This window comes from Motacilla alba, chromosome 2 (assembly GCF_015832195.1).
Source record: "Motacilla alba alba isolate MOTALB_02 chromosome 2, Motacilla_alba_V1.0_pri, whole genome shotgun sequence".
Taxonomy (NCBI): domain Eukaryota; kingdom Metazoa; phylum Chordata; class Aves; order Passeriformes; family Motacillidae; genus Motacilla; species Motacilla alba.
In genome coordinates, this window is record NC_052017.1 from 119008012 (window position 1) to 119080100 (window position 72089).

Here is a 72089-nt window from a genome sequence, read left to right on the forward strand (position 1 = left end):
GGTTTACAAGAAATAGTTTGCCTTAGGGAAACAACTATTAACAACCCTCAGACTCCTATAAGTCTTGAAGATCTCAAGAAGTACCTTAAATGACCGCTTCATAATTTGTTCCTCCTTTATGATTCTTTCAGCCCCAGTACAACCAGATATCACAAGCAAACTGATTTAGAGTCCAAGCACCAGACTAGATACTTAAAATTTACCCCCTTTGGCTTAAGGTACAAGTTGAGAGCAAGGCACACAGAATCTTTGAAGGTTCTTCTAGAAACATCAGACACAAAACATGGTTTCAAACAACAAGTATATAATGCACACGAGTCTCAAAATTTCCGAGTTCCAGTTTTCCAGTTTCATGGTCAGGTTGGACAGATGCACAGTTCTACATGGGATGTCACAGGACATGGGATACCTACTTCTACTGAAGCAGACTGGGCATACTAGAGGGCAAACTGCTCCAGAGCTCTCAAGCTAAGCAACTACAAGTCTGCCAAGTCCACTTCAGGAGCTGTGAACCAAATACTTGGGAATTGTGTCTGTAATCAGCTGAAACATGTAACAAATTATACTGTAAGAACTCTAAACAGCACTAAACAACTGAAGAATGGATAGTTGCTTGTAGTGAGGATTTTGTACTAGAACGTTTATTCTGAATAGTAAGCAATTGAACTATAGAAAATACAGAATGCAGATTTATCATTTTGTTTGGTATAGACTCCATTATAATAACAGTTTTTAATGAAAATTATTTTATTTATCAGTTTGATTGCTCATAATTACTCCTTAATCAATAAGCAGTTCAATACTTGGGTTAACTTGATAGACTAATTCAGCAACTTCTTCTTAGGACTGCAGTAACTGTCTCACTCATTCTCAAGTGAAACAGGTTGAATTATACCCATTACAAAAGTGTACAGAGGAAACATTATCTGCATAATAAACTGGAAAACTAACTGGACAAGGTTTCACGTTGAATACAATTATGAAAGATAATGGAAAAATTCTTAAATTTAGATTTTTCCAGTTGCAGCAGAGGTCACAATAAATCAGTTTTAAGAAGCTGTAGCTTTTAAATATTTTTTCAAAAAAAATATATAGAAGAAATCAAACTATTTCCTAACAGAGGTGAAACAAAGCAAAGCAGTTAGAATAAAGGAATGTTTCTCATCACTTGATCCATTTATCTAATTCTCTCTTCATGGAGCATTGATAGCCTCCCAAAACAAACACAACACATTGTAATAACCTCCACCTGTAAAATCAGACAGACAAGTTTTCAAAGAAGGTCCAATGCACACCAATTCTCCAAGATACATACACTTCAAAAGCACAGACAGAAGTGGACAGTGCTACTCAAATCAACTCTTTCTATGACCATACACGCTCCCTTCTAATTTTCAGGTGCTAAAAGCTATATCTCAAAAAGGCGTTGTGCTCCTTGTAAGAGATTTCTAACCAACAAACAATAAGACTCTGCAACATTTCCAATTAGTTCAGTTTTGTTTTAATGACATGGGGCAATTCTTAGAGCAGACATTGTGCAGCTATAGTAACTACCAAAAAAAAAGAGGTCTATTGGTGTGGTTTTGGAATCCCAAACTGAAATGTAAATTTGAGTCAAGGTAATTAACTGAAAACCCAGAGTATCTGAATATGCATTCAATGTTTTTACTTCAATTTTGCAATATTTTTTGAGGAACTTGGAAAAAGTGAAGTTGGTAGAACAGTATCACCAAGATTACAAAAACTGGAAGGAAATAATACACTGCAACAGTGATCCTCATTAAGTAAGTTACTTCATCACAGTAAATATTTAAAAAAGTGTCAATGTGTTTTAAAAAGTGTTGAATCCTCCCCCCAAGTATTTGAAGAGAGATAAACCTTTTTCCTTAGTCAAAATGGTTTTTTAAAAAAAGTTTCTCAAAACAACAGCAATAATCAAAAAACATGAATTGTATTTTCTTTAATCCATAATATCTCTAGAGCTGAAGGGCCATCCATGTAAAAAGCAGATTCTTTGGGGACATTAGTCAATTAACTTAATAAAACCCAGTTTTACGAGGATTTATCCTTCCTGCTGCGAGGTGAGTCTGCTCCATTTGAGGTCACTGTTCCATTTATTCCATTTTCTGGAAAAAAAAAAAGAAAGCACTTTTTAAATACAGTGAGATGCTTTATATTTTATTAGATTTTTGTGGGTCCTACACAAACAGCCTTTAACTTCTTTTTTGATGTACCTTCTTTGTTAAACCTCTTAATTATCATTCAGAGAGCAACAGTATAAAGAAGTTTTTACCAAGTGCAATATTTAAAGTTTACTACAGTAAATTCCAGTTTCCTGATGTGGCCAGACACTGAAATGTGTCCATTATATACATCTAGACTGAAAATCAAGACCAGTTAGGATATTTTAGAAGACATTCTGTGAAAAATAAAGTACAACTTGAAGACGAGATGAGATGGTTCTGTGAAATTCTGGAGACAGACTATATACAGAGTTCTCTGCTACAGGTCTTAATTATTTATCTCACCTACCTCATAATTCTTGCTAAAATTATGCTGCTTTGCTTACCTTTACAAGCATTTGATACATAGAAGAAATCCTTTATACACAGATATACTCACAATTTTTAAAGCATACACTTTAACATGCATAACTCATTTACGTTATGATGAAGATATTTACATAGATAAGACAGAAGTAAAACACTAGTTCAGATTTGCAATGAGTATGTGTAGGTGGAAAGAGCTCAAGATCAGGCACCTATCTAAGAACACAAAGGTACTTGAGATGATAGTTTGTCCTTACATTTAGCTGTTTATTATTTCTTATTTATGTTATAGTCTCATAGGTAGTGAGTTTTTAGTTTTTTACTAATAAGGTATAAAATGTTAACAATTTTTTTGTTTTAAGGTTAAACTATTTAATTAATAAATTATACTTAATTATTTTCACTTTTAATCTAATAACTAATTACTTGAAATCTGCAACACGGACTTTTTTGTCTAATTACAAAACACTATTTAAATTTAAGAAGAAGGAAGAAGAAGGATTAGTTTTTGCTTTAAAGCTTCTATCTTGTTCTATAGATATTTTTATATTTTAAAACTTTAAATTCTAAGTTTTTCACCTTGTGCTATTACACACTTCTAATTAACTACACACTTGTGATCCTAGTGTTACCAATTAATTTTGGAAGCCTTCTCCACAGCTTCAGATCAAATGTAGTGCTCTCCTGGGAGTTAGAGTGTGTCAGCACAGAAAGTCTAAAATCCTCACCATCCACTACTCCAACACGCCCTTTACTCAGTTTCACCACAACCAAGGAAACAGATGTTACCTGACAGTAAGAGTATTCATAAAACAGATCTAAAGAGCACAGTGCATAGCCAGCTACAACGCTTGCAGCCTAACATCTCTGCTCTGACTCATATCACTCTGACTTCAAGCAACAGCTGCTGGTTTTTTGGGTGCTTTTAAACAATTATTATATATACATTCATATATTTTTACCAAGGACTGGTTAAACTGATTTTTTTCCATCCGCAGCTGTGCTGAAGGTCACTAGAGTGTGGACAGTCTACAAAAACAACTGTTGGCCTTCCTCTTTTTCCCACAACACCCAAATGCTCCCATTTAAGCAAACAAACAACAACAACCAAAAAAAAAAGTAACAATGACAACCACACATGAACATGAGAGCAGACACAGGCCCAAAGAGTCAAAGTCTGTTTGAGCACATATCTGGCTGTAAATGACACTACCATTTTAAGCCTACATAAGGTGGTCTTTGGATATTGCTGAAAATGTTTGAATTGTTTTTAAATTAAGAAACTTACAAACAATTAATTAGACCCAAGCCAGCTATCTGAAATAATATTTTCTTAAACAGTTCAGGTAAAACAAAAAACATGAATCAGCACATGGCTGTATACCCCACCTACATCACCAGCAGGATTTTTTACTGTTATTTATTTCTTGCTTTTGGCATAGACTAAAAGTAACACATTTCATTGTGCCCTGGCTCTCAAAAAAACATTCAGCCACACACACACAAAGTAAGTGTTTTAAAGAGTTCAATTGCATATATTACTCCTTCAAAACCACTGCTTTGCTGCATCCCATGCAAGTGTTCGGAACAGAAAACAGAACAGGAGTATTCAAAACAGAAGAATTTGAATGAACTGAGTTCTTTTATGTTCATTTCAAATAAGGAATACAATGAATACAATTCTTCAGTGTTCAAGACAGGCACAGTTTAATTATTTTGTGAATTAAACCACAACTCAAATTAACTGACTTTTTCACTATTTGTTTATCACTTGCAAGTCTCCATTGAAGTAGGGTAAAACCCAGCAGATTCACTAAACTACATGAATTAAATAGATTAAGAGATTTTTAAAAAGCTATTTCATTTCTGACTCCCTAATCAAGGCATATATTTTAAAATTATTTGACATAAATTACTTAAATTAAAAAAACCCCTCCATATTGAGAAGGCCATGACCATGAAGCTCAGATTAAACAGGACACTTACATAAGAAACTACCTTCACTCAATTAAAAAAAAATTCCAACTGTATTTTCAGATGAAAAAAAATCCAACACTACACAAAAGCCAAGTTGTGATAATTACAAATAATTCTAAAGGGAGTGCAGAAGCAATCTTAAACACAATTTTAATAAAAATAGAAACTTGGGAGAAATAAAAAAATTATTGGTCTCCCACCACAAATCTCAGTTCTCAGTAAAAATGCTCTTGACATACACTACTTTCAATATACCAAAAAGTGGAACAGGTTGGTAATACAAAATTGGGAGCAAAGGATCGCGCTGAAGAAAGCTTTTGAAACAACTTTGGCCATTTCAAAAGAGTGCAGTTATTCAAGCTAGCAGTTAAATACATAGGAGTTGAACTGTTGGTGCAACAGATATAATGAAGTACAGGGTTTTTTTTTTTTAAGAGCACATAATTTTTTCTTGGAGGAAAGAGCATTCTGTTCATCTTTCATACCCTTTCCACAAAAAGGGCGTGACATAATTAAAAAGTCAAACCTAGACTCTTTAGTTCATTTCCAAATGCTTTGACACAGGTTTAGAGCAGTAAAGTGTTATTACCTTTCCTTAAAGAACTACCAATTTCTGGTTTTTGTAAAAACAGCCCAACACAAAACTTTTAACTGGGTGGATCATCAAACCATCTCTTTGCTCTAACCCTCAGAATTCTGGGGCAACGAAAAAGAAGCTTGAAATCCACAGCAAGAAAATTGTACAAATGAATGTCTAAGAGAAGAGATCTAAAATTGCATCTGTTCCCTTTAAATAAGAGAACAAAACACAAGCATGACACATTTTGTTCAAGTAATGAAATTTAAGAGAAAAAAATATCATGCTGCATTAATGAAAAACACCCCAGTAATTCCTTTATTTGGGCAGTTAGAAAACCCAACAATATATAGTGGTTTTTCTTAAAAATGTATTCTTTCCACAGTAATATTCCCCAGTATTGCTTCTCTAGCTGAGTCATCTCACTCACAAGTTAAACACAAAATGCTGCTTTAGTGACCTAAAGTTGGTTATGAGAAGTCAAGGGAACAGAAAAACTGAAACTACAAACCTCTTTCTTTTCTGGAGGTCTTTCCTTTAGCTGATACAAACTTCTTTTTCACTGACTGAGGCTGAGAAGAAGAATGCTCTCTCCACCTCCGAAGCTGGAAATTAATGAACTTCCACATCATAAATGCTTGGGTCATGCAGATGGAGGCCAGCACACTGATTCTAGAAACAAATAATAGGTAAACTTTCATCAGTAAGTTTGCCTCATTATTCAAACAGAAAAGGAAGGTAGAACACCTCAGGATTTTTGGCAACTTCCACACCCCCTCCTCCTGGTAACATCTATTTTCTAAGCCAAGAGTTCACTTGCATAGGGCAACACTGGGCTTAAGCACAGATGATCAAAACTAGATAGAGAGTGATAGTGAAATCTTTGCCCATCAAAACTGGCAAGTACTAGGTTTCTTTCCAGCTGTATTTCTCAGAATTACTCTCAGGGCAGCAGGTAGTAACAGCTGAAAATGGTTCAAGAGATTCTTGCAGCTCAGAGTATCAGTTTTGCAAGGTAATGCTGACATTGTCAAAGTTTCAATAACTTCTTTTTCTGCCTTTATAAGAAGGCCAAGCAGTTGGATCATGCAGCAGCAATAGGGGCCATAAAAAAGGCAGAGCAAGAGGCAGTAATCTTCAAATGATACCAAAGCTGCTCTGAACACAAATACCTTGACCTCTACTGACAGCAATCGTATTTAGAATTCCATTTACTAACTTTAAATATTTGAAAGTAGTGTCTGTAATTGGATATTCCTATCCAATTCTGCTGGTTTGTTTTTTTTTTTTTTTTGGTTGCTTGGGGTGTTTTTAACAAAGAAAAGAAGAGTAACCAGTTACAGATTTCACAGCTATAGACTAAATTCAGTCAATTCATTTCACTGTGCTTTACAATTTTCTTACATAAGTTATTCCTATTGATCCCATTGGTTGCATGCAAGCACTCAATCATTCAGAATTACTGACATTAGTACCATACCACTTACATTGTGCATTTAACACAGCTTACAGCACATGCTTAAGAACTGTTCCAGGTTTACTGTACCTAACAGCCAGGATATTAAAGTTCCCAGTACTGAAATTCAGCTGCTGATCTTCTGCTCTTGCCAGTCCAAAGCCAAAAGTGAGGACTGAGAGAATCAAGGTGAGAAGCCTTCCCAAAACAAAAAGAACTGCCCACAGTGAAAATCTAGAAATAAAAACACCACAAACACTAAATCAACTTTCCATTCAAAACACATGCACTAACAATGCAAATATTTACCTTTCACCATGCAAATTTGTATGAAATCTAAGAACTTACCTAAATACATGATTTTGCACCTATCTTGAACGCATCTTGTATTATGTTATGAAAACCGATTTCAACTCAATGGAAAGTGCTTTCCAGCACTATTAGAACAAAAGCACATTTTTTGTTCCTACAGAGCTGGCTGTATTAGCAATCTATCCTGTATCTTTCTCTACAAAACTTAAAAAAAACCCAAACCACATTAGTATACACTGAGAGATTTTATTTCATTTAATACTGCTACTAATATTTACTTAAATAGGCTAAAAACAAGGTAGAAAATATACTGATGGTTTAGAAATATAAGTACAAGCACTAGTCTGGACAACTGTGGTTGCTTAAGAAACACTGTTTGTTACTCCCTAGTAATTTTGGTTTCTGGTTAGTTAAATGCAAAAGGCTCTAAAAGAAGAAATTACAAGAATTTTAAAGATAAAGACTATTTACCCTTTCTGGTATTTTTCATCACTGAAGTAGAAAAGACGGGATATGTGGAAAAGAAATTCAACGAAGTAATGCAATACCAGAAGAACAAGTCCAAGGTGGGTCAGACTATCAAGACAAATAAAACAAACATTCAGACCTTTTGTTAGATATTTAAGGCAGAGAATGGAGCCAGCAAAAGTTTACAATTTACTTACTTCAGGAGATAGGCTCCAGCAATATGAAAGAGGTAAAGTCCAATGTAGACAATCTGGCGAAAGATATCTTCCTATTTGGAAGAAAAAAGTGGCCGTGTGTTATACACAATGTTACACAGTATTGTACTGTGTCATCTGTTTTTACAAACTATTCCCTACTCTTGGAAAGTCTTCTTGGTTTATCAGCTACCTTAACATGGCCTGGTTTGGCACTGAATCACTCAGCCTGGATCATCTATCTCCACACATAACTTACTGCTCACTTACCAGTCATATTCAGTGTCTTACATATGCTACTGTGAGAAAAGGCATCAAACACGGAAAGATGCTTTTAAAAAGGATCCACTTTTATTTGTTATGACCACTGTGATTTTATACAAGTTATTACAATACTTATTTTGTATGTATTACATCAAGATTATCATCAGATCCCACAGTTCCACATGTGTGCTGCCCATCAAATTGTCAGATTGCTACAGAATAAAACAACAGCCTACAATCAAAATGAAAGGTTTTCCAAGTGTTGACATCAACTTTAAAAATTCAAGGCCATCCAAAATTCTGGCACACTGTTTCTGGCAAATGCAGAGAAAATTGTTATTAACCAGTCATGCTAAAGCACATGGTCCCACTTTAAGTGATGCTTTAGTGAGCCTTATTAAACTGAACACTTCATGGAGATGAAATAATAAAGAGGAAGACACACAGCACATGGAAAGCAGATTGTGCCATCTGTGAACAGAGGTACAACTGAACTATGCCAGATCACAATAAAAGTCTCTTTTGGAGTGGTAGCAGAGTACATTCAGTTGTGCTTAAGAAACTCCTTTTTGGAAAGATTCTCTAAACTTCAAGCAAGGATCTTTAGCTTTATCTTCTAAAAAGGGCCAAAAATTTTAGTCTTACAAGAGCTATACTATGTAATTCAATACTCAATATCACATCCAACAAATCCACAGAATCAAACATCACACTCATAATACATAAAGAGAAAGACCTACTCTATCTGAAAGAAAATGAAAAATTGGTTATTTTAGATAAAGACACAGTAAGTACTAATGGTCAGTTCCTCCAAGCACAACCAGGACCAGCCTACAACACTTCAACTTTAGAACTGAGATAACATTTAAACAGCCCATGCTGCCTGCTTAGACAAACTGTCAGAGACTGCAGGCCTTGTGGAATAATGCACGAGGTATACGTGACTATAGAGGAACCAGAGCTGAGAAGTTATTTCGTTTATGTCAGCAAGACCGATAACTAGACCTGAGTAAAAGCAGCCAGTTTGTTCAAGAGAAGGAATAAGGCAAGTAAGCCAAGATAGCAGAGGTTAAGCTGTGGTTGAAGAAATATCAACTATGTTAAAACAAATGAACCATCACTCTTTAAACTTAATGCAAAAGTCAGAGGGCACAATTTCAAGCAGCGATCAAGTAAAACACTACTATTCAACACACAGCACTTAGGCCACTTGTGACAGCTTTCTTGAAGTTATTTTAAGAAAAATCTGCACGCTTGGCTGTGAAGTCAAATTTGGAAGGTATCACTAGCACAATAGGGGAACATCAGCTGCAGTGCATCTGCAAAAGAGTATTCATACTGCATCTGAGCAGCACAAAAACAGTGCATCTTGTTACTGTTTTACTAAGCCTCTTCTAGGCTCCTATGGTTATGTAACACCTATGTTTCATTTTCTTGAATAAAGCAGAACTGGCAACAGAGATGCAGCCTAGTCACAGAGCAACAAGAGCCAATGGTTTGGGCTCAAAGATACCTTTGTAGATCACCTAGTCCAACCTCTATACCATGGACACCTACCACATGAGCAGTTTGCTCAAAGCCCCATTCAGCCTGACCTTGAACACTTCAAATGAAAGCACATCCACAACTTCTCTGGGGGCATTGTGTTCCAGTTTCTCACCATCTACATCATTAAGAATTTCTTCACATCTACTTTACCTTTCAAAACCTTCTAAATCTACTCTAAACTCCTTCAAAATCACTGTTCCTTGTCACTACAGACCCCAATAAAAAGTCTCTCTCCATCTTTCTTATAAGCCCCTATCAAACAGTGAGAGGCCACAATAAGTTCTCCCTGGAGCCTTCTCTTCTCCAGGTTCAACAACCCCAACTCTCTCAGCCTGTCTTCACAGAAGGGGTGCTCCAGCCCTCTGTCCATCTTCATGGCTCTCCTCTGGACCCACTCAAACTGATCCATACCTTTCTTGTGCTGGGGACCCCAGGGCTGGATGCAGCACTCCAGGGGCAGTCTCACCAGAGCAGAGCAGAGCAGAGGGGCAGAATCCCTTCCCTCAACCAGCTGGTCACTGCTAGTTATGCAGCCCAGGTGTATTTTTGGGGTGCAAAGGTACATTGCCAGTTCATATCCCATTTTCATCCACCCATTTAAATGTTATTTAAATCAAATCTCAGACTTTCATACTCCTTTGATATACAGAATTATTCACAGTTTATATTCTACACCTATATCACGATTCATGAAGCAGCTGTGATTTCTGTTCAGACTATCAATTCTGAGAAACAAAGGGGGAAAAAACCCCCAAGAGTAGAAAAGAAAATCTCACAATCACTTGCTTGAGGGAAAATTCTTTCCGTGGATGAGAAACACTAGTAATTTTTATTTACACAACAGATATTTAGCAATTTTACTGCAATTAGGATTTAACTGTAAAGAAAGAAAGCCATCATGCTCTGGAGTTCCTCCCATTTACATTTTGAACTTACTTTTTTAGTTTTCTGAAAGTACAGTTCTGGAAAAGCATGAAACCAGTATGCCAACTGTAAGATGTAGAAAAACTTCATTTGAAACCTGTACAATACAGCAAAAATTAAAGAATGTTATTTACTATGAATGAGCTTAAAATATTTCAGAAGCTTCTAGAGAACTCATTTTATCACTGTCTCTTAAAAAAAAAAATACAGATCCTTCATGCCAGCCAAATCGAAACTAATGCCTTTAATAGTAACTAATAATTAAATCATTCAGACAAAGCTTGCAAAAACAAAGCTTGCAGAAAGCTTGCAAGAACTTTAATTCTTTAAGTAACAGCCTACATAAAAAGAACTTTGTATGCTACAAGTTGTCAAAGAATCAAGCCCACATAAACACAACCAAAACTACATTAGTTACTCATATAGTTTTACAAACCCCTTATTCTACACAGATTGTACATGACACACCCGAGGCTTAAAACACTCCCTCCTCTCCCCCAGCAACCCTCGAAGGAAGAGGCCTTACGGAATCAGGGTGTGCGGATAGTCCCTCCACAGAGAGGTTGGATCTGATATATAGTTCTCCTAAAAAAAGAGAAGAACAAACAAAAACCCCAATAAGATGTTACCTTCTAGTCAGAAAGAATGACTGGACGTACATATATGCATTTATGTATATGCACAAGTGCACACACAAAAAATACTCACATATACATACACAAGGAAAAGCTGCAGATCCACAAATTTTCTTTTTAAAAAATCCCCAAGAAATCACAAATAAACAAAACCAAACCAACCCAGAATACAAATCCCCAAAACAAAAGACAGTTGCGCTGGCTTAAAAAAGTAAAAAGCAACCAAACAAATCAAGTGATTATTCAAGATAGAATGTCCTTATGAGATGGAAATTATTCCAGGGTTACTACAGCCACAAGTCTTCTCTTGTAAACTGCTGACAAACTTTGAACTTAGAACTAAAAGAAAGAAAGGTTTTCCAGGAGTTATTATGTTAAAATAAAATAATAAATTACTAAGGGCACAGACTTGCCTTTCTATGAGCTAAGCTCATACACATCCAGCCACTAGCAAAGAGTATGTCACCTAAAAGCACACAGTGACCTGAGGTTACAGCAGTCTGTCATATACCCATTCCCTAAGCTCCAGAATGCTATGTATGGTGTTTTCGAAATATTTATTTTATGTTAATAAACCAACACCAAAAAACCTACAGAGAATTAAATACCATAATAAAGTTAAATGGTTTTATCTTATTCAGTTTGACAGTTAATCTACTCAAGACTGAGCAACAGTAACACTACTGACTTTGTACTCAGTTATGACTAAACTCACACAGAATCCTTAAACTTTCCCCCACTTTAAAATTAAAACCAGCTAAAACCAGAAAAAGAAATCAAAACCGTATTTATCATCAACATAAGTGAATTTTTTGAAATATCATAATGAAACAGAAGAGAAGCATACTTACAGAGACAAGAATACTCGTTCCCCAAACGCAGGAGAAAAGGTAGAATGCACTAAGTTGCCCAGACTCATTGAACTTGCTATGCTTTGTTTTTGAAAAGTGCATTTTCCTGTTAATTTTCTGAAATGAAAGTCCACTGTTATTTATATGCTGCTGTACTTCACATTTATTTAGTGACTGCATTAGAGTACCTTGAAGTTTTAATGCATGTTTTTACAGTTAAAAATTTTAATGCAGAAACTTACTTTTAAGTTAATAGTCTTAAAGTCTAATTGCAGCCCAACAATTATCTTGATGAAAGGAATTAATATTTTGTACTTACATCCAGTACATACTCCTGAATTATAGCATGTATGATTATTGCTACAAGCATGTAAAAGAAAATTGTAGCCAAGTCTTTGATGCCATAGTAATAGAGAGAGATTGTTTCTGCAGATTGTTCTTCTAAAAGACAAAGAGAATTAATTGTTAGACACCAATACAGTTTGATGGTTCATAAGTTTATTCTCAGAGTGAAAAGTTTCAGACAGAAGTAGCTTGTAGTCAGCTGAACAAATAAAAGTCAAATTAAACAGTTTAGTGACCTAGTTGATGGTGGCAGTTTATAGTTATCTTCTCCATCACATCATAAACTCAATTTGACTCTGGAAAGATGCTATAAAACTTAAGTGCACTTAGGAAGCTTATCCAAATACACTGAAAGTGGACAATAAAAATATGTTAAATCAACACCCCACTCTGACTATTAAAAATTATCACCTGCAAAGCCAGAGTAAGAATTCACGTGAACTTATCTAGCAGTCAGACGGCGTTTCAGCACCAATGACAAATCCAGCAGAACAGAAACATTGTCTCTAACTTAAATAGTGAACGCAGTGTTTTAATAAAAAAAAACGGGAAATCCTTGAAAGCTGCTCGTTACCTATTGAAATTGAGAGGTTCCCTTCCTGACAAGTCCAGGAAGCAGGGCACACTAATAATGTCTGATACACTGTCTCCTAAATAACCTCTGAAAGATACATACCTGTGGCAGGAATGGTAACATTATACTGAAGTGTAACAAAAATGACGGCTGCTTTTGCTGTAATCTAAAAGAGAAAAAAAAAAAAAGTGCTGTAAATTCTCATGGAAATAAACTACATTAAACTGAAAACATTTGCCCATAGTTTTGGCAGCCTTGCCCAGCACGTTTGTCTCCTCCCAAAAAACTGAGCGACTCCCATTATCTCACCGCTGCACCTGACTTTCCAAGGGCAGCACACGCGGCGTGATCTCTATAGGTGTGTTTACAGAATGCTCAACCTGCCAAATGAAAGATCCTTGAAAATGTTACTTAAATACAGCCTTTCCTACAACACTAAAATGAAAGCACACGCTACAATTCTGTCTTTAGTCCATACTGTATTATTATATTAACAGAATGCACAATATCATGGAGTTCCTACACCATGATGCATTCAGCAGCAGCAAAGAATAAACTTTATTTAAAAGTACTTTTCTTATTTGACAAAATTTGGAAGTCAGTTATCATATTCATAAATCTGTGGGTGATCTGAAAAATGTGGACAGGGAAGAAAAAAAAAGACATAAACAACAGAAAACAATTTCAGGCCAGTGGGATACCAACTCAGTACAATTACCATTCTTTTGACCCTGGGGATCCTTTGGCAAGAAGCATAAAAGCAAGAAGCATAAAAGAAATTAAATTAAATTTAGCAGTAGTGGTACTACCCCTTTATGATGAGCTGTAAGAAAAACCAGAATGAATAAAAACAGTTCAAAGAGAAGATGTCCTAATGGCTTTTTTTGAGAAGTGGGGTGGGGATATTCTAAAACCCCCAATATATATGATGGAGTAAAAGTTATTTGACAAAAATCAGAAACTTATTTTTTACTATAACACATCTTCATCAAATCCCAACATGAATCAACATGCCCTAAATGAGAGGAAAAAGTAACTGTGCTTCACCATATTCATGATCAGATGGTTTCTCATAGCTGTAAAAACCCAGCATCTATGTGGCAATTAATAGGGCTGAGAAAAAACCCAAGCTCCTTAAGTAATCCTGGAAGGATATACTGAGGATCTGAAGATAATGACAAGGTTACTACTAGTATTAATTATTCACAGGAAGTGAGTTTTTTTCAAACCAGTGCTTTGTCAACAAGCCCTAGATTTTCTATGAAACCCTGAATACGTGGCAGAATGTTCAGACCATGTAACTTCAGGGAATCCAACTAGTTTGCTCAAATTAGCGAAGTTGCCTCGGGCTCCCTGTTCATCAAGGGAGCCCTCAGAGGACAATTCGAAAGAGTACTCAATTCTGAACAGCCCTTTGAAGGCTCTGTCAGCTACTCTCAATATTAGAACTGTACAGGTCAGGCAGTGTAAACACCTGACCATGCCAACATTAACCACAGCAAGTGATTTCCTGTACCTGTATCAAAGCATTTAAAAAATTGCAACATACCACATCTGTACCAACAATGACACATGGCCTTTTTACACTGGGTTAGAAAACACAGCGGGTTAAAAAAAAACTAGAAACAAAAGAATTCAGCACATTCAATCCCTCAAAACCTCTAACCCTACCGGGAATACTGTTAATACAGTAAACCTGATGTAGGCACAAAAAGAAACAGTTTAGGTCTAACTCTTTAACTTCATTCCCCAGGAAATCATGTAACACTTGTCTTGGTGATTTTTCATAGCAAACCCAAAAACAACGGTGTAGCTGGTCTGCCCTGTTTTCACTTTCTATATATGTATGTATGTATGTATCTATCTATCTATCTATCCATCATCTTCCTAACTCCACTGGCTTTTAGTGCTGAGCTGTACCAACAGCTGGATGAAACCATCCTGAAAACCATGACCGCAGATAGGTCCACAACCCTTAACAAATAACTGAAATAAATGTCTGAACAAATGCCTAGAACACAGAAAACATTTAGTCAACACCGTCTTAATTTGACGATCAGTGATCTTAGATCACTGATAACGTTTTGGCAGTCACATAGGTGAGTTACCTTTCCAGCGCCAAAAAGGCGCGGTTTAAAGCATCTGCATTCAACATGGGGGCCCAGAGAGCGGAGGGCCTGCGGCAGGGCCGGCCCTCAGGCCGGAGGGAGAGCTCCCCTCCGCCGCTGCCAAACCTCGGCGCATCTCCGAGGCGGGAGGAGGCGAGGGTGCCCAGCCCAGGAGCGGCCGGGAGCCCCGGGATGCTCCGGGGGCGGGGGCGCGGGCAGGGGGACCCGAGCGGCGGCCGTAAGGACACGTCACCGCTGCTCTCCCTTCCCTCCCCGCCGCGCCGCCCGCCGGGAGCCGTAGTGCCGGCGGGGCCCGGCGGGGCCGCGCACACAAAGAGCGGGGGATCGGCTGTCGCGGCCGGGCCTCGCCCCCCGCCCCCTCCCCGCCGTGCCGCGCACTCCTCCCTCCCTCCCCGGCTGCCACGTAACCCCGCCGCCCGCAGGAACTCCGCCGCCGCGGCGGGCAGCGCGCCGCCCCGCTCCCGGCCCCGCACGGCCTCCCGCCCGCGGCGGCGGGGAAGCGGGACCCGGGTCCTGGCGGTAGCCACGGCTGCGCGTGTCCGAGCCGGGCCGGGGAGAAGGGCGTTCCACCCGGGGTAGCGGGGATGTGCCGCGGGGAGGGCGCCAGCGGCGGTTCTCGGGCGGTGCGGCGTGGCGGGGGTCGGCTCCTGTCCCCGCGTACAGCGGGGCGGGCGTGGGCCGGCGGGCAGGTGCGCCGGGAGGCGGCGGCGCTGACCGGGAGCAGCCGCAGGGTTCCGCCGCAGCCCGCACAGCCTCCCCTGCTGCCGCGGCACTCCCGCGCCCTCCCTCCCCTCCAGCACCGAGAGCCTCCGGTGGAGTGGGAGGAAGCGGGAAGAGGACCCCCGCGGGGGCGTCGGTGCCGCCTCACCTCGAACATGAGCCCCAGCAGGAAGATCATGGCCATGCAGGACACGATGTCCGCATGGTTCTGCACGATGAACTCGTGGCTCAGCACCGGCGGGTTCTTGTTGCTCTTCTTGCGGATCGCCATGGCGGGCCGGGAGCTGGGCGCCGCCGCCGCCGCCTCCCCGCTGCCAGCACAGCTCCTCTGGCCGCGGCCAGGAAGAGGCGGAGGGGAGGAGGCGGCCGCGCAGCCGGGGAGCGGCAGCGCCGCCGCGGCGCTTCCCCCGCCCCGCCGCCAGCAGCGCCCCTGCCGGCCGGCGGCGCCTCCGCCCGCGCTCCGCCCGCCGGGGCGGCGAGGCCAGCGCCCGCCAATTCAAACCCACCAACCCGCGGCGCGGCGTGGCCGGGGCTCGCCAGCACAGGCGAGCCGAGCCGAGCCGAGCCGAGCCGTGTCGTGGCACCCGGGCAGCAGCGCTGGCAGAGACGGCCGGATGCTCGCTGGCGGTAGCCCGAAGCCCGCGCTGTGCACCGGCCCAGCAAAAAAGCCCAACCCAGCAACAGAAGGCTCTTGTCAGGTTAAAACGATGAACGAAGAGGTCTGAGAGATGAACGCTGATCCAGGCTGAATTCAGAGGTCCTTCAACCCTCGCAAAATTCATGCTATCTTAATTTGTTATAGTTTCTGTTAGGCAGATACTCCCAATGGATATACGGAAAAGAAGTATAAAGAAACAGACTAATTTATAGCCGAAATTTAGTGTCAGAATGACTTTCGCTGACTGCAGCTTATGAATGAATACAGGGCAAGAAATTAAGGCATAGCTATTTGGTATTGCTTTGCTTTGCCAGAATTGAGACTGTGCACCAAATTCATTGTGTGAGCTGTTTTAAAAAGGTTGGTTTCTTCCAACTGTATGGAGGAGTGTCTCATGGAACAGATTGATCAGGGTAAGACCAGGTTTTTCAACTAAGAAACACCTTCATCAGCTGTGTAGATGCTCACAGATTTTCTATGAATTTATAACGAGACAGCTATATTTGGTGTCTGGAGATGATCTAGGACACTTAAAAATGCAGAAAAAGCTACAGAAAAATTTCCTTTTACAGCTGGATTTTTTTTTTATTTTAAGTTTAAACAGAAGGAGCTTTCATATTTTAGTCCCAAGATGTTTTGTATTCTGGAAATGCCTTAATTCCCTGACTACCAGTATTGTGCAAATGTAAAGTAAGCAGGACATTATTTTAACAATATCAATGTGAAAGTATATCCCTGATTGCATACAGCATAGTCATGGATGGAACATGCTGTACCTCTGAAATACACTGAATTGGAATAAAAATTGGACTCCATTTTGCAATATAACTTTGCATCTATTTCCCACCTCAGGCTTAAAAGAAATCAGGTCATCTCATCTCCACAGAACATAACAAACAGGACTGAAGTGGGACAAGACATGCTTTCCTCAGGCTTTAATCAGCAAGTGCCTGGCTAGATATCCTGTCATACAGGCCCTCAGTTTCAGCTGGGCCGCTTGTCCTGATGGTACACTGTAAACTGCTACACTGAAATGGAAAACAAGGCAACCCGTTGCCTCATCCGAGGCTTCCACACCTTCCTTTTATCAGGAGTCTCCCCTTTTGCCACATGAATTTTTGTATGGCACTTCAGGCAAAGCGGGATGGTCAGCCCTCAGTCTGCTGCTTGCCATGAATGGCTGGTCTATGTTTGCCATGTTTCCTTCCAGACATCTGTATTTTCCAATGTGAGGCTTCAAACGGATCACATTTTTTAGGAAGTAAGTTCCCTACAATCTGAGTCAGAGGGAGTTTCTAGCATCCTATCACAGAAGCCACCATGATGTGCATGTATGTCCCAAAACCTTCCCAACCAAACCAAATACAGCGTTTCAGGTGGCAGGATTGTGGAGACTTCAGCAGGAAGCATATTATGACACAGTAACAAAACACAAACAGCTTCCTATTTGGGAACTCTTCCTGAATTTATGTGTCATCCAACATGCTTGGAGATAGAGCCAAGAACAGTATTTTAAAACAAATATAAACAATCAAATCAGCAAGGAACAAAATGGAAAACTTCAAAAAGATGATACCTACCTAGGTCTTAAATGTAATAAATGTAATAAATGATGCTGCTTCTCAAGACAGGATCTTGAAATTAGCTGGCAGGAAGGCTAGAAACACAGTTTGCGCTTCCTTCTGTCCCCAGCTGTTTAGAAAGTTATCCCAGCAACAGGTATGATTAGCCCTTCTAACCTGTTAAGACAGAAATAGCCCCCTTCCCTCTTGTCATTTGTAACTTTTAATGTATCCTCAACAGATGAACACGTTTATGTGAGAGGGCTAATTCCCCTTTTTATACATACACATCATATCTTACATTGTCACCTTTTAAAAATAAACATTCCATTTGACATAACAAGGAGCCCTGAGACTTTTTCAAGATGCCATAGCCAAGTACCCTTTATTATATATACATCTTAGTAACAGTGCAATTTCTGCTCTTAATATTCCAAAGACACCATATACAATCATTAATGACTTGTCTGGTTAAACAGCCTTTTTCCTTTTCTTCTTTTTTTTTATTGTCAGGCATTTGCTGCAGCACAGCATAGAACATGGAGTTTTCTACTTGTGTCCTCTTGCTTTCTTCACCACTTGCAAGTCCCAACAATTCTTCAAGTGCATTCCAAAGTCATTTCCATGTATTTCAAAATTTATAGTAAAAACAGAAGAAAATTGTTAAGAAACAATTGAAAAATAATTGAAAAATTGTTAAGAAACAAATGAAAATTGTTCTTTAGCTCAGAAAGGTAATGAGACACCACCTCTTCATACCAGCTTCCTGCTGTCTTAGGTTCTCAGACCTCATGACAGGAAACTGTCATTTCACTGATATTTCTGTTGTCTTGAAGCAAAATGACACCATCCAGAGCATGTGAATTATCGTTTTATCTTTTTCCAAAAAGCAGTGATAATTATGTTTTTATGCCTAACAATGGAAAAGGTAACTATAAATTCATGGAATAGCTACAGGAAAACTAATTATCAATGGACAGAAGTCCATTTGAATACTGAGTAATCATTTCAAAAGGAATTGAAGAAAAAAAAAGTTTGTGGGAGGAACGGATAAAAAGTGTCTCCAAAAATGTAAGTAAACGGAAAATACAACAGGAAGAAAACCTAGCAGACCCGAGAAAGACCTCAGAATGGCACTGCAGAAAAAGTTAAAAGTAAGCATGTGTCATGATGTGGCCAAATTTCAGATGAATCAAGTTTGCAAGAAGCATCATTTTTACAGAAAGTAATTATTTCCCTTCTTCAGGGGTCTGCCTACTACCCCAGATATGATTTCAGTTTTGGGTTGTTATTCCTATGAGTATATTTGCTTTGGATTTGTCTCAGCTGATCAGAACAAATGCCATCAGCTTCATAAAATAATGTGAATTCTTAAGACATGCCTTAAGTACCCAAACATCTATGTGTGTTTCACAAAAGAGGGTACAGGATTCAACGGTCAAAGGTTTTCAAGGACATATATTTGTCCTTGGTATTTTCAAACATCTCAGATCTACTTTTGTTTTTTAAGGCTGAGTAATACTATAAGAAATGTATATATCATCAAATGTCACACACTTTGAATAGACAAAGTAATGCAAATATTTATGTCCTATTCTGCAAGTAGAAGGGTCACAGAGAACTGAACTTGCAGTTTAAATTAATCTCCAAACATATTTTAATACACTGTACACTATTTTCCAACCAAATACAACCTTTTAGTTAAAGTATTTCTACTTTAGGTAGATTAACAGCAAAACTTCATATGGCATGTAATACATATCTCAATTTCTACAGCTTTTTAATCACATTCTTACAGAATCTTACAAAGAATTTAAGAGTCTGCTCCAACTCCGTGCATTTTTTGACACTCGTTAGTTAAAATTAATGAATCCTTTGAATGAATTCCATAGAAATGGTGTTTCCACCAAAAAACCCCAAAAGTCTAGAATTACTTTCAGTGTTTGTTCAAACCTTCTGTACTGAGCAACCAGCAAAGACAAGCACAGTCAGTTGAATTAGAAAAGGAACATAAACCCCAGTATTACACCTGTTTGCAAAAATAACTTGGTTTTTTAGAATGTACAGGTAACTTATTAGAAAACCATTTTTTTGAGAAGCACAAGCAGGTGAAACCAGGTTTAGAATAACATATTTTCTGGGGTTTTTTTTACTAGAGATTTCTTTTATATATTTGATTTGTTAAGTTTATAATATTGCTTTAAGATAATATTATATTAAGTTTATGAGACCTTGCTATTTGTCTTTTGCCACCAACAATAAAACTCAGCACTTTATAACAAAGGTAGAATTCAATTCTTCGCACTCATTCCATTTCATTAACTCAGTACCCACCAGGGTACTTTAAAATTCCAATAAAGTAGACTGTGAAAAACACCAGTTAACTTACTGTAACATTGCTTTAAAATTGTTATCACTTTTTAAAAAACCAAGTAAAAATTAGTTTTAATTTTACATACAGTCCCAGCTCATTGTTGTAATTTTTCTTACAGCAACCATGCAGATTAAATATATTCCTGGGCAATCTTGCCTAACTTATAAATTGTTTTTCCATCTGAAGCTGGGAGTTTCATCACGTACTGTTAAGAAAAAGAAACCAAATTAGTTACAAACCAATACTTAGATTTTATTTATAAACATTAGATTATCCCAAACTTAACCTGTACATGAATATGTATGTCTACACATGACATTTATTATTAAAATTAAAGAAATACTTTCCTTCACGCCAGTGTTCAGTTTTAATTGAAGGTGATAAACATTAACTATTTCACAATGTAATCTAGCAATATAAAGAGTGAGTAATTAAAAGGTCTTAATAATCCTCCAGTTATTTAAAGTTTGGTAGAGTAAACTTTCTAGATAGTAAGAAATCTGAGGTAGTAGAGCACTTGTTGCACTTTCTGAAATTTATAACCTTTAGACAGAAAAAAAAGTCTGAACTCTTAAATTAAGAATAAATAAATTATTTTTATTTTTTCATCAGCTATGATGTGAAACAATGACCAAATTATTTATATCCAACCATGGGTTAAAGCTTACATGTGTGCGTTGTGCCACACCCCTGCTTACAAGACATTATTTTTCTTTTAAGTAAGACGAGCAACATTTTTGTTTGAATTAAGAGGCAGTGTCGCTCCCAATTGCAGTTATAAAAGTTACATACCGACAAAATCCACAATCCCTAGTATTGAGTGGGTAATTAATGACTGCAGCAGGCAGCATATGGCCATCATTTGCAGTGAGTAACTCACTTGTAAGGTTGTAATATGCCTGTCACATTCATTATTGATACTGACAAGATGTTCCTTTGGAAAAACGCTTTGAGAAAATTAAGCAAGACAGTGTTATGTCTACAGCTCAAGTCCTCCATAATGAGGACAAAACTTGAGATGCTGCAAGGTCTTGGAATATGTGGAAAGGGCATCAAAGGATATTAAAATCAAATGAGCAAGTACCATGAGTTCACAAGCATTTGTATGCTACATGCTCAGAATCAACAGAATTAGTCTTCCTCAACAGATGCCCTCAATTTGAACTGAAAAATGGGTAAAGGTCACGTGATGTTAAGCATTTACCATAGGTCTGGGCCTAAGCTTGTGTTTAAAAATTCAGCAACCCCAAGTGCTCCGATGAGATTGTTTCTCACTTTCTCTGTGCCCACAAATTCAAGTTTAAAAAACAAAACAAACTTCAAAGGGCACATCTTGTGCTTCCAGGAGAGCAAGACACATCTGAACAAAGGGCCTCCAACTGGAGTAGGAGAGTCCCAAGAATTACTCTGACTAGCATCTCCTCTAGTTATTTAACCTTTCTAATAATTTCAAGTAGTTGATACTTCATGAACAGACACATGACTGGATCTGCTTTTGCTTAAAAACTGAAATGTGATTTCTGAGAAAAACTGAATTGTTTTTGTTCAGTAAACATGAAAAGGGTGGTTTTGAGAAAACAAACCCTTAAGTCAGCAGCTCACTCAACCAAATTATTTCCTGGGCATTCAAAATGAAGACACTCTTGTAGGGAAGACCACCTTTAAAGAAAAAGTTAATTTATCCACTATTTGATCTCAACAGAAAATGCTGTTGCTTGAACTACTTTGAAAGTGAAAAGAAGGGATAAACAATCAACAGCACCTCACGCCCTCAATGAATCTGGTGGCACAAAATTGGAGAAATAGATATAACAATGATGTATGTTAATAACCAAGACTTGAGACAATGTTTAAAAGGCGGTGCAGTAAGTACCATGCTGGTAAAGTTTCTATGGCATTCTGCACAAAATAAGCCTAAAAAGAACATTTTCTGCACTTCAGTGATGACTGCATTCATGTAGCTCTGGTCTGTTTTCCTTGAATAAAAAGCAGGTTGTTATTATTATTACAAAAATTCAGTCTCAACGGTTCAGTTTGTACTTAGTAGCCATTCTATCAGTAAGATAAACAGAGGGTCTAAGTTGAAAAATATACACTAATTTCATGTTGTTATTCAGGTTGGTAAGTAGTAAAAATTTGCAACTGCTGTAAATTAATGTAATGATTTACTTATAAATAGACAGTCCTGACTGCAGTCATGTACTGTTCAGGAAGAAATATTTTCCTAAGCTTTGGCTGAGTAACATTTCCATGTGTACATGCCATTACAGAAACAATACTTCATCTGGTTCACTAAGGGTAAAGGCAAAATGTAAAAACACTAAACTAAATATAGCAGCTCTACTTAGGTACTGCACTAATCAGTAATTGCAAAAATTTACACTGCATGATTTTAACCATCTCTGTAACACATACATACAAAAATATGCAAAATATTTAGCATGGGCAGAAACTTAAATGTAAACCCATAAAATGCTATGTACATGCATATTTAAGTATGAATTTCAGAAAATACAAAAAGGTATAAATGCTAGCATTAGGAATGTATTCTATGGTATGTTTTAAATAAAAATTTAAAGGTACATGCATTGCAGTAATTTGAGCTCTAAGCACTCAAATACTTAATAGAATATTTTCTAGAAGTTTGTGAATACTATACAACCATTCTGTATATTACTCTAATTTGTCTGATGGACAGCTCCTGCAAAAAATACCATTTTTTCCCCCTAGAAAATAATGCACTAAAATAATATGAGAAATAGTGCACAGAACATCAAAATGAAAATGACCCTCCTTCCACCCTTCATCCACAACTTACACACTTTTCCTTCTTTTTCCAGCTTCTTCAAGTGGACCAGGAGGTTATGTTCTGCTGCTGGAAGTAAATTCTCAGGGATTTCCTAATGGGAATAAAAAATACCCACTTTGTAATTGTTTAAATACCCATCCATTATTTTTTCAATATATGGAACCCATGGTTTACTACCACAGATTTTCCTCTTCTGAATCGGTATGGGAACATTCAGTTAGTTATGTAATAACAGGAAATTAAGATGAGTAAATCGATTTTACACCAGTTAAATGAGCAGTCTAACAACTGCATTTTTGTTTACTTTGCTTGGTTTTTTGCACTAAGGAGACTCGACTCCTGAGCTTGGTCTGCCCTGGGTTGTCAGTGTAGCTGAATATTTTTAAAGACAAATTCATGATGCATTTCTCTACAGATAACTGTCCCTTCTATTCCATGACAACATTTGCATAGATTTAAATATCCTGTAGCAATTAGTATCTGTAAATGAGTAAACAATAAAAAATGTAACAGTTTCAGGAAGACAAAATATCTCTTACAATTCTTCAATGCTCATTATGTAACACCTGTTGCCCAGAAAAGCTGCGGATGTCCCATTCCTAGAAGGGTTCAAGGACAAGGTGGATGGGGCTTTGAGCAACCTGGTCTTGTGGAAGGTATCACTGTCCATGGCAGGGGTGATGGAAATTGCTGACCTTTAAAGTCCCTTCCAACCTAAACCATGCTATGATTGTATGACGACTGCTCAAAATCCTCCTCTCCAGCTCTATCATCCTAAAGGTAAAGCACTTTTTTTTCCTTTTAGAAAATTAAAAAGTTCTTCAAATAATATGTGTGGCAGGAAAATTCACTAGAAAATTAGTTAAATAAATTGTGGACCTTGAGAATACTTTGAAAGCATATACTTTATTTTGTAATATCAAGCTGTAATTGTACTGAAAAATTCCTATATAGACAGGACAAGTGGTTTATGATTTACAGAAACATGAGAATGGCTCTATACTTAAAACCTAGCTCATCAGGCAGGAGAACTGCAGAAGCTTAACGGCCATCGGTAATGGTACATCAGCACTGCAAAACGTTCACTGTGATATAGTCATTCTTTTGGAAACTGGGTATCAGCAGAACCACGAAAAATGAGCTGCAAAGCTGTTACAGACCGGTTCACAAGCCACAGCCATTGGCAACTTTGACATCTTCCTCTAAAGCAGAAATACTGTATCTCTTATCTCTACTTGTGAGGAGGATAACCCCACACCACAGGGAAAAACTGAAGAGGTTACATGAAGGATAATGAAGTAGCAGTAAAGTACTGTTACACCAGTCTAAAGACGCATACAAGCTATCCAATATCTGAGCTGCAATATCCTTCTTTGTGGTGTGGAACTGCAGTTCACCTGTAACCTCCTGCAGATTGAAAAAATCAAGAACTCAAAGTTTTCAACCATTCTTCAGGAGACTCTAAAGACACTTCGGGAAAGCCACAACCAACAGTCATGTCATACTTTTCACTTTGAACCAAGCACTACAATTTAATTTTTACTTAGTCTTATGAAACTGTGCCTAAGACCTGGATAGTTAAACAAGTTTTTAAGAATCATGTGGGCATCACTCCAACTAAGTGCTTAAACAAGTGCTTAAAGGCACAGTCATAATTGAACCCTGAACAGGCAGAAAGAGTTTTTATCCCTTTCAAAGACCCACCATGATTTTCATTCAAAGACCATTACTGCTACATACAAGTTTTATGAACCTAATCTCAATTTTCTTTAGTTTGATCTAAAAACTTTTGATCAACAATTACCTTGTATACCATCTTTACAAGCTCTGCAGATGTATATGATTTCCCAGCATCCTTCTGGAAAACATTTAGAATTTGCTGCTCACGTGCAAGTCGGTGAGAAATGTAGTTTTGGATTCTAGTATTTGCATCACGTACTACTGGGCCATGACCTAAAAATCAAAACACATGTACCAGAGCACTATTACTTACATTTGTAATTAAGTATGCTATTGAATAATTGAAACATTCTTATGTAAACTCTAGTAGATTTAAAAGCCATGAGAAGAAGATCTGAACATCTGTATTACAGTCTGCATCTGCAAAGCATTAAGATGGAAAGGAAGAATTAGGATATCAAAAGTCTGAATGGGGAAAAGGGAATACTTCAGATGGAATAAGGAAAGCAAGGGAAGACTACTTCAGGCCATTAGAAAAAAGGAAAGGAGTTCCCTGCTGAACTGAAAGATGAGATTTAGATTACTGTATTATCTTTGCCTGTATTCCTCTCCCCAAAGGATATTGACACTAATGGTTTAAACTGATACTGGCCCTTGAACAATAATGGCTGACGCAAAGGACTCAGGTACTACTGTCCTGTTGGGGCAAACACCAAGGTGACATCTTTAACTGTGACATGTACTTTTCCCAAACAAATCTTCAAAACTGATTCACACACTGTATTTTATGCCTTTAAAAACACTGTCATGAATATGATAAAAAAAATTAATAGGAAACAAGTAAGTGAGGCAGTTGGAATATATCAGGGCAGGAAAAATGGAAGGCACAGGGAAAGATAGAGGTGGATAATTTTATGTCTGGCTGGTTAATAAGCAAAACATATTTTTTCCTGGACTGACTGTGGCAGATCAGAAATGTTCAACTTACTTAAAGGTCTTTGAATCACATTATGAAAAGGCTTGATTGGTAAAGCACTAATCTTTATGAAAAATCAAATACTGTCTCACGGTACATTAAAATAACAGAGAAAATATCATTCAGCCATGAGAGCTACCTGCATAGGAATCAAACTTATTGTGTTATCTATAGAGGAATTAACTTGCACAAACATTCATCACATGCTTTTTATTGCAAGTTTTCCTATTTCTCTGCCTGTACAACTCACCTGAAGTAGCAGCAGCAACTTACAGCTCTGCCCTCTGAGTGAAAACTCTTAAGTAATTTATAAAATTAGTAGAAAAGAAACTACTGTAAAAAAACCATAGCTTTCTTTTAGAAGTTATTTAGTATCATCAAAATCAGTTTCTTTTGAGTTTCTCTAGCTATTAAAAAAATCACTGTATTCTTTACCTGTACTTTTGGGCTTACTGATTAAATGGGTTTTTGATTTTTAAGCTTTTAAAATCAAAAAGCTTACTTTGCCTGACAACAGGCAGCTTACAGAAAAAGAGCAACTGATTTTCATGTTTTGAACTAAACTGTCAAAGGAATCTATCCTTCTCTAAGTGAAAATATTTATACATCTCAACTTACACACTCACTTCAGCATGTTTGAAATTACTAAGTATACATTGAAACTTACCTTGTTTAAGTAAGTATTATAAATACAAGATATGTAATGTGTAAACAAAGCTATACTGGCATATGCATTTATATTTAATGATTTCAAACATATTTAATATGAAGCTATTTTTCCTTACAAAATAAATCACAAGTATAACAGTATCTCTACTGTTACCATTTATACACCCAAAACTTTAAAATTTTTTTAGAAAAAACACAGTAAGATATACAAAGCAGAGACTGGAATGTTAACTGTCCATTCTCTTGCATTCTCTAATGACAGAGGTGTCACTGAAGTAATCAAAATTAAGGCTTGCATATGGAATCACAAGGCATTCTTAAAACCTGGCCCTACTCTTCCAAGTGATTTGATTGACTTAGACTACAAGACCAATGTCAGAACCTGAAATGGAACCCACATTTTCAAAGTTAAAGGGACTTGATATCCATTATATCATCTATCCACAGCTGTTGTGTATGCATATACATACATTAAAATAATCTCAGAAAGGCTGGAACTAAATCCAGATGCGGAACTTTCCCAACCATCATTTTTCAGGGACAGCAGAATAGTTATTTATTTATTAACAAATAAATGGATTAATAGCTGAATAAAAGTAAAATGTTTCTGAGCATATGAAAAGCACTCTCAAAATATGTCTTTCCATAAATTCAGCTTTAATTTCAGACAGATTGATATTGTTTTCTCATAACACATTGTGAAGTGTGAGATTCTTTTAATTTAAATTACAGCACAAAGGATGTTAATTGAAGAAAACAATTGCCTTGTGAAATCTTCCACAAATTCCTAAATCCGGTACCATTTTTTTCTGTATTACCAAGGAAAATTGTTTATTATTACAGGATGGGGAGCCCTCTGCTGACTAAAATGTCCTTTTCTTGTTCCAAGGATTCTCATCAAATATTATCTGTAATTAGATATCCTGAGTGTTGTGCCAAAGTCATTCCCACATTAAATTAAAAAAGAAACATAGAAAGGGAAGGATTGACAAAATTCATCCAACCTCAGGTAGCCAGCAGTCAGTTTATTAGAAAAATTCATGCAATTCTGAGGCTACCACATGAGTGCTAAAGCATTGGTGGAGGAAATAGTTCAAGAATTATAAAGACCTAATACTGCAGCACAGAGTGATCAGCTTGTACAGAATATATTGATAAAGGAAAGTACTTCTGCTGTAGTTATACCCAACAGTATCACCAATTGTTCCAATGGGGCAATAGCACTTTTGCACAACTGCGTGTACATTTTGTGGTGCATGGATGAAAAAAGAAAGTTAGTTCCAAACCATCTCAATATCATCACTGAAAATGCAAGATGTCAGACTGGCTTCCTAATTGCAAGTCCAGTACGAGCACAGTTAAAACAGTAGCAAACACAAATAAAGAACACAGATGTTCAGCCTTGGTGAAAGTGTAATCTAGATACAAAACCATTAAGAACAGAATGAAATACAACAGATAATTGGTAAACCAAGCAGAATTTGACATACATGGGGTTTTGGAAGGCAGAAATTCAGTTAGAGGAACAGACTGCGTTTTGCAGGTATTAAGAAAGAAGGAAAGAAAAGAAACCATTTGGTTGAGATTCTGGAGGCTAAAAAATTGTTAGTTTTAATGGTTAGTTAAGTCAGTTGAGTTGGTTGGTTAAGTCAGTTAGGTCATAAATATGACCAAGTCACTATTCTGTCTACATCAACCTCTACGTCTATGGAATACGTAAGAATGGTTTTCTTAAACAGCATTTTTATGCCGAGATCTTAAAGGACACAAACTTCAAAAGAAGGCTATTTTAAGAGTGAACACAAGAGAGCAGACTAAACATAGATGGCTAATGAAAAAAGGTGCAACTGAGAACATAAAGTAGCTTGGAATGACAAGTTGAAGATGAAACAGAAAAAGTCAGAAAAAAATCCTGAGACGTAGCTCTGAAAAAGCAAATGAGGAGCTTAAACTGTAGTTCCATAATGAATTCTTAAAATGTAGTCTTGTCAAACAGACATGGTATATATGAAAAGTAAATGCATTCCCAATGTTCGAAGGAGAGAGAGGAAAATAATTAAAGGAAATCCATAGACTGAATGGACAGGCAACTTATTTTTAGAACATTTTTGGCCTCCTGGTTCTTGTTCAAATTGAACCTAAATCATTAACTAAGATTACCACTTTACAGTACTGCAGCTTTCCAAGATGAATTTGTGATTAATCTGTACTACAAAGGACACACAACTCTCAAAAAACATTACTAGGTTACTCACATTGACAGTGTATGTGGGGATGAAAAGGAACAAAGGAACAACTATTATTTTTTCTTCCAGGATAACATTCAAGCACAGGGATAGAGTAATGTAAGAAAATTAAATCTGCTGTACAATTCCAACAGTGAAAGATTATGGCCCCTGGCGTCTTTGGGCACAGAAAGACAAGATCCACCCTGAAATGGAGAAATTTAAGAAAGGAAAGATACCCATGACTGAAAATTTTCAAGTTTTGCAAACCACCATGACAAGGTCAGCTCAGCTTACTGCTTATTAAATTGAATTGTTACATCAGGACTGATGTTTGATTGTAATAATTGCTCTCAAATTCTTAGAGGAGATTTAAAAAAATTACACAGTAAAAGAGAGCAGTTAAAACCAAAACCACTTACCTGGATAAATCAAATCTGGTTTCATTTCTAACAACTTTTTCAACGTTTTCATGTAATCAGACAGATCTTCTATTACTGTTGTTCCTTCCCCTAAAATACAGTCACCCGAAAATACAGCATTTTCTTCTTCTAGATGTAAAATCATATGATCATCAGTGTGTCCTGGTGTATATAAAACTCTGTTCAAAGAACAAAAAAAGCATGTGTTCTTCATACAGCATATATACTTCATTTTTGAAGCCAGAACAAATGATGGTAAAATAATACACTTGCAAAGCAGCCCATAACAAGAACAAGAAAAAAACTGATCAAAAAAGGCTGAAAAGTTGACGTAAACAGGTATCACTCTGCCTAATCCCAATCCATTTTCTTATACCATCTAGAGAACACCAATCACCTCTAGCATGCTTTTACTTACATCACACACCATAATACAACTGCATTAAAGGAGCTGACTAGCCATGCAGAATTTCTGTTACAGAGGGCATTATTCTGAAGCTTTAAAAAATAAAATTGACATGTTATTTCCAGAACGGAATAAGGAAAGATTGAAACACTTGAAGTTCTTAACATACACGTTGTACTTTGGAATTAGGGTAAGGATGATATCTTTCATTTCGAAATTAACTACAAACTTCTGAACTTGACCCAGATAAACTTCAGCCTCCAAAAATTTATTTTTCCTTGAAAGCCCCATAGCACAGTGGAGCACAGCTGTCAAATAAAGAGAACCATGGTATTTCAGCTGTTCTGTGTGCAGGTCATTAAACACCTGCATGGTAAGGATTAAGGACCCACAGCTTGGACAAGCAGTGTATTAGCAGGCAGCAAAGGGACAGTGGGTATGTATACAGTATATGGCAACCTGAGCTGCCAAGGAGCTGCACTGGGGTGTCCTTTCATGATGATTTCTGAAAAGCGGAAGGGCCTTATGCTAAGGCTGATGCAGACTGAAAGTAACACAACTCCGATCAGCATCACTACTGATATTCATTGGAACCTTCTCATTAATGGCAGATGCACCAAAGCAGTGATCAGGAACTGACAGAGCTGGGGCCAAGTGTGGTGTACAGGGCAAGGCTGAACAGCTCCCAGCCAAGCTGATGCAGGGCTGGGAGACCACAAGTGTAGCATCATCTGATGCAATGACTTCCAGCTCCTACTGAATACTGAGCTCAGGAGAAAGCTGGTGAGCCATCGCCCTGTGGAGGCAACAGCAAAATCACATTGATGGGCTCACCTTTGGGACATGGTATCCTTCAGTTCTTGATGAAATTATCTCCAGGAAGCCAAACCACTAACATGAAAAAACAGCAGAAAGAGAATGCCAGACAGTGTGTGGAGAGTTGCTGCCAGCATGTCTTGCCCCCTTGCTGTGGCACACCTTGAAAACCTGAGAGCTGCTAACTAAAATTTAACATGCAGATACTGCTGTTTTGGAACCAGTGGTGGGTCTAGGAGTATCCTGGAAGTGGTTACTGAATTAATCCAGATGAGAATTCCTGCTTTTAATCAACCATAAAGTTTGGCTGCATTACCCCTGTTACAACCCACCCACAGGGGCTGTGATGTTTGTTATAACTTCTCTTCAGGATCAACAAGGACACCAGACTATGTGTCTGGGAACTCCCATGCTTTCTGGTATAAACTAGCTCACTATTTGGTCTCAGAAGTGCTGGCTAAGAAGCCCTCCACTTTGAGGACACACTTCAACAAGCTCCCAACTGTCGCAACAAACTTCTCACAGGTGTTGGGTACAAGCCCTGTATTTTTACAACACCTTTCAACAAGCTCTGAACTCCCACACCAGCACAGCCAGCCTGTTTGAGCCCTCCAGGCACCAAGGTAGGGTGGGGGAGGCACTGTGAATCTGAAGACAGAAAAGTCAGTTGGCTCAGGACCATGCTGTTCCACCTCCAGGGGACTCTCCCTGCCAATCACAACTTCCCTGTCGCAAGTCAGAATGTCTGAGACAAAACACGCCTATGTCTGGTCCTCCACAATCCCAAACTTCAAAATGTGCTAATCCTTGACTCACTTGGATTGAAATAAAAAAAATATTTTCCATCTCCAAATTTTTGTCCAAACACAGGCCACTTAGGGTAGTGAAAAGTCTTCAGTATGCAATATAAGATGCTTTTTATTTCTATTTTTACACTAATAAAATAAAATGCTTTTGGACAAAACACATCCCTTTTCTTTTTAAATGTTTTTTTCTTTGCAATCAACCAAGTGACATATTCTACAAGTGGGAGATAGTTCCCATCTAAAATGAGGAAAACAGGCAAACTTTGTCCTTATAAGAATAATGCCTTGTTAGTGAAAGGAGTCTGAAGACAGAATGGTCAGATCTTTTTATTGTGTGTGTGCTTCCATGAGGCACAGTAGCTTTCTGCTTCACACTCATTCAGACTAACATATACATGCCATGGAAAGAAGTCCTCCAAAACTGGCATCCTACAAGAACCTCACAGGTTCAAGGTCTAAAATTTAACATTTAAAGTATTAAATGTTTTAGAGGCTCCTAGGGATATATTTTTAAAGTAAAATTAAAGGCATGCTAAATAATCCAGCCAGACTACTACAGACTTCTGCAATTTTAAAAGTAACTAATTATGTAAGAGAGATGACAAAGTATGTAAAATCTTATTTGATTTTCCTGCAGAAAGTGATTTTCTAGGGAAATATTGTTAATTTCTCTGCTGAGTCTAGAGACAAAATCCAAAGGCTAATTTCTGATAATTCTCATTCACAAAAACAATGTCTTTGCATTAACATATCCTGCTGGATCATGACAGGAAGTCTACATGCATAAGTGCTGAAAAGATTAGATGTATGGACTGGCAATCATTAGACATTAGGATACACGTACATGTCAGAATTCTGAAGAAAAAAGAACTTGAAGAAATTCATGGTTACCTGAGTGTGGCTCCCTCTGTCTCTACCACATCTCCATCTTTAAGATAACAATATTTATGTCCTCCTTCTATTGTTTCTTCACAGTGAGGGACACGAGGGAGCTTAGATATGCGATATTCTGAGTCTAATATTAAAGGAAAGCAAAGAAAATGATGTTTTGAGTTTGTCACTAACAAAGGTAATTCTACAGACAGGTTACTTTTTGAAAAAGTACTACTAATTATCACACAGTATGAATACAAAACTAGAAACAACAAATTCTGTAAAGTAACTTGATATTTGTAGAGCAGCCTTATTCCAGAGCCAAAACCACCAAACAGTGAAAGCCACTGATCCTGAATACAGCACTCCATACCAGTGACAAATTTGGAGTTGGAAAAAAAAAACACATATAAAATTAATCAAGATCAGTTATTATTATATTCTACAAATGTTACTTCTTGTCTCATGAGCCAATTACCCCAAGTTTTTACAATGCCACTAAGGTTTCTGCCCTCACCTTTTGCTTTATGATTCACAGAAGCATCTCTCAACATTTGTCTAAAACTGGATGAAGACTTTTTGACCTGCAACTTCTCTCAGCTTTTATAATTCCAAACAGTGCATAAAATGCAAACACCTTGGCTGCAACAGCTATATAGATAGCAACCCAGAGAGGCATTTATATCCCTTGCTAGTCTTTACAATCACATTGATAGGCTGGCAAGCCCAAAATCCTCACCAAAACAGCAGTTGTTTTCAGTAGTGCCCAGGCTTCATTGCAGGTAAGTACCTGGCAACTTTACAAAATTAAGCCTGTGACAAAGCTTGTCACAAAGTCCAACAATGTTAAGAATTACCACATTAGCCATACTGCTTATTCTCTTTGCAGATGCCAACACAGAAATGTCTCTTACTGTTTATCAACATGGAATACACATTTTTAGATCAAACTTTACTTGCACACTGCCCTACTGCTTTCCCCTTGTGCTCCGAGGCCTATGAATTTGTCAGCAACTACTTATGGGCTCCTCTAAGGAATCCCAAAGTTATGTATGCTTCTTTTTACAACTCAAGCTATTTGTCATTACAAAAGTGAAAATAACAATAAATTTATCATTGCTGTCCAAGTAAAACAGAAGCAGTACCAAGTTTTTCTCACATCTCTTAGTACCATGCTGATAGCAATCTAGGTTTTTGATTTGCACGGAAGCATTCGGTTAATGCTTTTCTTGCCATGTATTTAGCATTTTCAGCAACATTTGAAATTTTTGGCCTACCACTTGGAATGTTTTTGCAGATATCAGGTATTCCACCAGTATGATCACGATGCCAGTGTGTCACTAAAATTTCTTGAATGGCGATGTTGAACTCTGACAGTGCCTGCTTCAAACAGCTGATATATTCAGGAATAGCTGGCTCTCCAGTGTCAATAAGGACTCTTCTACACACGGACCACAAAAAAGGGAGGGAGAGACACACACCAGAGAAAAAAAAGAGTGTTCACATGGCAGCCAAGTAACACTAATAAAATAAGCCAACAGATGGAAATTTAGCAATAATGGATGTCTCCATATCCAGACGCCACCTTTTTGCCTCCTGGCATTCCACCCCCGCAGGATAACAATTTAAAAAGTGGAATAAGTACTAAATGTAGGCCACACATTTACAACTCCGCGACAAGTGGCAGAAGCCACCGTTTAGTACTTGAGGCACAAGCCCGCTTCCCTCACTGAATTCCCGGCCGGGGCCCAAGGGTCGCCCGGACCAGACTCCACATCCCACCCGCCCAAGCCGCCAGCGGGCAGCTCCTCAAATGTATCGCTGTACGCTTTCTTTCCTCTTTTTAGCGCTGACTCAGGGATTTGGGAACAGGCCGGCAGCGGCCTCTCGAGCTGGAAGCAGCACACGGTCCCCAGGCGGGGCCGGGGCAGCGGAGCCTGGTCCGCCGTGCCCTGCCCCGCTCCCCGAGCAGGCTCGGTACCTGTGCCCGGAGCCCACCAGGTAGGTGTTGGTGCCCTGCAGGGTCATGGGCCCCGGGTTGCAGCCCAGCACCCGCACCACCCGCGACGAGAGCCGCTCGATGCGTGGCAGCAGCGACACCATCTCTGCAGCGAACGCCCCCGAACCCCCGGCTCCGCTTCCCTCAGGACGCCGCAGGACGGCAGGGCAGAAGCCTCTGTGGCAGGGCGGAAGCCTCTGCGGCCCTGCTCCGCCTCCCGGGGCGCGGCCGCGGCGCCTTCCGCCCGCCTGCGGGGCGGCTCCTTCCGTTCCACGGCGGGGTGGGGAGGCTGCGGGGCTAACACCGGCTGCTAACGGCGGAGTCCGTGGTGGTCCAGTCGGATAAAGTTGTCCCGCGTGCAGGGGGCCCGTTCTCGGTGGAATTCAGTTCTCCGTGCCGGCTCGGTGCCTCGCTGCTGCCCAGTGAGAGGCATGTCCGTGCTCTGTCGGCTATTTCCAGAGAAATTTGTTGGAAGCGACAGATGCACCTTCTCTGTATCCCCGGAGCGCGCCTTCTTAAGGGGGTGTAGGAAGTGCGTATGCTCCCGCACATAGGAACTATCTGGGATTCAGCATTTTTAAAAAAATCGGAGAGCTACTGGAGAGTGTCCAGCAAAGGGACTGGAGCATCTCTTTTGCAAGGAAAAGCTGAGAGAGATAGGACTGTCCAGCCTGGAGAAGAACAGGCTCAGGAAAATCTCATCGTATGTAAAAACCTGAAGAGAGGGTGTGTAGTGGGCAGAGCCAGGCTCTGTCACAGGGCAGTTGCCTCAGGTCCTGTCATGGTGCCCAGTGCCAGCGCCAGAGGCAATGGGCACAAGCTGGAACACAGGATGTTCACTCTGAGCATCAGGAAACACTTTCACTGTGTGGGTGACCAAGAGCTGGCACAGGGGGCCCAGGGAGGTTGTGGAGTTTGCACCCTTTGGTGATGCTCAAAACTCATCTGGACGTGGTCCTGCACATGTGGCTCTGGGTGGCCCTGCTTGAGCTGGGGGCTTCAAATGTGAACTCCAGTGGTCCCTCCCCAGCTCAGCCAGTCTGTGATTTTGTGAAATTATGTCACTGTCATCCAAGTAGAAATAATGTGTTTGCAAGCAGCATTCATTGTAGCTCCTACAATATGCTGAGATTTACCTGTTTGACTTTGCAGTGTCTCCTCTGAAACCCCTGATTAATTGCCTTTCAAGTGATGTTGTTAAAGAAAATAGGGCAGACTTGTTCTCTCCTTAAACTACATATAAATGAAGAATAAACATAATTTAACCTGAAATAAAAGCAGGTAATATTACTGCAGGTAACTTTATTAATATTTATTAGAATTTCAAATATTATCTGATTGTTTTATACTTACATAGAATCTCATATGGTACCTGTTATAAGGTGATCATAGCAATACAAAGCCACTTCCAGAAACTGTACCACTGATGCTGATAATCAATATATTTAGGTCTTCAAGCCAATTTCCTTGATTTATCTGATAAATCCTTACTTATTTGAGATACCATTTACTCATTTCAGATATAAACCCATTACATTTATTTTTTTTTATTTTCATGCTCATTAAAGCATGAACTGCAGACAACAGAATGTATGTTTCAGGTCAAAGGAAAGAAGCTTTTATGTGTGCAGGTATGTTGTTAAAATAATCAAGAAAGCTCCATACACAATATTCTAGTCTCTCCCCATATAATTTGCCTGTATGCTCTTTTGTAAGAAACTGTGACTAGACCTGAATTTACCCAATCCTTAGGTACCTCTTATGCTATTTTTGTGGCATATTTGTATAGCTGTTGGTACATTCAACGTATTTTCAGTCTTCAGGTAAACTTTAGCTTAGTCATTAGAAAAAGCTACTACCTAAGCCAAGTTGTATTTTTAAATGGTTTTCTATTTTTAAGAAAATGCTGATTGTTTAGAGAGGGTTTCCAAAATTATATTATTTTATATGTCATTGATAATTCAGTTAGGTAGCATTGTTTTTAACATCACAAGAGCTTTTCCCCCAACCCTCCCCTCAAATTGAGAATTGTTTGGGGAGCTGTAGACTTGTTCTCCAGGGAGTACTTGTTACTACTCTTGCGGTCCTGTAGTAAAGCATTTTCTGGTGTTAGGCAGGAGTTGTGAATTCGTTTTATCTGTAGGTGGCAGCAATGGTGCCTTTGGAGAACGAAGTACAGGTTCTTTGATCATCTCCATTTCCTGCACAAGCCCATCCATTTAAAAAATCTGTTGTTTCTCTTATAATACAGAGGTTAATAGGTGTGTAGTGAAAGTCCTGCTATTATGCTCTGATGTGATACAGGAAAAGATGAATGTATACCCTCAAGTTCTTTTGGTTCTCCGACTGTTTTGCATTGTTAAATTTTTGAGGGGAAAAATGTTCTGAAGCAGGTAAGCTACCAGTAAAAAAACCAAAATCAGCTGAGTTTCCTAAATAATAAATAAATAAATAAACATAAAATTATATTGTTGGTGATATACAATGATTAATTTTGTAACAACTATGAGATACACAAGACACAGACTGTTACTTCTGAAAATCCAGCAAGGTTCAAATTTTTTAGCACTCAAGAAATCTTTGAGTACTGCCACTTGGTCTTTCTTTTTTTCACATTTTAACTGTAAATGTTGAGGATAAATGCCTTTCCATTGTGGCTGTGTAATAGCTTAACAGAATAGCACAAGCATGTAATTCTGCAACAGTTAGTCATAATCAATTGAGTAGCAGATAGAAAATGTCTCGAGAGACTTATCTTCATAGTCATTGGCGCATGAATATCTTGAGATGATTTTTACTTGCAAAATTTTCGTTTCTGTTTCATTATATTTTTATTCTGTTTATCTGGTGCAGAGATAAGTAAAAAGACCTTAAACCAAAAAGAAGTGAAGCAGATTTTGCAGAGACAAAGGCCATGGGCTGCAAGACTCCTGCATGGAGGGACAACACTGTGTGGAAAATGTAAAATAGTCACATCAGTAGGTTTGTGGGAGATGATTTGGGGGAATGATGAAGGGTCTGGGACATTTCCGTAAGGCTGAAAAGAGCTGGTACTGTCCAGTCTGGAGAAAAGAAGCCTCACCAATGCCTATAAATACTTTAAGGGTCCTTCCTACCACATTTGGAAGCAAATGAAAGGATATATACTGAATACCATAGGAGATTTGTCACAATTTAGAATTGTGCTTGCTTTGATGCCAAGTCTAACCAGGAAACAAATAAATCATCCAGCCAGTAATTTATCTTGATTTACACTCCAAGAATCCGGCACACAAACTTTGCCCCTCCCTCTGTGCCGTAGAATTTTGTAATTTTTTTATTATAACAAAGGTCATAGCAGTGAGTTTGTGATTTGGCTGACTTAATGGTCTTTCAAGCAGTGCAAGGACTGTTTAGGACTAGGATGTTTCTAAAGTGTGAGGGAGAAGCAGGAAGGCACACAAAAAATGACAAGGGTTGATATCGTGTTCGTTATGAAGACACTGAGGTTTGTACCTCCTGTCCTAAGAGCTAGAAAAGCTCTACAGGCTCTACAGGCTGAGGGTGGGCATCATCCTGTGCAGCACAGTCACAGAGGCAGGATCACACCTGTGCCTTGTACTCTGCAGCTGTTTTAAATATGCATAAAAAATTCATGTTGAGTAACAACAGCTCAGCTGGAGCAGACTCTTGCAAACATCTGTAGTTTTAGCAGATGAGAACAATTTTAATCACCTGTTCTTGGCCACATGCAGTCTCTTCATGCATCTTTGCACAGAAGGAATTTTTTTTAAGTACATTGTACTACAGTTTTTAATTCTAGCCAAAAGGATTGTTCTTTTTGTGTAAATCTTTGGGATATATACATGGGTGTACAAATAAATGAATCAATATATATGTATATTTTAGCAAACATATGTGCAACATATAATCACACACACATACATTTGTGTTTCCAGAAATATCAATTGACTTTTGCTCAACAGGTCTAATAAACTAAAGTCTAAATTTGAAAATGAATACACAGATACAGAAACAAACATACAGGGACAAATTGGTACTTTTTTTTTTGTACTTTGAGCAAGTAAATTGTTAAATGATTTTATTGAAGAGAATTTTATAATCTGTTAAACTTACTATTTGTTATTAACAGGGACTTCTATACAAAATTTTTAGAATACAATTTTTTTATAATACAATCATAAGAAGGATAGATAGCAAATCATTAACTATGTCACATGGTTTTCCATATGATTTGAGTTTCACTTTGTGTTATATTAGCAAGCCCTTTAATTTCTTAGGACTGCAAGTCTTGTAAAGGTATGGATGGGAAAGCCATGAATATGGAAATCTACAGTTTTTGAAGTGAAAAAGACCACTGTCCATGGCCAGTATTAAGGTAACTGCATTTTAAAATAGACTTTTAAATATGTCGTGAGACCTGAAGCCTTTCTAATCCAATTTTATTGTTTCTGTTTTATCACAAAATGATTCTGTATCACAAATTGATTCAGTATGTTATAAGGGGGCTTATATTTATGTTGACCGATAGTTTACTCTTGCTGACCCTGTCATGTTAGATATCATATGTTTAATAAGGCTGGGGACAATTTGATTCTGATTGATACAAGACGCTCTCTCCTGTGGCATTTAGTTGAACCCCACCTGGTACTGAGACCATGGTGCTCTTTGGAGTACTATCATGCATAAAATCTAGGGCTATTAAAGGCTGGGGTCTTCAACAGTGGTTTCATGTGCACCTGTGAGCAGGTGTTGGTGCTTGGATTTGGAATAAAGACAATGGACATTTGTGATTACAGATTTCCGAGTCTTGGGTAGAACTTTTTTTTTAGGTTGCCATGAGCAAAATATAAACCTTGTGTCTTCTCAGCTGTTCCAAGGCTCTTTCAGGAGTGGAATCCTTATTCAAAATAATTTTGAGACAGTGAGCAAGCTGACATTCTTGACAATGTGTGGCTCTTCATTTATCTCCGCTAACCTGATGGCTTCAAATAGCACCAAGATGTCCAGACAGGTCTGCAGACTGCTGACATGGCAGTAGTTTGGACAGTAGGCTTGTCAAGAGTAGAATTCCCCTGGCTCACAGCTTCTCTTCATGCTGTTATTTCAGAGGAGTCTGCCTGTAAAACTTCCTTTCTCATATTCCTCTTTGTGAAGTGCTTATATAAAAAAGGATAGGGAGGCTGTAAAGAGGGAAGGATCCTGTTGCCTTTTTTACTCATTTAAGAGCAGAGGCTACTCCTTGCCACTTGAATGTCTGGTACAGTATTAGTCATTATATATGAACCTTGGTATCTTGTCTGATTTGGCCATAAATTGTCTTCCAAAGAACTTTCTGTTTGAATCCAGGTATTGACTAACCTGTTACTGTTGTGCTTCCTGTGACAGTCAAACAGTGAACTTGCTTGTTTTGTTTTGTTTAATGTTTGGGTTTGTTTTTAGTCTGTTCTAAAAACCATAGATACAGCTTGACAAAGGTGGTACTCAAGTTGCAAAATGACATGTTGTCATATAGAGTAAATACTGTTTCCTTTGGAATTTTATTGAATAAACCCTAGTAATAAACTCTTAAGTCAGTTCATACACAAATTTTCAGACATAAGAAATTCAGAGTCACAAACCAATTGGGGTTGGAAGGGACCTTTGAAGGTCGTCTAAACCAAACCCCTGCTAAAGCAGGTTCACCTGTAACAGATTGCACAGGATTGCATCCAGGCAGGTTTTGAATATCTCCAGAGAAGGAGACTCCACAACTGGGCAGCCTGTTCCAGTGCTCTGTCACCCTCAAAGTGAAGTTTTTTCTCATATTCAGATGAAACTCCTTGTGTTTAGGTTTGTGCCCATTGCCCATTGTCCCATTGCTGGGCATCACTGAAAAGAGTCTGGGCCCATCTTCTTGACACCTGGCCTTAAGATTTCATGTTCATTGATAAGAACCCCTCTTCAGTAGTCTCTTCTCCAGATTGAGCAGAACCAGCTCCCTCAGCCTGTCTCAAGAGAGAGATGTTCTAGTTTCCCAAATATCTTTGTAACCCTCTGCTGGACCCTCTCCAGTAATTCCTTGTCTTTTTTGAACTGGGGATCTCAGAACTAGACCCAGTACCCCAGACGCAGCCTCACCAGGGCAGAGTAGAGGGAGAGAATAGCCACCCTTGACCTGCTGGCCACGCTGGTCATAGTGTACTCCACAATGCCATTTGCCTTCTTGGCCACACAGAGACATTGCTGGCTCATGGTTAACTTGTCTTTTTGTGTTTGTAAACACAGAGTTCAATTTATGATGGACTTTGTACTGAAGTCCACTTCCCAGAATCTAACTGTGAATTGGATATAAATTACATTCGTGATTTGCAGGAGATTAGTGGTATTTTATTGGAGAGAATAGGAAAGAACAGAGGAAGGATTCCAGCTATCCCAGCTGCAAGATCGCCTGAGCTTTCTGACCTCTTCTGGGCCAGGTCATGAAACCGAAGTAGGAGATAGAATGAGAGGCTAGAAATAGCTAAGGCCTAGATCCAAGAAAGTAATCCATACACTCATCACCTTTTCAGGCTGTTATGTTCCCACTTGTCTTCATTAGGAAATTAAGAACTTAAATTCTCTTTTTTGGGTTTGTACCTAGGTCACAGTGAAGATGAGCCCAGTCAACCTAAGCAAAGAACATTCATTACCTTTGTTTATGGGTTATTAACCAATTATCTCATTTAATTCCTCTGTGGCAGTGTGCCTGAATTCACAAAATCCAAAGGGACCTGCCTCCACATGCCCTTTTCCTGCTCCAAGTTCCCTGGTGCAGCTGTTCCCTATGTATTGTCTGCAGCTGTTTGGCACTGGCACCAGTCCAGCCTTGGCATGTCCTGCATCCCATCCTTTGCATTTGCTGCCAGCAGCTTTTTCCATGTAAATGAAGTAAAGGGACTTTGTATTTTAAGTTTATAGCTTTGCAGAGGTGAATGAGAAAAAGAATGTACTGCCTCATAGCTTTTCTGTTTCACCTGCCAAATACCACAGATCTACAGAGGAAAGACATGTAAGGACTACCCTAGAGGTCACAAGAACCCTTGCAGTGTTGGGCAATGTAAAATGTAGTTCTGACTACAAATTAATTATATTTGCAGTGAGCTATGTGGTTAAATCATCTATGTGTAGCTACACAAAGCTTAGAAGACATTTCTCAAAGAGGTATGCACTGGTCCAGGTCTGGCTCCTTACAAGCTTCTTTAACAGGAGAGCTGCAATCTTATTTAGCACTTTCCTACTGCATGTGAAAAACCAAGCAGGAATGACAAAAACACTGAACACACGCATGCAAATGCAGTGACACAGTTGGAAGCTGCCAAATGATGTTTATGCTGATATCATGGTGTGTGCTCAAGAAAAAAGTTTTCTCAACATTTTGTGCTGTGCGCAGTAAAGGAGAAGAGTTCAGAAATTTAGAAAGTTCTGGGAAGGAATAAATCTTTTTCCATAAGCTGCTTTTAAACACTTGTTTCTTAGTGTTTTGCAACTCTTAGGAATTATCTCAACAGCTGTTTGAGTGGAGAGTCATTATTTGGAAGAATGGGTGACCTCAGCAGGTTCAGAAATGTGGCTCTCTTGGGCTGATTGTGGCCAGTATCTCAGCACATTCTGCATTTTGTAGTTGCCTGTTCAAATGGTCATGAGAATTGGTGTAGGATATTTTAAATGATGAAGATATTGTTACTGTTAATCTTCCTTTTTTTCTTCTTTTTAGGAATGAGTAATGAAGAATGACTCCATCAATTAAAAAGACAGTTCATTTATCTTTTCCAGAATAGATGTGTATTTTAGAAGTTAATTTAGTACTTAAATCAAGAGCATAGAAAAATGCAAGTCTCTTAGCATTAAATAAAAATGGATAACCCAACTTTCCTTTGTATGAAGCAATATGAGAAGGTGGTATTGTCAGGAAAAAGGCTCCACTGTAGGAAAGCATTTAGATTCCTTTATGTTAAGTGAGGAGAGAATGACAACAGTGGCAGTTTCACACATGATGAAATTTACTAAGCAGAATTTCTTTTTTTTAGTTGGTGGAATGATAATTTATGTAGTTGATATTGGAGTGGACTTTTGGGTAGCTAGTAGATATTTCTGTCAAGGACAATATTCTTGGAGTATATTGATTATGTGTTTTAGGGGTCTTTCATCAATTATAACTCAGATATTTAGTTATGAGTGGTTTAAAAACGACTGGGAAGGTACTGACACTGGGAAGCTGAAACTGGCTTTTCTAGTTCATCTCTTTCATTGTGGAATTTTTATAAGGTAAGCACATTTAAATGTTTATTTTAAATTGAGAAATCATGGTGCTTTAGGACAGTTATTAAGAACTGCTTAGTATGGCTTCAGGGACAAGACCGATTCAGGCCTCAACAATTACTGCTCCATGAGAACAAATGGATTTTTGTGGTAAATTTTGTCAGGTTTTAATGGACATGTAGTTCTTCTTCTGTATGCCTTAGTAATCCCGTAAGTAATGATTTTTAAAATTCACAACCCTACTCTGTTTGATTAATCAGCCATTTGATGTACTACATTTTATGTACTACTGTACATAACTGATAAAAACAAGTTTTCAAAGTGATATTATGCACAGTAAGAATCTGAGACAGCTGAAGAAGTAATGTTTCAACCTCAGTGTCTAACCATATGTAGAAAACTCACCAAGATTCAGAAGAGAAATGAATGGCTGAATAGTTAGGATATTTGCAGCAGTATTCCCTCAGGGACTGACTTCATGGTGATAGGAAACTTTGTTTGCTTAGTGAATTACCTTGACTCTAAAGCAATCCACAAAACTCTTGGATTTACCTGAACTCATACCCTTTCCAATGAATATCTCTTACCATGAATTTCTGTAATTTTGAATCTTCTTTCCCAGAATTAACTCCATATTCTCTGAGTGGCTTATTATCTGATAAACACTATTTTGTCCTTTGACAGTGTTGTCAACTTGGTTGCTTGTTCTCTATTGCACAAATGATATTTTCTCCAGTGCTGCTACTTATGCTTGGAAAATTTCCAAGATGTTATGTGTAAGTTACAAAGTTCTTTCAGCCACTCCTCACAATTCAGCAGTGTGGTAATGCATGCTGTAAAGTATAACAGCAAGCTGGCATCTGGGCTTGTACCTTTGTGATTAACTATTACCTACTTTTATTATATGTATTTTCCTTAAGTGTATCAAGGTACAACTTCCTCCAGTCCTCCCTCTTAGTTATCTAATTTATGTAGTCAATTTAGACAATGAGTCTCTCAGGTTTATCTGTGCAGTAAATGGATAAAAATAGATTCTGTCAAGTCAGGTCATACTTGTTAAGGTGAGATTCTCCAGAAGGCCATTTGGGGCAGAAACCCATATTCTTCATTCAAAGAGGAAAATGAGGGCCGAGCCATTAAATAAGATTTGATCAGTGAACTGTGGAGGCTTGAAATTCTTAGACGTGAATAAACCTTATCAAACTACCTTTTTCATTTCTTTCTTTCTTTCTTTCTTTCTTTCTTTCTTTCTTTCTTTCTTTCTTTCTTTCTTTCAGCTTAGATTCCTAGAACGGTTTGTTTTGGAAGGGACCTTAAAAATCATCTCATTCCAACCCCCCTGCCATGGGCAGAGATACCTTCTACTTGACCAGGTTGATCAAAGCCCTATCCAACGTGGCCCTGAACACTTCCAGGGATGGGGCATCCACAGCTTTCCTGGGAAACCTGTGCATCACCACCCTAACAGGAAAGAATTTCATCCTGATAGGTTGTCTTAGGCTACCGTCCTTCAGTTTGAAGCCATTCCCGCTCATCATATCACTCCATGCTCTTGTACAAAGTCCTTCTTCAGCTTTCTTCTAGGCTCCCTTTAGGTACCGGAACTGGTGACTTACAAACTAGCACCCTTTGGGAAGTGGAGGTTTGTACAGTGCACAGAACAACGGGAATCAGTTTGGTTTTGCTAACACACTGTCAGTGCTAAGTAGTAAATATGCAAATCATATTGCTATATATATAGTTGTGTACACATACATACAATATATATAAAATCAGAGGCAAACAAACTTAAAAATATTTCTTATCTAAGAAGGCTTTAGTTTCTTTTGTTGGACAGACTGCATACCTGCAATAATATTTCATATGAAATAGTATGCTCTGCAAGGAGACAAAATTAAGTTAAAAATGTACATTTTAACTATGCTGACTAAAATTGTATTCAGCCTGACCCATTTAAATGGCTCATACAGATGTTTGTAGAATTGAGAACAGTCATGAGATAACAGACAACATTAAGACAATAACACTGCCATGGAAAGTGGGGAAATGGGACATTTCCTTATGGCATCATATGAATTCTGGAGCTGTCTGATGTGTAGCAGTGTGCTTCATCAGCCTAGGATACACCTGTGGGAGACTAAACATTAGCAATTCATGACCTTTTCTGTCAGAATAGGTCACATAGGCAGCAGCCACTGTGATACTGGCATCTGCTGTTGTGCTTCTTGATGCTTAAAGGTAGCTCAGAATGCCCTGCAACTTTGAATAGAAGCAGAAGAAAAAGATTGTTTTGCATATTTGTAAAAATTAATTCTAGATCCATGAGACATCAGAGTAAATGTGAGTGCTTTGCTGAACCTGGGGTTATTTCATTACATATTTCTAAAAGGCAGTGATAAAAATTCAGAGACAACATAGGTGATGGGGCTGCAGGGTGGGCCCTGTTCTAAGCAGTACCAGCTGGCAGCACTGAGCACACCTGTAGGACATGCACTCTGGGAAAGGAACTCTGCTTGGTGACAGCACTCTGGGAGGAGGTGAGTAGGCTGAGGAGGTATCAGGGACAGAGAGAGAGGCACCCATGCAGACTCCTAGAATCACACTCTGCTTTTCCTGAGACTGCTCTACAAGCAGGCCGGCAGGATGCATGAGACAGATGATTCCCTGTCCACTCTTCACCTGGCTGAGCACAGTGAGTAAAGGCTAGGGGGCAATGGCAACAAGTTCCTGCCCAGTGCAGCAGGTGTGTCTCCCTGTGACTACCTCACCTTCACAGGAGCCCTGGCATAACAGGTATGAGGCTCTGCAAGTGGAACTGAACAATAACAAGGATGTTGAGTCATCTGGCTAGGAGATGTCACTGAGGTTAAGTTACCCAACACCCTGTGTCAAACTCTGCTCTCTGCAAATGAAAGCAGTCTGTCATCAGGTGGGGGTCAGTCTCTTCTCTCAATGAACAAGTGACAGGATGAGAGGAAATGGCCCCAGCTTGCACTGGGAAAATTTGGATTGGATATTAGGAAAATCTTCTCCAGTGCATTGGAACAGGTACCCAAGGAAATGGGTGAGTCTCCATCTCTGGAGATATTTAAAAGACATGCAAATGTGGCACTTAGGGACACAGTTTAGTGGTGGACTTGATAGTGCTAGAGCAGTAGTTGTTCTCAATGATATTAAAGATCTTTTCCAAACTAAATGATTCTGTGATTCTCTGTGTTTGATCACATTTTCTTGATATAACTTGACTGACCTAAGTATTGACTTAGTTGCATTAGTTTCATGGGTTTAATCCAAGTATTTTGATACTTAGAAGGTGAAATTTAACATGCAGCAGACAGTAATTTTCCTTTGATAAGGATTTATACAATGCTGAAAGCTGTGACTGCATGACCAGAATTTTGACAGGACAATTATTATTGCCAGGTCACTCACACCTTGCCTATACAAATTTCTAAATGGCACCCAAATATTTATCAGTGTAGTTTGATGAGATGGGATAGTGTAGTATAATGCTGGGAATGTGTTACAAAGTCAGTGGAAATCAGAGGGGAAGCATGTGATATGGAAATGTTGGCAAGGCCGCTTGCTTGTCACATGTGAAGGCTGTGAAGCAACAAAACAAAATAGCTGTCACCCCTGGGAATTCCCAGCCAGAGAAAAAGCCTTCCTAATTTCACAGGATCAAACTTCGTCATTTGTGAAGTGATGATGAATATCTAGGAACATCTCAAGAACAGAGCGACAAAGGAGCCGTGTTTCCATGAGCGTTTATAACAAGTAGGAGCCCTGTCATCTGTGTTCTCTACAAAGCAACACTACAAAGGCAGAAACCCTTTTTTTTCCTCCTGTCAAAGTGAATAATATTTAGAAACATTGGTAATTCTTTACCAGTGTCTTTACCGTGTGACAATTCCAGTTGTAAAGAAATTGTAGGTTTTTTTTACTCTGTTGGCTTCCAAGTAGTTTATATACCTTGAAACAATGAAAAACATATTCTCTTTGATGAATTTATAGGGAGAAGAAGTAAATTATAGACCTGCACTTGTCTGTATTAATGACATAACCATTTCACATTCCATTTAGGATGTACCTCAATCTAAAATACATAACTAATCCAATACTTTTTATTAATGTATATTTATTACAGTTGTAGTACCTTTTAAAAAGACCTTTTTCTTCAATCAATATTGAAACTCAGAACTTCTATAGCAATAGATATATTATAGGAAAATAGATTAGAGGAGTAAAGCTATTATAGTTTCAGAGCAAGCATGGGGTTTAACTGAGCTGTGGGCATGATAAAGGAGAAAATTTAAACCTGACCTGTCCTTTAGTATGGACTGAACTTTGCCCTAGGCTAGGAAAGTACTTCAACACTAGGTCTAAAAGTTGGCTATGAGCCCTTCCTAAAAGGTCATATCACATGCCAAAGGGAGAGATGAGAATGGCAGTATAAGTACAAAATATTCTTAAAATATGAAAATTTGTCACAGTGAACTTACAGTAAATGACATAAGCATGTGGACCTCAGAGAATGCCACCCTGCTTAATACATAATCAAAGATCAGTAGAAGTATTTGGAGTTAACTAGAAAAAAAATAACATATTCTATAAAGTGTTCAAAGTCAGAAGTGGACTAACCAAAACAGCTACAACTAGTGAAAAATACCTAGCATACCATCTTATAACAATATAAACCTAATATACAATTCTCAGAAGGAATGTGCTTTGAGAAAGGACAAGTGATTTCAGGTATGCATCCAGCTGAAATACTCCTTTTAGGACATATCTTGCCTTGCATATCACCTGCCATCTTGGCTGTGAGCTCTGCAGCTCAGAATTTGTGTGGCTGGTTTCCACTTCTTGCTGCTCTGGTGGGTCAGTCCAGGATGCAGGCTCTGGTGGGTGAGCCCATGGACAACTAGCAGTAGTAGACTAGCAGTCTACCCAATTTTTTTTTCTTGAAAACATTGCAAACTTTCCAGATTTTTACATCTCAGATGCAAGAACCAGATGTTTTGGAATACTAATTGTTTTATAAACAGAAAAAAAGCTTTAGATGCCGTGCCAAACAGTTCAGTTCTTTGCTTATGAGTGATTATTCAGAGAACAATAAGATAAATACACAAAACTGTAAAAATAAGAATGAGTTTCCTTTGGGAGTAAATAATGGCTCCAGAGGCAGCTCATGGACTGAGTGGCAGGGATGCAGTCTATGAATCTCTGCAAGAAGAAAAGCAAAGGCTCTTGAGTAGTAACAAAGCTGGTCCCACACCTATTCCTATTGTTGCAGTTCTCATTTGTGTGGTCAACATGCCTTAACATACCAGGGAATAAGTAATGAATCTTCTAGCATGCCCTTAAGCCGGGAACTGACAATCCTGGCTGTCTTGCTTGTGGCTGTAGAAGAGACCTCTACAGTGCCTTCCCTGTGGTGGTAAGGGAGTTAAAGTTTTAACCTCTGAAGAAGCCACACTCCTAGCTCCCTTAGTAAGGAGATGACTCCTGTGCTCTAGTGTTAGATTGGGAGGAGATGATCCTGTGAGATCTGGCTGGCTGATGATCTGCTGCCCTCTGTTCTCTACGTATGGTAAATGCAAGGCACGGGTTTCATCAGGCCCGTGGTGTGTGTGGTCCTGTGGATGGTCAGAGAATTAGAAAACTGCACTTCAGCATGAATCTTGACGTTATCTCAGATGCTGTCTTAGGGAATGTAAGTAGAAAGCAAGTTAGGGCACAGGACCTTGCCTTTCTCAGCTTGTGTATTAGCAGACTTGTACAACTGTCTTAAGATAACCAAGTGTTGGCCTGTGGTGTTCTGCTTCGTTTCTCAAGAAAATGGATCCAAATGAATGATGCAACTGTCATAATTTATTTACTGAATTAGTTTTTCTTTTGATGAGGAAAGGCTGTAGTAGTCTTTGCAAGGGCTAGAAAGATTGGCTGAATAACAGTGAGTTTTCTTTAAAAGGGACTACTTAGGCTGTCCTTGCCTGCTGGTTATAGTCAAAATGTGTTCATTGGAAAAGAATCTTAGAAGCTGAAAACATCTGGGAACTAAATAGACAAAAATAGTTTTGGAAGTGATGTCTGAAGGCTGCTATGATAAAAATCCTGTTTATGGACAAACACATGGATTTATATACCTATAAAGCCAAGAACTTAGTATAAATGAAATTCTAACAGTTGATTCCAAGAATCATTATTAGTCTAGATCTATTTATTACAGAAAAAAAAAGAATTATTCTATGCATAAAAATCTTCAGTAATAATAGTAATAATAATAACAATACAGTTAAAATTGTTACACACAAATTTTTTCATTCCTATACCTTTTTTCAAGCCATCCCTTATCATCCTATGTATGTTCTTTTCTACACTGTATCCTATCTTTCCACATCTCAGGACCTCTGCTATCATAGCAAGACTAGATTTCTCTATCCTAAATCATCATGTATGTAATAAATATCTCATTTGATAGTGTATCAACAGGCAGTGTATCTGCCTGTTACTGTTACCTATATAAAACTATGACTATGGCACAAAGATGAAAAAAAAAGGTAAAACTTATATTTCAGTTTTTTCCTAATATAAGTCCTCCTGATTATTTAGAAAGTAACAATGTAGTAGATTTTCTTAAAAGTCTGTTTTATGTTTGCAATTCATCAGGTATTATCCTTGGGGCTTATGGATCTATATTCTACTTACATAGATGTGGAAGTTCACAGCTGGATATTCATTAATACCCTGAAAAGGATATACAAAGAAAGTGAATGAGTATCTCAAAGAGGGACTGAGGAGAGATGCTAAGTGAATTTTCAGAAAGGCAGTAATTTAAAGAAATAAGAACCTAACAAAATTAAACTTGTAGTCTTTATTTAGAAAAGCCTCATTCTGTTTTATTAGTTTTCTTATTGCATGGTATTGCTGGGCTTAAATGATTCTCTGATATCCCTGATACCAGACAAATATCACACAAAATTCTACTTGAGTAGAAAATGGAAAATATTGCAAGACTGTATAATTTTATTGAGTTGATCTTATAAAAAGCACTGTCTAATCAAGTGTCCCTTTTAAAATAGGTATTGGTTTGCTTTGAAATACGGCTGTCAAACTGCATTTAAAAAGACAAGTAGCACAGGTGCATCAGAAGCAGACCCTTCCAGCTACATTCAAAAACAAGCTATTGATGCAGTGACTGATATTAACATGCTCAGGGTGTTCAAGACTTTTCTCGAGACCACACCACAACTTTTTCTTCAGATTTACATCCTCATGGAACATGGCAAAACTCATTTCTATCAATGTAAGTCTGTCTTTTTCCTTCTGTTGCAAGTTGAGTATCTTACCTAAAAATATAACTCATAACTGGATAACATTTTAAACATACCTTGGAAAACATTCGTTCCACTGTATTATTACTCTGCATTTAATTAGAATTTCTGTCTAGTAGATGGTCCATTCTGCTAAATCAATGAGGAGGAAGATTTCACTATAAAAATGAAAAGTCATGTATAAATACTGTGCATCATAAATATAAAAGTCATAATATCTAATAAAACCATAATGATGCATCTCTTTAAAATAAGCCCTTAAATGCAATTAGCGTGTAATTTGCAGAGCAGTTTGATATGTGTGGTTTTGATTACAGATTCTTTTAAAACTGCTGGCTAGGCATTTGGAAGTCAGTAATGTAATTAAAGCAGCCCTGCAAGCTGTCACTACCATCACCCATGTTACAGGTGAGGGACAGAGTCAAAACTAAATCTAAGGATATGTCAGTATTGTAGAATGCAACGTGGTGAAGAGATCCTGGTTCAACTCTCAGAAGCAAGGCAGCAGCCGTACCCTTTCCAGCTCTAAAACTAGCAGAATTATTGGCAGGACATTGATTTATTCAGGGTTGGGATTTATCTAACCAAATGGAGACACCTGCATTGATGTCTAGTGTACCTTCAAAGTCCATGGAGTCAAAATTTACTCATGTAAAAGGATCAGGCAAATGCCATCTTGGATATGAACATGTGAAGGATTAAGTCTTAGTTATAGATTTCTACATTTTAGACACAGCACACTCACATATATTGGTTGCTGAAACTTAAATTTTTATGGTCTATTTGCAATACTTTGGGAATTTCTAGGTGACCTGTGTATGGAGATGGCAGATATGACATGCAACAAGGCCATTGAGGACCAGGGGCTGGGCAGGATAACTTAAGCATACCAAACAGCATCAGATGCCTAGATTTAAGTAACTAAAATGAGCCTTAAAATTTGGGTAACTTGCTTTGGAGCAGAGAGTAAATATAAAACTGGGTTAAAGAAAGTGTTAGGAAAGCATGACATTTTCTAAAACTTCATTCAGCAATCATAGTGTAAAATGGCGTATCTTTTTCTCTGATGTAACATTTTTACTTGTGTTTTGTTTAGATGCTGCCATTATGATGTCTTTTTGTGGTATCTCCTTATCAATGGTTGATTATCAGATATCCCTACGAAAATCTCTGCCTGACAAAGACGAATTTCAGGTGCTTTCCAAGTTCATGTATCTCTTCTATAAATTGCTTACCATCACTTCTTGGATACTCAGTATTTCATTGATCACTCTACTCAGTGTCAGAATTTCTGTAATTCTGCTGATATTTCTTTGGATCTGTGGCTTCACTTGGACTTTGAAACAGCATACAACATTTTGCAAGTCTAAGAAGATGGAATATCTGTACAGAACTGTAGTTGGAATCATCCTAATTTTTTCATTTTTTAACATAAAGGGGAAAAGAACAAAAGTTTGCATTTCTATTTATTATGCTACTCACACTGTAGTGACTCTAGGTATTTTGTTTGTATATATGTTCTGGAAACCTTCAATTATCAAAGAAATATATTTTACAATTGTAAGCATATTAACTATTTCAAGTCTGGTGTTAGGTATTATTTTTCTTGTTGTTTATTACAACCATTTTCATCCCACTACTTATTGCAGACCTCAGGCATATTCAGATGAAGTTGATGGAGTGGCAGGCCAAAAAGTTAGAGTGAAAACTGGTAGATTTCAGAATTTCTTAATGCAATGAACATTACAGGTTGTTTAGTTTTGTTTGTTTGTTTTGGGTTTTGTTTTGTTTTGGTTATTTTTGTGGCCTTAATAGCAAATTCTTGCTGGACAGTGTGTTTCTCTGTCATTGTTACTTATGTATCATCACTGAGGAGTACATAGTGGACCAGAGTTGTTGGCTTTGAATAACTATTTGTTTTCCACGATACACAGACTCTGTAACATGAACATTTATGTGCTGGTGAAAGTTAGTTTGTCGAAGAAACTATTTAATCTATTCATCCAACACAATTCACAGTTTTAGTTCTTAGCAATGCAAATGTAACATTGGGTGAATTAAATGAAATATAGCATTAAACCCACATTTTATTAACTTATGGTGATTCTGTTAAAAACAAGGCCTTTTTTTTTTTTTTCTTTTTTTTTCTCCTTGCTGGAAGGAAAGAAGAGTGCATTTAAAATAACTGAGGGCAGTGATCAGTCTTCTGCTTCTCCCCATTACTGTAAGAGCTGCAGTCCTTCATGTTAACACACTGAAACTGCCTTCTCCCTGAAGAAGAATGGCTTTGATTTATGGCTCAATCACTGTCTTGCCACAAGGAAATTTGGGGAGATGTTTTCAAGCATTTTATCATCTAGGTGTTTTAATGACATCTTTGTTGTTTTTGTTCTGTTAATCTTTCACACAATCTTCTGTATTTAGGGGTGATGCCAGCTTGTTCTGGGTTATAATAGCAGCCTGAGTGATTTATGAATGGCAACAGGAATCTTGCATACAAATGAAGAACCATCTTCCATGAAGCTTTCTTCTCTTTTGGGCTCTAAGATGTAACACTTTAAATGCTGATTTCCACTAAAATATGAGGCTATGCAGAGCAGGCAGTGGTGCAGCATCTTCTGTCTATCACTGGAGAAAAGAGCAGCAACTGATCTGATAACTTGCACTCGCAGGGGCTGGCAAAAGATAAAACTAGCTTGTCTATCTAGAATTTTTGGCAGAAGGCAGAGTGAAACCAGACATTTCGCTCTATGTTTAATGCTAAATCAACAACAATGAAATAAGGTTGATAGCCACAGTTTCTTCAGAAATAAAATCTAAGGGGGAGTATTTCAGAGCTGCTGTATTTTAAATCTGTGTTATGAAAACCTGGGGTTCTTTCTCTCCCCTCCTTTCTCCTTCAATTAAGTCACATTTGCAGTTAGATTGGCCACTGGCAAAGGTAGGGAACTAGGTTTGAGAAAAGAGGCTAGAGATAAGAAAAACTGATAAACTTTGCCAGGAGCCAAATCTGTTAATATTCTTTATTGACAACAACCTTCTGTGAAACTCTGGGGGAAGGGCTGAAGCTTTGGTTGCTAATTAGGGTTCTTAAGATCTGTGTCTTATGTCTTTTGTGTCAAGTTCATGGACTGCAGAATCCTTTTTTCTTGTTACTCTTTCAGCCTTACCAGAGCTCAGGGGAAGTTTCTAAACATGTTTCTTCCCTGTTCAATGTCCACACTTCTCTTTACCAGGCCAACCATGTACATCTCCTTCATCCTATTCATGGAAATTAATTTCTATGCGCATAGCTTGGACTGAACAGTCTGCCTTTCTGAGGCTGCACATGAGATATTGGTGTAGTGAGGAAGAGTTTACTTCTAAAATCCCTCATTCCTGCTTGGGGTAACAAAATGTGGTCCACAAGTTAAGACAGAAAAGCACAATCCATGAGACAAAGCTATACTAATTTAGTTTTACTAAAATTGGTACAAAAACCAGTACCTTCACTTCTTTTACTTTGGAAGACAGATATCCAGATTTGCTAGCCCTGGAACATCTTCTTAGGTAAGGAGAAAAAGCCCAAGGCTTTCATGCACCATGATTGTCCTAAGTTCTGTCTTTACTGCAGAATGTTTATTACTGGTGATGGTGTCCTTGGCAGCAAAGTGCATGCCTGCTTTTAGGCTGAATGTACTCTTATTTTGCTATGGAAAAAATAGAATCCTACATAGTGAAGACAATCCCTATATGGCTTCCCACACTTTTACTGTTTGTCAATCTAAAATCCTGAGAAGGGACTAGGGTAAGGGATGGTGGAAAATAGAGAATATTATCTCTGTCTTGCAGAAAATGATGAAATGTTATCTAGCTATTTTTTATAAGATGACCTCAAACTTTATACATCTGAGAAGCAGATCTCTGGGGAAATATGAGATCCTAAGAAGTCCTAGTGTGGGCAATTCAGCCCTGGGGTCTCCAAGTTCTCTGCCTACTGCCCAAAATCTGGAGCCTGAGTTGCTCCTGAGGAAAATTAATTTCTGGTGTAACAAAATAATTTGTCTTGGTGATTTTTTTTTCTCCTTTCAATGAACTGACAAATTCCAAAGAGAATTCTTTCATTGCCATCTCTCTGGCCAACTCCTAACACTCATTTTCTCTCAGGGGAGAAAAGCTGAACATTGTGCTGCCTTCTGTTGTTCTCCTTGCGTCTCCTCACTCTCTCTTCTGTGCCCCTAAGAAGAATATTACACTGAAGTTGACTTGGTAAGAAAGACATCTAGGTGGCTATTTGCATCATTCTATTTCAAATGCACACCAAACTAAATTACTTCCATTTCAATCCTTATTTTAGGCTTGTAAGTCCTAGTTGATATAAATGTAGCCATATCCTAAGCCTGGAAATGGTCCTTTGGGAAATAATTTAGATTCTTTTCATAAATCTTAAAGATCTTCAATGTCCTTCCACCAATATGTATCCATTTTGTTGTCATCAGTCAGGGGACCTCAAGAGGTAGGAATTCCTGATGATTTGCTCACAGTAAATTTTTATCTAGAGGTGAATATTATGAGAATAAAAAAAAATTAACTTTAAACTCCTCTCTTTCTTCTTGACCTTGAGTTCATGATTTTCACTTGATTCCCTTCATTTTCACAGCCATGAAAATGGCTTCTCATTCATCTGGTTGTTCTAACTCAGAATCACTGTAGGAGGGAGGATAAGGAAGCATATGAATTGACTCCAGACACATTTCATATCACCAGTGACCACTTCAGACAAAACAAACAAAGCCCTACTTCACCTGGGTGTAAAGTTCAAACAATAGACTTCATATATATCCTTTCTGCTTCCCAACTACCCTTAAAATTCAGCTGCCACTCAGTTCATGCATTGCATTTGACCTTGTCATTTTAATCTAACAGCAAATTGAAAACAAATGGTTTTTTCTTTTCCTTTTTTTTTTTGGTGTTAAGTATGCCCATTACATCTTACAAAAAGTATTTTAATAAGTTAAATAAAATTAATAAACAATTTCTTCCTGTTTTGACTTCTGTCAGACCTGGGTAAGAAGAACAACATCCAACAGAATTGTTTTAATTATCCTACTAATATTCAACGTGCCATTTGATGGCATGGGTGAGCTCACCTGATGTACCACAGATAGCACTGATTTATTAAGCCATAATTGGGTTTCCAATAAACATTTGTCAAAATAATGTATTCATTCAAACCAAAGCCTTCTTTATTTATTCATATAAAAGAGCACTTAACTTTCAACAAAGAATTGCCTGCCATCAAAAACACTCCATAAACAAGGGAAATTTATGAAGATACAGTACCAGAGGGTGATCGGTGGAAGACTGAAGTTCACTTTAACCCTTTGAAGAGCTGAGTTCCACATCTTGCTTGGTACTGGTACTGCACATATTTCTCACTAAAAGCCTCAAGCCCAAACATTAAGCTTTGTATATTTACACATGAAAGTGCCATCTCTTTTTTTCTACCATTTAGTCTTATATCTCAAAGACTGTTTCAAAACTATCACCTCTTATTTATATGATACAGTGTAGAAGCATGCACAGAGCTCAAAGTTCTTTAGGCTTACCTACATTCTGCCCACAGGTTTCACCACATGTAGATTCTTCCAAAAAATCATAAGCTTTGAGATGTTAAACACTGTTATCTCGTCTGAACCTGAGGCAATACATGTACTTGTCATTCATTCCAAGTGAAGAATTTGCTTGTTCTACCTCGTTGCACTCTTCTCTATTTCCTTTGCACTTTAATTTTACAGAATTTTAGTAGAAGACTAGCAAATTAGATGGGCTGTACAATTGATATTTGAATGGACTGCAGCTAACCCCTTGGACTCCACTGTCAACAAAAAATGTTCTTCTTTTACCTCCAGTTGACTAACATATAACAAATACAAGTCACTCAAGGTTCCCACTATGCAAGTCTTACATTTATTAGCTTGGTAAAATGTAGACCTTGGTGTGATAGGGAATGTTGGTTCAAAATTAATGTGCTTGCTAACACCTGTTGAAAATACAAACTGCACTAGCCTTCCTATGACTGTATTTGTTTCTGTATTTTTAGCATACTTTTTATTTCTGACAGTGAACACAGATGTAAATACAGAACAGAATGAGCAAGAACATGAAGATTTCCAAGTGCATGCTCATGCCACAGAAACTCTTTTGCTAATCTCAATACAAATATGTCAATATCATTACCATTATCATGCCACTTTGTCAAGGTGAAGAGGATGACAATGCTTAGAAGAATATCTCTGTTGCAACTGGAATGCAACAAAAAGCTAGTGGTAAAGTTCTGTAATGCTTTGTCTTCTCAGCACTGACAAGTGATCTTAAGTCTCCCTGATTTGGCACAGGTATTTTTTAATGGGAGCCTAGAAAAGACACAGTTAAGTATTTTGGTCTCTGGGCAGTAGGTAAACTGCTGAAAATAAAGTGCTAAATGTTACTGGATGCTTCCTGGCTGGTATGAGAAAGTAAATGACAAAGCTACACATTTGTAGGTCACTTGCAGAAAGGTATAGAGAGGAAGAGACATAGTGGCTAGAGAAAGAGGGAGCTGCTTTTTTTTTCACATAACATACTCCACACATTCAATCTAACTTGGAATGCGTTATGCTGTAGTAGAGCAGAAAGAGAGCAGAAACTCAAACATAATTTTGTAGTTTGTCCTACAGCAGGATCACTGTGCTTGTTCCATTCCTGGCAGATATTTTCTAACAGGTTCTGAAAAATGCAATATTCCAGTCAATCCCAGGTCTACACAGTCTTCTCAGTCTCTTATGTTCAGACTCTCTCCTGCAATCTCAGCCCCTTGTTCTCCTCCGTGCCTTGCAGAACAGACTGGTACCCTCTTCCGTGAAGCAGAATTTTACATATATGAAGATCGTAATCATGTTCACAGACATCTGTAAATGCCAAACACAGGAAACCACTTAATCATGTTTGCCTTTTCTTCTGACAGTCCTTCCTGCTGCTTTCTCTTCCATTTCACCATGTCCTCCTTCAAGTTCAGGGTCAAATTGTTATGCAGTACTCTAGCTACTGCTGAATGTGTCCAATGGATTATTTCTTGTGTCCACAGGTGTGGGATTTGCAGGGGTCCCAGGACGAGGGAAGAGATGAGAATCTTGACTCCATGTTTCAGAAGGCTGATTTATTATATTATATTATATTATATTAAAAATGCTATATTAAAACTATACTAAAAGAATAGAGAGAAAAGATTCATCAGAAGGCTGGAAAGAATAGAAAGGAGTGAATAACAAAGACTCGTGACTGACCCAGCTACATCCTTGATTGGTTATTAAGTAGAAACACCTAACATGGACCAATCAAAGATGCACCTGTTGCATTCCACAGCAGCAGATAGTTATTGTTTATATTTCTTTCCTGAGGCTCCTCAGCTTCTCAGGAGAAGAAAATCCTAGCAAAGGATTTTCAGAAAATATCATGGTGACACACAGGCTATAATCCTATTTTTGTATTGTAAATAAAGTTTGTATTTTTGTATCATAAATAAAGTTTTAATATTTTATAATGTCTTGACTTTTAATGACTCATGTTCAGTGCACTGTAGAACAAATATTTCTGTGCCGAAGCATTGTCTTATTTGTTCTTTGCTCTTTGGGCATTTGGTTTCCAATGTAAGATCCAAGTTCAGCTCCTGCCTTCTTTAAGTCCTGGCTTCCTTCAGAGACTTGTTTTCAGGAATGGAAAACATCTCCTCTTCAATGGCAAGTATTTATTCAACTAAATTTGTCTGGGTGTTCCCATAAAAGTCTGAAGCACTTCAGAAAAATACCATTAGCTTTTTATAATTCTTCTGTGCTTATATTTGGAGTTTTCAAAAAACTACATCTTACATGAAGATTTGCATCACTAGTGAACATTGAATTATTTAACTGAGAGAAGAAATGCATTTGTGTGGTTGAAGTTATGCTGTGTGGAGACATACAGCCCTGCCATGATGGAGACTGCATGCTGTTGACTGTTCTGTAAGCCACCAGGTCTTTGTCATACTGTTTAATTGGATAAAAAACCAGAGTGAGAAGAGAGTGTTTTTGTAATTTGGACTCTGAAAAACAGAAAATGTACATTGACACAGAAAGACGACATACTACAGGTATCTTCCATCTGTTTTGGGCTTATTTTGCTGGGCTATAGACATTCGTGAATTTTGATTTTAAAGAATAAGTCTTAGTCATCTGTCAGTTACTTTTGTCACCACTCCAAAGCAGAAAACAGTACCTCATATAGTTCCGTGCTGCTTTGTCCCATGCACTAGTGTGTGGCAGAGTTATCTGAGTGATGTTGTAGGTTACTTCTAGGTTGGTATTTACCTCAAACTTAATAAATTAATTCAAGTTGTATGTTAGGTTTATAGGGTTCTCTACAATCAACAGACAAAAAAGTCCCACCCAAGGTACTGCCATCCTGTCTGCCCTGCCACCTGTTTAGGATGTGATAAATGTTCCTTTACAGGTGCCCTTTCCCATTGACTACAGCAACAATGTTGACAGGATGAAGTTTACTTAGGTAAACTTTGTTAACTTGATTCCCAAGTTATGATCTTTTGTATAGTATTATGTCTCAGGTATTGCTTTGGTGCAAATTGATGATATTGATGATATGACCCTATTTTCTCACTCCGGAAGAAAAGAGGAAGCAATTTACTCTTGGTGAGCTCTCCCTGGGTTCTCTACCATGACTTTGACTACATGGTCTTAACTCATAGTCTGCAGAGCTGAACGGCAGTTACATAAACACAAGGAAAACAGGCTAGGACACACAATATGGCCTAATTCCTTACACACAACTTCTTAAATGACACTACTGGAACTTGCATAAGCTAATGAGTGTCTGCTTTGGCAATCAGTTATAGTAATCAACAGCATTTTAAAAAAGCATAATATAAGCAAAGTTATATTTCAAGTTCAATATCCATTTCTACTGTGATGTGTTAAACAGAGGATTTTCATGAAAGAAATAAGCATGGTGGTTTCAAACAAGAATGACTATTATGTAGAAAAAATGAATATAAAATTATTATTAGTGATTTGACATCTATAATTATAATCAGACATGGACAACAATGGCTATCAGTAACTAATTTATTCCTTTCTTTTAAGAGAGAAATGAAACCCTAAAAACCCTTTTCTCACTTACATTCTCTCAACCAAAAAAATAATGTTTACATGTATGCATTTAGAAGTATAATTAAAGCAGCTGGGTGTGGCCTTCCTCAATCAGAAAGAAAAACAAAACACAAAGCCACAAGGTTGGTTTTTTTTTTTTTGGTTTGGGTTTTTCTTGACAATGAGGGATTGTTCATGGGAGAATAGAAACTAATAACTTGCAGGCCTTGTTATGGGCAATAATTGTTTTTCCCTCACCGAAGTGGGCTGAACCACTGAGGCTCAGCAGCCACCAAAGTACACATGCGAGGTGGGTGGCCCCTTGTGTGCTTTGAGGAACTCAAAGCTCAACCTGAGGTACTCAGCTCAACCACTTGGGAAGAAAGTAACTGAATCCTGCTAAAATAATAGGTCTTCCAGCTTTTGTTTATCAATACAATTTTCAAATGGGTGACTGTCAAAGCTATGATAAGTCTGCTGCTTAGAAAAGTCCCAACAATACTGTGTTGGTGGTATCTTATGTATATGTCAGACAGCCATACAACAAGCCAAGACCTCTACACAATTTAGGACCTCCATCTGAATTTTTGTTTTAAAAAGAGGCTTTTTCAGCAGTAGATTGGAGAGACTCTGTAGTTACTGTTACAGTTTGCTGTAGGTAATCTCAGAAAATTGAGGAGTGTTGCCTGAGAGAATAAATTGATCCATTCAATATAGCACCATGCTAAAAAAAAAACCCAACAAAACCCTGTTTCCTGGATTTTAGAAGACTGGATTTCCTACTGCCTGCTGAGCTCCAGAAGTAAGTTTTCAGCAAGTGCAATTCACCATTACTTAATCCTCTGTGCAGTCAGAGCACAGCCTGAGAAGTCAAAACATAAAACATCCCAAGCCATCAATAAATAATTTCAGACTTGCCTGTACCTTGTCCCGCTCACTTCTTAATTTTCTGTGAAGGCTCACCTGGTGCTTTTCAGGAATCATCTCTCCTGCTGCTGTTCATTGAGAAACAGGCAGTCTATGCATAGTTAGGACAATATGGCAATGGGATTTTATGTCCCACCTGAGTGGAACCGAGGTGTAGGAGAGAGAGAGAAAGACTATATCAGTCTGTTGATCTCCCATTTCATCCACTTTACTGCTTCTGTGAACCCATCTTCATTTTCCTGCCCCTTCATGCTTTTGTGTGATTTCTCCATCCTCTGATGCCTATGCCAAAGCCACTGCTACACTTCTGCCCCTGACATAATTTTGTTGCTTACTTATTACTTCTCTTTCTATCCAGTTCTGTCACAATCACGGAACAGCTGAGGTTGGAAGGCAGGACCTCTGAAAATTGTATAGTCCAACACTCCTACTGATGCAGGGAAACATGGAGGAACCTGGGTGGTTGTGAAATGCAACCCTAAATGCAGTCATGTCACAGTTACAGTGTTCAGCACTGTTCCTGGCTTGGAATTTTTGGACTGTGAGAACTTGAAAAAACAAACACACCAAGAAAATCTCCCAGATCCTGAAGTAGCATTGTTACTCTTGAGCAGGCCACAGTACTTTACATTTACAGGTAAAACTGAGAAACATAAAAGGAACCCAATTGCCAGAAAGAGCTGTAGCTTTTACAAGGCTTTCAACACCTAAGTATTAGTAGAAAAGCCTGATGTAGTCTTCCTCATTTAAACAGTTTGTGAGAAATCTCAGCCTACATGTTGTTGCTCTATCACATAACCTTTCCTGATATTGCTACTCCCCTAACTTCCCACAGAGTGAGGTTGAATAGTCACACCTTCCATGTTTGCAGGTGTCCACAGGAGCTGCAGACTGACCACGCTGCAAGGGCAGGAACTTGGGGATCACCTCTAAACCCCTCTGAAGGGAGGCATTAGTGTACGCCAGCGAACGGCTTAGTGGGCACCTGGTGCCCAGAGAGTTTTTAGTGTGGATGTGGTGCTAAGAGTGAATAGAGGCCTCTGGGCTTCAGCCAAAGTATTCCCACAATGTTTCATTGATCATGTGTATGGTCTGGTTTTGGTCAGTAAGTCCAGGACTCCAGAACCACTGACCTCTCGTTCTAACATAACTCTGTGTTCCTATAGCCTGGTTTATATATGTCTGTACAACCTGCATTTATTTTGTCCTAAGTAAAAAAAGTATCTCACTGCAAAAAGAGTACCTCTGCCAATGTTGTCTTCTGGTGTAACAAACAGAGCAAGCATAACACCGACAAAAATAGCACACAAGCAACAAAAAATATTCATATATATGTAATGAAAACAGATGGTTGCTGCTGTGCTGGGAGGAGCTGTATTGTATAAGCCACCATAAATGTGGGGGCTGCTTTTCATTCTCCTAATCCTTCCTTGACATCCTTGGTCTGTTGCCTGCCAACTAATCTCCCTCATGCATAAACTATTAACCAGCAGTTCTAGCATTAATCGTGCAGTTGATTGTCTTTATCTAGGCACTATTTTCATCTGAAAACAGTTTACATTAGAAACACATTCTTAGCAGAATTGTTAAAAAAGACTTCATAGTTTTTCAAATAGGCATCAGGGCATCAGTATGGTGATTTCCTTGCATGGTAATAATGTCAGAATTTCGGTTTGTGAAAAAAGCATTCTCCATTTCTGAGATTTAATTCTCCAAGTGTTTAATAAAGAAAGGAATGTAACAGAGGGACAAAAATAATTTCAGATACTAAATTTTTTAGCAACTTTTTGTATGACTCCATTCTTTGTCTACTCCCCCTCTAACTGCCAGAGTTTTCTTTTTCTCTTGGCTTACAAAGATGGGAGGTTAACAGTATCAGCAGTAGAATTTCTCTTTTTATCCACAGAAATTTACACCACAGGTAATGGCATGTTTCCAACCCACCCTGTCCTATCAAGTCAGGCTGTTCTTTTAAGTGGTGTCTGCCCAAAAAAGGTCAGGTAGCAGAAACTTAGACATTAAATTTTTAAAGAAAAGTTGCCATATGGAAAAAGTGGCATCAGTGTCACTTATGTCAGTTAGCGTACGGGATAAGGAATTATTAGCTTTCTTGTTTTGAGTCTGTAGTTAAATTGTTTCAGTTCCCCTAGACAAGAACTTCAGTGGACCTTGCAAACTACCAGAGAAGTTCTAGTGAGGTATTTAACTCATGGGCTTAAACACATCTGCAGCTAAGCAGTGAAGGTTAGCTACATAAACACGGATTGAGGGTTCGGATTTACCTGAAGAATTATAATTATCATAGGATTATTCAGCAGTCTCTGGATTATTAAAGAAATCTTTCAATCCCCTATTACCCAAGACTTGGTCTGACAGATCAAGGGCTGAACAGATGTTTGATTGAATGGGATAATAATTTAAGTAAGCCTGACCTCTCTTTGAGCTGGAAAAGCTGCAGTTGAACTCCAAACTGAGATAAAATTTTGTTTCTCAACGCTTTTATGAAGGGCTTGTTTTTTCAGCAGTACCACACTATTCTACAATTTCACAATGTGCTGACCTCAAATACTCATCCATCTTTCCATCTCAAGAAAAGAATGATTACAAAAGATTCTATAGACAGACAAGGACGATCAAAGCTATTTCACAACTTTCAAAGAAAAGAAAAACTTGTATCAAAATTCTTACAACTGGAGGGAACTGAAAGGTGGTATATTACAGGTCTACAAAATTAGAAAAGAAAAGGAAATAATCATTCACTGTTTACTTACCTGTAGTGATATAAGAATGGAGCATCACATAAAAGAGATGAGCCACTTCTAAAACAAAAGGAAACACACATATGCTATGAAAGCTCTTGCCATAGATATAGCAGATGTTAAGAGATTATGTGGGTTTACTCAGCCACTTGTGGGGATGCGGATGAGGGGTGGGGGACAAACAAACAAAAACCCAGAGAATAAAAGTTATTTGAGGGCTATTCAATGTCGGCACATTTTTATCACAAGCTTGTCCCAACTCTCCTCAAAATGCTTACCTTGCGGTTCACTGCAAGTACTGGGCATGCAGGAACAGGACCTGGAGGTGAAGCTCTAGCACTGGCAGTGAGTTTTCCACATAATGAGGCTACTGAAATTTGTCATTACAGAATCACAAAATGCATAATGTTGGAAGGGACCGCAGTTGGTTGTCTGGTCCAACCTTCCTGTTCAAGCAGGATCATCCTACAACACAAGGTATGGGATTGTCCAGATGTTTCTTGAATATCTCCAGTGAGGGAGACTCCACAACCACTCTGGGAAATCTGTTCCAGTGAACTTCCTGTGTATCAATTTCTTTCCATTCCCTCTTGTCCTATTGCTTGGCACCACCAAGAAGAGCCTTGTTCCAGCCTCTCAACACCCCCCCCTTCAGACACTTGTGTACATTGATGAAGTTCCCTCTCAGTCTTCTCTTCTTGAGACTGAACAGGCCCTTGCAGCCTTTCTTCATAAGAGAGATGCTCCAGTCCCTTCATTGTCTTTGTAGCCTTTCACTGGACCAGCTCCAGGAGCTCCATGTCCCTCTAGTACTGGGAAGTCCAGAAGTGGACACATCACTCCTCATACAGCCTCACCAGAGCTGAGTAGAGGAGCAGAATCTCCTCCCTCAATCTGCTGGGAATGCTCTTCCTAATGTACAGCAGGATTCTGTTGGCCTTTTTGGCCACGAAGGCACACTCACTGCTGGCTCTCAGACAGCTTGTTGTCTGCCAGCTCACCAGCTTGTTTTTCACCAGGATCCCCAGGTCCTTCTCTGCAGATCTGCTTCCTAGCAGATCAGAATGTGCTGGTGCAGGGGGTTGTTATTCCCCTAGTGCAGGGTGCCGCATTTTCTCTTGATGAATTTCAGATGGTTCTTTACCCATCTCTCCACCCTGTCCAGGTCCTTCTGAAGGGCTGCACAGCTCTCTGGGGAGTTGGCCACTCCTCCCAGCTTTGTGTAGTCAGGTAACTTGCTGAGGAGGCATCTGCCCCTTCATCCAAGTCATTGATGAATAAGTGAAACAATACTGGGCCCAGCATTTAATTTTGGAGCACACCACTAGTGACAGGCCTCCAACTAGATGCTGTAACACTGATTATAAACCCCTGGAATCTGCCATTCAGGCAGTTCTTCAGAATCTTTGGAATGTTGTCAGTATTGCAGAGTGACAGGAAACTGCATATCAGAGATCCACATTTTAATAAGCATCCATTAAAGGTACATCCATTAGCTACATTAAAGACAGATGAGTAACAACCCACCAGTGTAAAAATGACAAAACATAAACCGAATGGGAAACACAGCAATTTGAATGTTTCAGTTCCAATCACTGAATCTAGCTTTCTTGGTATCTTACTAGGGAGACAGAAATTAAAGAGAGCAGCAGATGAAAAATGTTGAATACTCTTGCTCTCCTTAGAAAACAGGCCATGAACAGGTCCTGCTTCTGGGTTTCAACTGATAATCTCTGACAATCTAGAATGATGATTTAGGGCCAAAGTCCAGACAGCGACACCAGTCAGGAGCAAAATCTAGGCTATTGCCCAGGTCTTATGTCCATGCGGGAGCTACACTTAGAAATAGAGTTGGAGAGAAAGATTCCTACCACACAGACCTGGTGTCTATTCAGAAAAACCTAGAGCCAAACTTAAATGGGCTCCTGGGGCCAAGGGCAGAAGGTGTGTGTGTGTGTCCCAGGTGAGGCTGCTCAGGGCAATGGAAGCCAGGTTGTGCAGCCAGGGCCCTGACAGAGCCTAGGAAAACATCCACCAGGAGCAAGCTAAGCCAATGTGTTTGGTTTTACAACCTCTGCTTTGTACAGGAAGTCAGAGGGAGATTTCTTAGTCTCACTGACTAATCCCTGCCCATTTTATAATATTTATATGCTCAAAACAAGAAGGCACTCTTTTAAACTTAAAAAAGGGTCAAGTTTTGTCCTGTCCTCCTGACCTCAAGTTTTGAGGTCAGTAATAAAATTCCAATTGATTTCAGTTGGGTCAAGACTTTACCTCACTGTTTCTTTTCCTGAGCTGCTGTTTTGAAGTCCAACATGGTAATAAAAATAATTAGAGGAAATGCCACAGACTCTCTTTTTCCAAGCCTTTTCTGGAAATCACGGACATCCCTCCTATATGAGTGCATTTTATATTCCCTAGTTTGACCCTTGTGTCAGGCTAATGCCTTTCTGATTAAGAATCAGATAAACCTGCTCCAGAGTGCATCAATATCATTCCCTTTTGGCCAGAGGTCTGGGTCAGTGATGTGTGCATGAAATATGCCTTTCCTCCTGACTTGCTGATGGAAAAGTGTTGTGCTACTGTAGGGCATGCTGCTCTGAGTTAGAGACAGCCTAACAGATGAATCAGAAGTGAAGTCCTTCCAAGGGTAATTCTTTATGCCCAAATTGTTTGACCATTTTCATAGTAAATTTTTACTGGCAATACTTTTACCCCACATGTTTCTGGAAATGGATGAATACTGTTAGTGTCTTCTTGCCATAGACCCAGGGACTTCTGTTTGCTTATTTTTGCTTGAGAAAAATAAATAAACTGGGTCAGTGTGACTAGTAACATGCCAAGAGTTTAAACACATGAAATGCTTAAGTTAATGCTTTCAATGTTTTTCTTCTCTGAAGATCCTCATTGTTCAGTGTTTGGCAAATAACTTTTCCTAAGATTATATTCTTCTCTGCTCTCAGTGAGTTTACTAAGGCAGTCAGAATTATGTGCACATGCATCTTTTAGCTAGGAGCTATGAAAATGACACAATGCATGGGATTTAGGTGTCTACCTAAACTTACCAGTACACTAGCATATGCACACTAGCTGTCTAGTCCACAAAATTGTAACTACACAGGGAGCTCTTCAACTCACTGTCCAGTACAGATGGGATTTCCTTGACTAATCATGTATGTCTACTGACATTTATGACGCTCCAGGATATTTCACCTGGCTACCATTTGCTGCTCTTGAAGGGCAAAGATTTTCTGTAGGTCTTGGGCCCAGCGTGCCTTGGTTCTGTCCCAAGTATCCTAGAGCATCTCAAACAGCTCTCAACATCTGTCTTTAGGAGAGTGAATGCCTCTTTCATTTATTTATTTTAGGATAAAGTGAAATTCTCTCCTGACTTCGTTGACTGTATTGACTGGGTCTCCACTGATTACTCTGAAAGTTTAAGATGACCTTGGCCCAAAGTAGACAGTTAAATTCTAGTGACTTTCTGTCTGAAACCTACTCCTTGTGCCCCTAAATAAAAGCTCCTGAGTCTTCAGGATTACAATAAGTATTTCTCAACACACCCTGGTTTAAGGAATTATTATTTATTTGGATCAGGTTGCCCTTTAATCGCAGCATGTAATGGTGCTGGTGTTCTCACAGGAAGCCTTAAAGGGGATTTAAGATGTAGAAGAGCTTGTACCAATAAAACACAACAGAGATCAATTTAATATTTTGTGACTTTTCTTTTAAAACAAACTTACTTATCCAGGAGGTTTTGTTCATGTGTTTGGCAACTTGCTCAAGAGTAGCCTTTGGAAGACGACCTGTTGTGCCACTGCCAGAAGTTACTATTTTTTTCCTAATTGGAATTATCTGTAAATTCATTAATGACCTTTGCTTAAAAATGGCAAAATGTCCGTGAGCCTTAATTTTGCTAAAAAGCCTTATGATATGACCTTATGACATATATTGTTCAAAATTTATACAGTATTTTGCAGTGTCTGCATAGTAGCAGCCTCATGTTAATGGATATCATTACTCCTTTGAAGATATAACTCTGTCAGTGTGTTGCTCTGTATAGTTTATTTGTACTAATTTAGGAAGTGCTGAGGAATTAATAATAATTGTAGAACCTTTGTAGGTAGCATCTGGTGTTCAGCTCTGAACTCCTGAGGATTTAATGATTTGGGATAGAGCAAATGAAAAATTCTTCTCCGGCTTTCAACTGAGAAGGCATGAATCATGACCATAAAAGAGACACATAATTACATTAGTAATCTCTTCCATAGATTACCTAATAGCTCAGTTAATGAATAGCAAACTAGATTTATATTTTTATGCTATTGTTTCTCTACAGAGAAACAGAGCTTTGCAATCTTGCAAAGGAGACATCAGCTATTAGGTTTTTATCTTTATTTTGTTTTTCCCTTACAAAGAACAGTTGACATACAGGCAGCAAGGCTTCATTGTATACGTGTTTGATTTGAGAATTCTATATTTTTTTTTAAAATGCGTGCTACTGCACTTCATGGCTTGGAAAATGACATATGATATCATATCAAAGATCTCACAGCAATGCATGGACCCAGGGAACAGAGTCTAAGCTATGGTGTGTAAACTTAATTTGATCATTTCCTGATTTGGCTGATGCTAACTAATTCACTTTCTCATGATGTTAATATTTATAGAGAGCATGTGTAAACATAGACTATATTTCATTCCATTTTTGTTTTAGTTATTTTCTATTCTAGTGCATCTGTTTCTACTGGAATAATTCTGTCATAATTGATTAATGTTAAAATAATTAAATACCTTATTTTATTTAAGAAAAAAATTCCATTAAGAAATCTAATTTTTGCTTATACCCTGAAGGCTTGCTAAGCTATTCCAATAACTGTATGAAAGGTGCTTGTTTGCATGCATTTGGGGGAGGCAGCAATGGAAGTATTTGCAGGTATCAGCTCCTGCGATAGCTTTTTGATAGTTTTTTAAAACTGAAATTGATTTGACTTCCAAGTAAAGAGAGGCACTGTTCATTGCTGCTGGTGCTGTATGACACCTGGAATATTTAGTATGTTTTTTACCAATTTTGCACTCCATTTCTGCCTGTACAGTAATGAGCCAGTCAGAACTACTCCAGCCATTTTAACACTGCACTAACTATTGGGAAGGCTATTGCATGCTCTCTGTTCCCATCTCGAGCTTCAGGGAGGAATTTCTAGAAGAAATGAAAGTTCAGGCTTCATTTTCTACCTGTGTTTGTCTGCTTTCTCTGCTTCCTTTTTTGACACAGGTCTAATCCTACTTGAGCTTTATGGCAACTGTCTGATTGAGGATATTAGACTTTCCTATAGGTTTGCAGTTGTTTTCCTATGCAATTTGTAGGACCACCTGGAGTGAGTGGGAGATGCACACCTAGCACCCAAACAAAGCTCGTATTATTCCTTGTGCAAGAACTGGAATAGCCCTCTGATGTTACTGGAGTTCAGCCTCTTGAGCAAAACCTAGTCTTTTGGTGGCCAAGTTAGCCCTTTGATGGTACATATAGTTTCTTCTTAACTTCTTAGAGAATTCACTTTCAAGCTCATGACAGCAAATTCTAGCCCTAATATTTTTAATAGATTTTTTGACAGGAACTGTGAAGTAATATTAAAAGTTGCAATTCAGATGGTAAGGGTTCATTTTTGTGTGTGGTTGAGTTGGAAGAGCAAAGCACAAGGAAAAGTTTTTCTTTTGGGTATTAGCATGGGTGAGTCCCTCCCTAGCACTCAGTCTCTTCTACCTTTCAAACTGATGTTCTTTCTTAACTCCATACATAAGCATGTGATTTGCTAAGTAGAGCAATGGATTTAAATGCTCACTGGTACTGCAGTCTAAAAGAGTAACCTAGCTTCTATATGCATTAGAGAAAACAAGTTTGCTTTTTTCAAAGCAGAAATGGTTAACTGGAAAAACACAACTGAGCACCACACGCTCTCTATATGTGCAAGGGCTTTAATGACCCCCAACTTTTAAAAATTTGTCAGACATAAAAGCAGTACTAATCCGATTAGTAACTGTGATTGAGTAAATCTACTGTAAAAATGGACCGTGCCCTGTTTTGAACATGATACCATGCTGGTCATTTGAGAACTGCCACTGTGAAACATAAAAGTCTCTTTGATGGAATATTTATTTCATGAGTTGGAAAAAAGGGATAATATAGTATTGTTTGTTTTCAAAAATCACTTGTAAAATTTTATTATCCAGGGAGCCAATATTCAAAACAATGAAGAAAAGACATGCTGTTCAGTAAGAGAGAGATGAAAGCTCATCAGAGTCCTAGGAAATCAAGTGGTTAAGTCCAAGAATTAAGCACTCTAATTCTTTTTACTAAAGCACCCCATAGGAATAAAAAGAAGACAAGTGTTTTGGAAAACAGTGTTTGCTAAGTTGAAAAAGTCAGCACTCTGTTGTGTGGCCTTGGAAACTCTCATTGAGCTTTCTATCTGCCCTCCAGAATATTTCTGCATGTCGCTTTGGCAGACACAGCTACTAATTTTAAAGTAGAGAAGTGTCTTCATTCCTTGGGGCTCACATGCACTGCAATTAGTCTTATTACAAAATGCCAAAAAATCTCTGGCAGCTAAAATAAAGTCCAGGGAAATGTCCACACCACTGATGAATGAGTTCCTTGAAAAGAGGTAGGGGTGGGCATGAGCCACAGCATTTGGATCTTGATCCAGGTCTGGAAAACCTGAGGACTGTGCTTTGGCCTGTCATATTAAATATATATATGTATACATATATATACATATGTATATGTGTGTATATATATATATATATATATATATATATATATATATATATATGGAGATCAGCAGGAACACTTGTATCCTGATTTCATTAACTGCTTTTTTTAAGTAGATGCATATGTACACACACACACATTTTACAGTTGTTACTCAAATTTCAAATAGAACAATAAATAATGCTGCATATGTGACATCTCATATTGCATTTACTCACATTTAGAATATTTAATTTCTGGTCAGTGTCTAAGAGGTTGTCTTGAGTCAGGAATGCTTGACCAGCCTCTCTTGCTCCAACACTAATGTTCTGTTTACCTAATTAAATATTAGCTCAAGCTGTTTGCTTGTCAGAACACGCCAGCTATTGAAAGGAAAAAAGCCTACTTTCCCAAGCCAGAATATGCATTTTTCAGACATGAGATCTAATTTACCAACCCAGCTGAAAAGCTTTTAATTTTTTAAAAGAAAAATTAATTCATCTTGTAATGAAGGGTTTTCATTTTGTTCACCAAAGTGAAAAAAATTATCATTTTAAGGGTATATGGAAATCTGATTTTGCCCTGCAACAAGTCTCTTGCTTCATGTTCAGTTTGTCTGCATTTTTGTACAGAGGAAACATTTTAGACTGTATGCACAAGAAATTATCAGGACATTGTTCCTGCCTGCAAGATCTTGCCATAAACCAATCTGCTTCTGGATCCAAGCGGCTATTGAGCACTTGTGGGAGAAGTCCCAGGTGCTGACACTTTGGTTGGGGCAGAAGGGGAAGTCCTGAGCACTGGCAGTGTTAAAAAAATGAGGCTTTAAACTCTGGTTGTGGGACAGCCTTCTACAATGACTTTTGCTGAACACTTGCTCTTAAATCTGCATTTCTTTGAAGAAAGTTCCTGAATTTAAAACTGGTTGAACATTTTTGGTTGATACCCTTGTAGTAAATATAGATAAATTAATATTTCCCCACCATAAGCTGTGCTCTGTTCATTGAGGAGAAAGAAAAATAGGTATTTTCAACCATCGTAACCTCTGATTCAAGCTCTTCATAGATGTGTATACATACATGTGTTTTAATATGGATAGATGCACACTTATATTTTAAAGATCTTTCCATAGACCATGACTCTTATAAAAACAGATATGTGAAGATTAAATAGGAGACTAAAGAATACTTTATCTATGCTGGGTTTAGATTTCTGGAGTGTAAAGATCAGTATTGATCTTTACAATACTTTGTTCCAACCCCAACAACCTACATCTGTGCCATACTTCTTTTTCTACTTTGAATCTTAACTAAATTTTTGTTACCAATTCAGCAGGTGCAAACTCTAAAAACCAATCACCGAAATGTCTTATTTATGATAGTTTTCATCAACAGATCCTGCACTCTAGAGAGACGCAGCTTCTGAATATGAAGCAAGGTAAAAAGCAATTTCCTAGGCTTGAAAAAGGGGCACATAAAGGAAGATGAGTGCCTGGAAGGGTTGGCACACTGCTCCTCAAGACCACAAATAAAGGTCCAGTGCAATTACTTTCATTAAGTATTGTATTATTTACTCTGTACAAAAATCCCAGAGGCAACTGTGACCATAGCACATACCTATTATGATTCTAAAATGAATCTTTGGTCTTCAGAGAGTTAATTTATGACATAAATTTTCTATAAAGCAATTACATACATACAGAAGGATAAGGAGTAACAAATATATAATATTTTAGTTCAGGTAACTACAGCAGAGTCAAGGCTGAAAATCTTAAGGACACAGCAAAATAGTCCTGGTGATTTCTGATCTCCATGAAACATTATATTGTAAAAAAAGGAGAGCACAAGTCAGGACTGTTAAAACACAATATGGATTTTTTTTCACCAACGTTTTACTTCCTGATACAAACTGAACTTGATCCACTGTTTTTTACACTTTCAGCATACTCTATTCCAGTATATTTCAAAATCAAACTATTTGCTAGAAAATGGTCTGTTTGTATTGAAACACAGGAACTGCATATTTTCATCCTTCTGAACTGAAAAATCCCAAATGTATGGTGTCCCAGGATGCTTGCTAGGGATGATGGTTTGTGTACAACAAGTGATAAACAACTCTTTGTTTCATTTCCAAACAGTTTTATAGAGCTCATTTACAGTCTCATAAACTTCATTCTATCCTGAGGCCTTTCTGCAGAGCTTCATTTACACACACACAAATTGAGCATTTAAGAGGTTTACTTTAGTTTGATAGTGATCTATTAGGACTGATTATATACATATAAAAATTCGGTCTCTAGTACAAATATTCTTTCACATAAACAAAGCATCACCTCATTTCACTGCAGTCTCATTTCTGGATGGGCTATCAAGTTCATAACATTACACCAGGGCCAAGTGACTTACTCTTGTAACCTGGAGTTTTGGAGCTCTTTCAAAGTTACAGAGCACCAGGTCTTCAGCATTTTTGTTGAAGATCCTTCTTAACAGAGACCATAGTTGAAATTAGGTGAGATGTGTATGTATATGATCTTATATGAGGTATGTATATGTGCATACATGGAGTGGAGGGGAACAGTTGAAAGGACAGTATTAGTAGTGGGGACTTACACTATCCTTGTCATTTAGAAAGGGCATTCAGCTTGTCACTGGTTATTACCTAAGCTCCTTTGTTTTCAAGTTGTAAAATATCTCAAATAGCAATTCCTGATCCCTTGCCCACATTCTTTTCCTTCAAATTCCTTCCTAGGCTTCTGCCTTACAAAATGTTATGCATCTTTCTAACCTTCTACATGCAGCAAATGGCAATCCCTCTGGCAGGACCCCAGATTTATGACAGTGGCTTCGAAGGTGCCCTTTGAGGGAGTGGTTGTGATCACTGCCACAGCACTGTTATTCCTTATCAGGATGAGTCGGGCTGGGGAGAGAAACTGGGAGTGAATAGATTGAGGACAATTCAGGTTTCTGCCTTACACCAGCATCTGAGGTTGTCCAGCAGAGACAGCAAGGAGGAGGTAAGAGGAGCATGCCCAAGAGGAATAAGTGTATCCCAGACACTGCATCTGCTGCCACGGCTCGTGCTG

The 72089-nt window shown here is 38.4% G+C and overlaps 3 protein-coding genes across 4 annotated transcripts; 1 reads left to right on the forward strand and 2 right to left on the reverse strand.

Annotated features, from left to right (window-relative positions):
- Positions 1-625: 625 nt before the first annotated feature.
- TRAM1 (translocation associated membrane protein 1) lies at positions 626-15971 on the reverse strand. Its single transcript, XM_038128242.1, has 11 exons — positions 15672-15971; positions 12777-12840; positions 12075-12196; positions 11756-11872; positions 10796-10854; positions 10282-10366; positions 7537-7607; positions 7343-7447; positions 6650-6793; positions 5615-5775; positions 626-2126 (listed from the first exon to the last, which is right to left on the reverse strand). Exons 1-11 carry the CDS (start codon positions 15792-15794, stop codon positions 2053-2055), a joined length of 1125 nt encoding a protein of 374 aa, XP_037984170.1. The 5' UTR covers positions 15795-15971; the 3' UTR covers positions 626-2052.
- Positions 15972-18096: 2125 nt separating this feature from the next.
- LACTB2 (lactamase beta 2) lies at positions 18097-34026 on the reverse strand. Of its 2 annotated transcripts, none has more exons than XM_038129149.1 (7): positions 33781-34026; positions 33077-33240; positions 31818-31941; positions 28899-29077; positions 24731-24879; positions 22940-23017; positions 18097-20322 (listed from the first exon to the last, which is right to left on the reverse strand). In XM_038129149.1, exons 1-7 carry the CDS (start codon positions 33900-33902, stop codon positions 20248-20250), a joined length of 891 nt encoding a protein of 296 aa, XP_037985077.1. In that variant the 5' UTR covers positions 33903-34026; the 3' UTR covers positions 18097-20247. The 2 variants fall into 2 exon arrangements, with proteins under 2 accessions (XP_037985077.1, XP_037985076.1); XM_038129148.1 differs by having other exon boundaries at positions 18100-20322; positions 22936-23017.
- Positions 34027-41809: 7783 nt separating this feature from the next.
- Positions 41810-51152, forward strand: XKR9 (XK related 9). Its single transcript, XM_038129346.1, has 3 exons — positions 41810-42084; positions 49161-49384; positions 50509-51152. Exons 1-3 carry the CDS (start codon positions 41810-41812, stop codon positions 51150-51152), a joined length of 1143 nt encoding a protein of 380 aa, XP_037985274.1.
- The last annotated feature ends 20937 nt before the right edge of the window (positions 51153-72089 follow it).

Excerpts from the sequence above, each read along its gene's own strand:
- TRAM1 (XM_038128242.1), bottom strand. The coding sequence starts at position 15,794 with ATGGCGATCCGCAAGAAGAGCAACAAGAACCCGCCGGTGCTGAGCCAC. Across the intron at positions 12,841-15,671 it reads TGCTGGGGCTCATGTTCGAG|ATTACAGCAAAAGCAGCCGT; the intron begins GTGAGGCGGCAC and ends TTTCTCTTTTAG. Across the intron at positions 6,794-7,342 it reads GATGAAAAATACCAGAAAGG|ATTTTCACTGTGGGCAGTTC; the intron begins GTAAATAGTCTT and ends TTTTATTTCTAG.
- LACTB2 (XM_038129149.1), bottom strand. The coding sequence starts at position 33,902 with ATGGTGTCGCTGCTGCCACGCATCGAGCGGCTCTCGTCGCGGGTGGTG. Across the intron at positions 29,078-31,817 it reads ACAGAGGGAGCCACACTCAG|AGTTTTATATACACCAGGAC; the intron begins GTAACCATGAAT and ends TTCTTTGAACAG. Across the intron at positions 23,018-24,730 it reads TTGTAAAGATGGTATACAAG|GAAATCCCTGAGAATTTACT; the intron begins GTAATTGTTGAT and ends TATTCCCATTAG.
- XKR9 (XM_038129346.1), top strand. The coding sequence starts at position 41,810 with ATGATGAAATTTACTAAGCAGAATTTCTTTTTTTTAGTTGGTGGAATG. Across the intron at positions 42,085-49,160 it reads CATTGTGGAATTTTTATAAG|GTATTGGTTTGCTTTGAAAT; the intron begins GTAAGCACATTT and ends CTTTTAAAATAG. Across the intron at positions 49,385-50,508 it reads CAAAACTCATTTCTATCAAT|ATGCTGCCATTATGATGTCT; the intron begins GTAAGTCTGTCT and ends TGTTTTGTTTAG.